At 45.3% G+C, this 72,089-nt stretch overlaps 1 protein-coding gene and 1 pseudogene across 1 annotated transcript; both read left to right on the top strand.

The window, feature by feature from the left end:
- The first annotated feature begins 1,207 nt into the window (after positions 1 to 1,207).
- Gch1 (GTP cyclohydrolase 1) lies at positions 1,208 to 37,375 on the top strand. The gene is made up of 6 exons (XM_021182170.2): positions 1,208 to 1,682; positions 22,103 to 22,212; positions 24,615 to 24,670; positions 32,354 to 32,385; positions 33,777 to 33,861; positions 35,336 to 37,375. Exons 1-6 carry the CDS (start codon positions 1,367 to 1,369, stop codon positions 35,460 to 35,462), a joined length of 726 nt encoding a protein of 241 aa, XP_021037829.1. The 5' UTR covers positions 1,208 to 1,366; the 3' UTR covers positions 35,463 to 37,375.
- Positions 37,376 to 61,730: 24,355 nt separating this feature from the next.
- LOC115029348 (U2 spliceosomal RNA) lies at positions 61,731 to 61,879 on the top strand (annotated as a pseudogene).
- Positions 61,880 to 72,089: the final 10,210 nt, after the last annotated feature.

The following is a 72,089-nucleotide window of genomic DNA, read 5'->3' on the forward strand; positions in this document are numbered from 1 at the left end:
TGTGTGTTGTATACATTTTAAACGACTGAACAATTTTCAAGTCACAACTTCTCCAGCCTTTAAAGCAGGAGAGAGGCAGGGCTCGTGCTTTTAATCCCACCGTATGGAAGTGTGAGGCAGGCAGATCATTTGAATTAAATGCCTTCCTGGTGGTCGACATAGAGAACTCCAGGCCAGACAGAACTGTACTGTGAGACTTGGTCTCAAAAAGTAAAACAAAGCACAACAAAAGAATGACACCCAGCACTTGGGAGGCAGAGGCAGGCGGATTTCTGAGTTTGAGGCCAACCTAGTCTACAAAGCCAGGACAGCCAGGGCTATACAGAGAAATCCTGTCTCAAAAGACATAAAAAAAAAAAAAAAAAAAAGAAAGAAAAAAGAATGACTCCAGTAGAAGTATAAACATGGATGAGGGTGGGGGTTGGGAGTGAGTGGGACAACAACTCATGAGGCCTCACCCTAGACAAAGAGCCACAGGTGACCGAGGAATGCTTAGGCTGAGCTAATCTTCCCTAGGAAAGAGAACACCAATACCAGATTAGCCCTGAAAATGTATACACACAAGAGACATTAACCAGACTGAGCAGTTGTATTTATATATTTAGAAACACACACACACACACACACACATACATAAGAACTGTTAAAAAAGAGACTGAATTTAAAAGAGAGCAAGGTGTGTGTGTGTGTGTGGGAAGGTATTTGGGAAGGTTTGGAAGGAGGAAAGGGAAAGCAGACAGGAAGTTAATTGTAATCTCGAAAAAAAAAAAAAGCTAAAAAGAAAAAAAATATTTAAAAAAGAGCACAAGGTTGCTTATGACCAGCATATTTGCTCCACCCTGCCTGCCCCAGCAAGGTCACCTGTTAGTTAGCTCATCTTTCTCAGGGCAACTAGACCACAGCATTTTTTTTTTTTTTTTTTTTTTGCGAACACGCCCCCTTTTTCCGGGGAAAGTGAGGGAGAATCGGTGTTTCTATCTCGGAGGTTCCAGCTCCCCGGATTCTTGTCTTTTTGTAGACTCAGTTCTTCCCTTTATAAATCGAGGGGGTCTAACCAGAAGCTTGTCTTGTGTAACTGCGGGGGTTTAGGGGCCACCCAGGAGGGCGGGTCTCAGGGGCGGGGCGAGATCCATGACGCAAGAGGCTCCGGCCAATGAGAATATCTCGCGGCGCCGGCAGAGTCGCCCTGCCATAAAAGAGAGGCGCGGCGGGGCTTCCCAGCTGGCGCCTGCCCATAGTCTCCGAGAGTGTCCCTAGGTGCTGAGCCCCAGTCCGGGTGACGGCCACAGGTTACGGCCGCCGGCTAAGCTGAGCCGCAGCGCTTGTTAGCACCCCAGGGTGTCTCGGGAGCATTCGCGCCGGGTCCATGGAGAAGCCGCGGGGAGTCAGGTGCACCAATGGGTTCTCCGAGCGGGAGCTGCCGCGGCCCGGGGCCAGCCCGCCTGCCGACAAGTCCCGGCCGCCCGAGGCCAAGGGCGCACAGCCAACCGACGCCTGGAAGGCAGGGCGGCACCGCAGCGAGGAGGAAAACCAGGTGAACCTCCCCAAACTGGCGGCCGCTTACTCGTCCATTCTGCGCTCGCTGGGCGAGGACCCCCAGCGGCAGGGGCTGCTCAAGACGCCCTGGAGGGCGGCCACCGCCATGCAGTACTTCACCAAGGGATACCAGGAGACCATCTCAGGTCCGTGCGTGCGCCGGGGTGTGCTGGGCGCCGGGAGGCGGCTTCAGGAAGCGGGGGCAGCTCCGGGAACTTTCCCGAGTTGCTTCACTTTTGGCGCAGGGAGCCAAGTTGTCAGGTCCCGGTCCCAGCTGTGGCCCCAGAGCCTCCACCTGGCCGAGGCGAGGGTCCCTCCTGGGTCCTGTGGCTGGCACTCAGGGCTCTGGGGAGGGTGAATGCATAGCCACTGACTACACTGAACTCCGGGGCAGGAAGGGATGTGAGACCCTCTTACCCCAGCGCTCAGAACGCGATTAGGCACGTGCAGCATCCACCGTTCCCCTGCAAGGATCCCGTGGACACTTGTTGATGGGACGCGTCTTTCATCAGTCTGAGATCCAGCGCTTTTGGGTGAAGCCAGGTTTCCGTTACACCCCGTGAGCCTAGTAAAGTTAGTTACTTGTAATGGGGTGGGGAACTTCAGAGAACTGGAATTTGCATCCAACTACTCTAGCTTAGGACTTTACACCAAAATTTGGCACAATTCTGGATTCGGACTTACTAGCAGTTTGAGGTGTGGACTTTTCTTGAGCTAGTATCATTGCTGAAAGTCTTTAATGCTTGCTCCCTCAAAGAATAAAGGGACACTCCACCCCACCCCGCGCTGATACTCTGATGGTTGAAGTTCACTGGACCTGGGATTCCATGCTTTTGCCCTCCTAGCCCCCACCCCCACCCCCGCCGCCTAAAATCCGAAGTCTGAGCCTGCTGGCAGCAAGTCTTTTCCAGCCAGTGATGAGGCAGTTGCTGTGGGTACAGAGGCAGGGCGAAGAGGAAGTGGAAAGTAGGGCCTTGCTGCCTATTTGGTTAAGCAGTGTTGGCCTTTATAAAAGAGAAGCGCTGGTTCCTTTGGCTGAGTTCAAAGGCCTCATTTCCAGTTTACATCTGGGCATCTCTGTGACGTGTTTCTTTGCTTCCACCATTACGCATGGGGGAAAAACCAAAAAACCAAAAACCATACTGCTTTGAAAGGTAGTAATCCTGTCTGTTCCTGAAGGCATTGAGAGCATGGGGACCCGTCCTAGAAAGAACAATTATTTCTGCCAAACCTTCCTCGACCTCAAAGGAAGGGTGGGAGATCAGAGCCTGAGAAGGGTGGGGCCCCAAAGGAAACGAAACTATTTCCTAGTAATTCGAGGAAGTGGGCCCAGATCTAGTTCTGAGTCTGAGTTTCACCATTTTACACTTATTTGATGATGAAAGTTTGGATCTCAAAAGCAGAGTTTGAAAATGCAAAGACTGAAGAACAAATAGTCACTGAGATTTTTTTTTCTGAGAATTCAATATTTGGGAGTGTTAATGTGTTTGACTGTCCAGGGTGTAACCAGGAGGAGTGTCTTGACAGAGCCTTGTCCACTCTGCCTCTTTTAGACATAAAAGGTGGTCCTCACTGGCATCCTTCAGCTGAGCCCCTCCCTCCTGCCCATCTCATTACTCCCAGGGAGAGGAGCTTCTAGCCTGCTTTGAGAATGATTGTCACAGGCTTACTCAGGAGCTGAGATTCAGCTAAAGGAGTCTAAGGACTCCAAAGCACCCCCCCGACTCCAATTTATAGGAAGTCCATTGACCTAGAGACAGGATTTGTCTGTCAGCTGAGAAGACAGGGCTAGTGACAGCTTAATGGCTATGGGGTTTCCTTTTCTAGTGATAGAAATTAGACAGAGGTGATAGTTACATAGCATCGTAATTACTGTTGAACTGTATGCTTTACAAATGGTTAAGATGAAGAATTTTATAGATATTCTTTTTTTTATTAGGTATTTTTCTCATTTACATTTCCAATGCTATCCCAAAAGTCCCCCATACCCACCCCCACTCCCCTACCCCCCCACTCCCCCTTTTTGGCCCTGGCGTTCCCCTGTACTGGGGCATATAAAGTTTGCAAGTCCAATGGGCCTCTCTTTCCAGTGATGGCCGGCTAGGCCATCTTTTGATACATATGCAGCTAGAGACACGAGCTCCGGGGTACTGGTTAGTTCATAATGTTGTTCCACCTATAGGGTTGCAGATCCCTTTAGCTCCTTGGGTACTTTCTCTAGCTCCTCCATTGGGGGCCCTGTGATCCATCCAATAGCTGACTGTGAGCATCCACTTCTGTGTTTGCTAGGCCCCGGCCTAGTCTCACAAGAGACAGCTATATCTGGGTCCTTTCAGCAAAATCTTGCTAGTATATGCAATGGTGTCAGCGTTTGGAAGCTGATTATGGGATGGATCCCTGGATATGGCAATCACTAGATGGTCCATCCTTTTGTCACAGCTCCAAATTTTGTCTCTGTAACTCCTTCCATGGGTGTTTTGTTCCCAATTCTAAGAAGGGGCAAAGTGTCCACACTTTGGTCTTCATTCTTCTTGAGTTTCATGCGTTTAGCAAATTGTATCTTATATCTTGGGTATTCTAAGTTTCTGGGCTAATATCCACTTATCAGTGAGTACATATTGTGTGAGTTCTTTTGTGATTGGGTTACCTCACTCAGGATGATGCCCTCCAGGTCCATCCATTTGCCTAGGAATTTCATAAATTCATTATTTTTAATAGCTGAGTAGTACTCCATTGTGTAAATGTACCACATTTTCTGTATCCATTCCTCTGTTGAGGGGCATCTGGGTTCTTTCCAGCTTCTGGCTATTATAAATAAGGCTGCTATGAACATAGTGGAGCATGTGTCCTTTTTACCGGTTGGGACATCTTCTGGATATATGCCTAGGAGAGGTGTTGCTGGATCCTCCGGTAGTACTATGTCCAATTTTCTGAGGAACCGCCAGACTGATTTCCAGAGTGGTTGTAGATATTCTACCTCAATAAAAGTCATTGATTATTTGAACATTTTTTGATTGCCATCAATTGAGTGTGTGTGTGTGTGTTTCTGAGACAGGGTTTCTCTGTGTAGCCCTGACTGTCCTGGAACTCACTTTGTAGACCAGGCTGGCCTCGAACTCAGAAATCCGCCTGCCTCTGCCTCTGGGATTAAAGGCATGCGCCACCACGCCTGGCTTTTTTTTTTTTAAATATAGTTTTTGCTGGCATGGAGCCAGATATATAGGTAAACCAGACTAGTGTAGAACTAGGAGATCTTCCTGCCTCTGCCTCTGGAATGAAGAGATTAAAGGTGTGAGCTACTCTGTGGCTGCCTCAATGGAATGGCCTTGGGTAACTTTGAACTTTGACATGAAGTGTCATTCTTTTATCCACATGAGGAAGCTAAGTGGGACGTTACACATGGTGGGAAGCAGGTAGTCAGCCGCTGGTTGGTAGACACTTCCTTATGTTGCAATAGAGCAAGATGAATCAGTGCACTTTTCTACCAGGCATGTGGACAGAGAGAGGTGTGGACTGAGTAAGATCAACTTGTCACATGTAACAAAGTATAGTAAAGATTAAATGTTTAATAACCTAGTTTTTTTATAACTTGTATTTATTTTTATTTCATATGCCTTTGTATTTTGCCTACATGTATGTCTGTATGTGGGATTGGAGCTCTTGGAATTGGAGTTGTGAGTTGCCACATAGGTGCTGGGAATTGAACCCAGGTCCTCTGGAAGAACACCTAGTGCTCTTAACCACTGAACCATCTCTCCCCTAAATGTTTAGTTTTAAATATGTTTTTATTAGTTCAAGAATTCTATTCATACCTGAGTGGTGATAGCAGCACACCTTTAATCTTACCAGAGGTTTGCAGATCTGAGTTCGAGGCCAGCCTGGTCTAGGGAGTGAGTCCCAAGGACCACCAGGGCTACACAGAAACAACAAAGAGTTCCATTCATATATACAATGTATTTAGATCAGATTCCCGCCTCACCCCTCCAAATTTTCTTTTATCCTTCTGTGCCCCACTCTTCCTTCCTGCCCTCCCCTTCCCAACTTTCTGCCTTTAAATTTTTATATTTATGTTTTAATAAATGTATATTTATAAATTTGAATTTGTGAAACCTATAGCGTCCATATGCTCCTGGTTATGTGACCATCCACTGGACTGTGGCCTGCTGGGAGTAACATCTGTAAAGAAACTGACTCTCCCCAAGAAGCCATCAACTGAGATAGAGACTTAGGCATGGGGCTTGTGAGCCTCTCCCCGTCCATGCTGGATTCTTGATAAAAAACCAAACCGGCCGGGCATGGTGGCACACCGCCTTTAATTCCAGCACTTGGGAGGCAGAGGCAGGCGAATTTATGAGTTCAAGGTCAGCCTGGTCTACAGAGTGAGTTCCAGGACAGCCAGGGCTACACAGAGAAACCCTGTCTTGAAAAAACCAAGGGCTGGTGAGATGGCTCAGTGGGTAAGAGCACCCGACTGCTCTTCCGAAGGTCCAGAGTTCAAATCCCAGCAACCACATGGTGGCTCACAACCATCCGTAACGAGATCTGGTGCCCTCTTCTGGAGTGTCTGGAGACAGCTACAGTGTACAAAAAAAAAAAAAAGAAAAAAGAAAAAAGAAAAAAAAAACCCTAATTTTTCCAAAAAAGTAACAATTTCCTAAATGTTATAATATATTTATTATTTATTATACTTTATTATAAACATAAAGGTCAGGTGTCTTTATGTGGGCAATTCTATAACCCCTTCTATCATTGACTCTAAAGCCAGAACTGCGTGGCTAAAGCTGCCAAGTTCTGCTGCTTTCTGGGATTAGAACATGGCCTGCTCTCTTAATAGCATCTAAACCAACTTTCTGTCTAGTTTGCCTGTCCTGGAACCTGTTCTGTACACCAGTCTGACCTTGAACCCAAAGACCTGCAAGCCTCTGGGATTAACGGTGTTTACAACCACACCTTGACCTAAACTGTTCTTTTAATTCCTTTTCACAAGATGGAAGTAGGGTCTTCCCCACATACTTCCAGCATATAGTGGCGCAGGATATAATTGCCATTCCAGAAATAAAAAAAGGGACACGGTGAGGAAATACCGGACAAACTCAAAACTGCATCTCCATGTCTGTCAGCTCTCCAGATCTCCAGTTCTTTTTAGCTTTGTTGACAGCAACATGCTTCTTCCTCTTGGAAGTATGTGATCTGCTTTTTTATTGTGATTTTAAAGGGGACTACAGTTATGAGATTTCATGAACTCAGAAGAGACTTTGAACTTTGGACTTTTAAATACTGTTGAACCTGGGGACCCATGGGGACTTTTAAAGTTGGACTAAATACATTTTGCATTATGTTATGGCTACAAGTCTATGGGGGCTAGGGAGTGAAATATGGTGGTTGGAATAGGTATAGCCCTCATAGACTTGTGTTTGAATGCTTGGCCCATAGAAAAGGCACTACTAAGAGGCATGGCCTTAATAGGAAGTGGATCACTATGGGGCAGGCATTGAGGTCTCCTATGCTCAAGCTATACCCAGTGTGGCACACAGTGTCCTGCCTGCAGATCAAGATGTAGGACTCTTGGCTCTTCCAGCACTATGTCTTCCTGCATGCAGCCATGCTTTCTGCAATGACAATAATGGACTAAACCTCAAACTGGAACCCAGCCCCAGTGGAATGTTTTTCTTTATAAATAGGAGTTGCTGTGGTCATGGTGTCTTTTCACAGCAGTAAAACCCTAAGACAACTGATGGAATACAAACGGTGACAGCTAAAGTGTCAAGGTAGATAAGAATAAAATTCTTGATTTATTTTACTTTTTAATTATATGTAAGCGAGAGGGGAGGAGGGAGCGAGTGAGAGCACACGCACACACGAAGCCAGAAGAGGGCATCACATTCCTTGAGGCTGTAGTAGTAGGCAGTTGTGAGTGCTAGGGTCTGAACATGGGTCCTCTAGAAGAATAGTACACGCTCCTGTATCATGGACGAAAGGTAATTCATGCCCTTGTTTTAGAAATATGTATTATAGGGCCTGTGGAGATGGTTCAGTTGATAATGTGCTTACTGAATAACCGTTAAGACCCAAGTTTGATTCCCAGTACCCATATAAGAAAGCAAGGCAAGGTAGCATACTTGTGTTTATCTTAGTACTGAGGAGGTAGAGACAGGATCCCTGGGGCTTGCTGGCTACCTGGCTACCTAGTCTAGCCAAACTGGCAGGCTCCAGGTTCATGGTGGAGAGACTGTCTTAAGAGATGAGGAACTGAGGGAATGACATCACACACACACACACACACACACACACACACACACACACACACACACACACCAGTTCATCTTAAGGGCTGAAATGTCACTGAATAAACATGAATATGTAGCTCATTTAAATCTTGACTCACTAATAACTTCTGTTAATTTTGTTAGTGAATTATTAAATAGAGCATATTTGTTATCAGGAAGAACACTGAATAAAGAGGAAACAAGAAAGCTGTTGCTACAGTAGTTTATGTAGATCAGAGCTGTCAAGACAAGGGGAGAAAAGCCAGAAATGGGGAGGTACAGGTACTGCATGCAACACTGGAATGACAGACAAGCTTTTCTGTCATGAAGACACCATGACCAAGGCAATTCATAAAGGAAATTTAAGTGTTAGCTTTATAGCTTCAGAGGGTGAATCCATGACCATCATGGCAGTGAGTGTAGCAGCAGGCAGGCAGACATGGTACTAGAGCAATAGCTGGTTTCTCTCTGGAGGCAGAGAGAGGGGGAGGAGGCAGACAGACAAACACCCTAACAGACTGGTCCTGACATGGGCTCTTAATCGCCAAGCCTACACCCAGTGTCACACTTTCTCCAACAAGGCCACACCTCCTAATCCTTCCAAAGAGTTTCCACGAACTGGGGACCAAGCATTTAAACATGAGCCTATGTGGGGGCGGGGCAAAGCATTCTCATTTAACCACTACCACAGCATTGCTACTGATACTAGTTTCTCAGGCTGCCAAAGAAAAGTACCACAGCTGGGGATTTAAGCTGGGGATTTTACAGCCCTGGATGCCAAGTCTGAAAATGAGCTAGCAAACCCTAGCTTCCTCTGAAACTATACTGGAGACCTTCCATGCCTCCTCCCAGTTTCTGGTTGTAGAACTCAGTCCATCTTTCTTGGTTTGAAGCCATCACTGGCTCCAATCTCTACCCCTGGCAGCGTCCTTGCTTTTGTTGTCTCTGGATGCTGCTGCTGAGGATTCATGTTGTAGTGCGCCTCTCCTGAATTTGTGGAGTTACACCTGGAGCATCACCTTACGTAGTAAAATCATATTCAGAGGCACCCAGATCTTCAACAGCATTTTCTTGGTAGAGTACAATTCAACCCAAAGCAGTACTAAAGAGTTATTCATGAGATGAACTGGGAATTTTACCAGTGTTTCTATTTACTTGTTTAATTATTTATCTGAGACAGGGTCTCTCTGTGTAGCCCTGGCTGGCCTGGAACTCCCCGAGACCCACCAGCCTCTGCCTCTTGAGCGCTGAGATTGAGCGTTTGTACCACCAGGCTTGGAGGCACTTACTGTGTTCCAGGCATTGTGCAGAGTGCTGAGAAAAGAATGAGTGAAGCTGGACACGGTTCAAGCCCTCCCGGGAGGGCCTTTAGAGGAAACACAGCCAGTCCTGGGGGAGAGAAGAGAGATGATAGCCGGTAGGGAGGGCGCTTGGTCAGTGCCGGGAGATGACAGCATGAAGGGGGCTTCAATGCTGCCTTGACTGCCTGATGTCTTTGCCTGCTGACTTGAGCCCTCCCTGAGCCCTTGACAGGTGTCACCTTGCTTTCTCTTCATAATAGCCCTATAGAGCATGTAATATTCCCATGTTGTAGACAAGGAAACACGGCTCAGGGAAGACTTGCTCCAGATGGTGGCTGACAAGCAGCAGAGCTGAGAGGATCAGGAGCACTGATGTGACCTGGCTTTCAGTTGATGACAGTGTCGTACTAATTTACTTGGCTTTCTTCCTCTCCTTTCTTGTCCTGCTGTTTGCTTTGTCTGGCTCTAGAAACTCCTCCACACCCTGGCATCTCTCCAGGTTTGCCTTTGAGTTTAGTGTTTCGGTGAATAAGGTTGCGGTACCAGAATTGACCAGGAGAGGGCTGATGTCTAATTACTGGTTTTGCAATTAGGAATCTGGATTGCTTGGATCCTAATTCCGTGTTATGTGAAGGGAGATGTTTCTGGTAGATTCTCCACCAATAGGTGGTTGTGAGCCACCATGTGGTTGCTGGGATTTGAGCTCAGGACCTAGAAGAGCAGTCGGTGCTCTTAACCGCTGAGCCATCTCTCCAGTCCCACCCATCCTTAAGCATCTTCTAGGTCTCTCACATTTGACTTTTTAGTTGCTGAAGAAACGGCCCATTAGTTCTGCAGAATCTACCATGTCAGCCTTTGCTTATTTTATTCCCAAGATTTAGTCTTTCGTGAGCCCGTTGTTTCTTGTATTGCACTAATTATCAGATTGAGAAGCTTGCTCTTTCTTTCAAAACAAAAACTTTCAAGTGTAGGTAAGACTGTTGCATAGAAGGAAGCATGGGATTCTCTCTGGGGAAGCTAAGCAAATGTCTTTCTTTTCTGGCATTAAGCTCAGTCAGCCTAAAGTGTCTCAGCTGATCTCGTCAATTAGAGTTTCCAGCCAGCCTGTCACCTACCGATTTAGGATCTGTTGGTGACTGCCTAGATCTGGTATTTACTAGAAAGGACGGACTAATGATCTTTGGTCCTTAAATTTATTAGTTGAAATTCTAAGCGGAACTCTTGTGTCCCTTTAAAAAGGAGCTGTATAACTCTGGTAAAAATTTTAAAAGTACACAAAGCTTTAAAACATAAAAAAGCTATGATTTTCAGATGTCTATTTGTGTAATAGAAGACTACTTGATCATGGCTTAATCTAGAAACCATAAAATGTGACAGACGTCCACTAAGAATTTTCATGTGTTGGATACCATCACAAGGGGAGTCACGTGATAAGCTGGGAAGACACATTCCCCGCTCACGCCCTGGGCAGTGGGCTGATGACAATGGAGCTGATAATGTCAGATGTGATGCTGGAAAGTGGTGGGAGAAACGTGAACCACATCGCTGGAAGCTGCCAAGGTGTTTAAAGCGAAGTAAATTTTAGTTTATAAATGGGGCTGATTCCAAAGGGCTCTGTGATTGTCCTCACTCTCCACACAGAAGCACACAGGTCCTACCTGTAGATACATTGGTCTTTTGTTGGCTTGGCAAACATACAGAAGTTTGATACTATATTATTGAGACCATAAGAAATCATGATATATATATTCAAGTTTAGGTACTGCATAGAAATGACTTAAATACCTATTGCCTTGTAGTTTAGTGAGGGATATGGGTGAGGCTAGAAATGCTCTGCAGCATGCCACAGCTGTCACTGGGCAATGCTAGTGTCGGGCACCAGCCCCTGTAGAATCAGTTCATGTGTAACTTTCAAGTCTTCTGAAGATGATAATCTGCTATTGGCAGGCAGCCTTGCTAATAGCAAACAGATTAATGCACTAGTCATGTGTTATGTATTCTATGTAGCAAAAACATTTATAAACTAAAAGATCGTTTTTACCGTGTTATAGATACAACTTATAACAGAGAGGAACTGCTCAAGAATATTAGCAGATGAGACAGACAGTAGCAGTGAAAGGCAGCTATGAAATCACGGTAGTTCTACAGTTAACTAGTATGTGGTGTCAGACATTGGACCTGGGGCTGCATGCATGCTAGTTAAGAGCCCTACCACCTGCTAGTATGACCAGCCCAACAGTTGATGCTTTTTCAATTATGACTTTATACTGAAATATTTATTTATATTTGATTACAAGCAGCACAGTGTGTGCTATGCTACATAAGTCTAGAGGAAGTTGCACTCTGTGCACATGTAATGTATATGCATACATATGCATGTATGTGGAGGCCAGGGGTTCCCACTGACTTAGTGCCCTGGATAACTGGGGCAGTGTCTCTCCCTGAACTTGCAGCTCACTGTTTGGCTAGATGGCTAGCAAGTCCCTGGAAATCCTCCTGCCTCTACCTTCCTATTGTAGAAAATATTTAATTTCAACCCAGGGTGTCTACCCTGTCTTTGATCATTCATTTCCCGGATAAATGACCCACATGACCTTTATGTTTATAATAAAGTACTAGTGCTGGACAGATATCTACCCTCTATGCTATTAAAGTCTATTTCCGACTGATAACCCTGAGTTAAGTCCTTACATAGTTTCATTTTAACTCCAGTTGGCCAGTCCTCATGGCCATGCTTTCTTGACTCCTAACTCATGGTGTCTTTCTCCTTTTTCCACCTTCTCTCTCTCCTCGTGGTCTCCTCCTACCCCAAGCCTGGGAGCCCCAAGCCGGCCTACCTCAATTCTGCACAGCTGTTGGCTGTAGGCATCTTTATTCACCAATCAGAAATAACTTGGGGGAGGGGCCAGGTCACATAGTGTCACTTGGGCCTAAGAGTGGACTCTTCTTGTCTTTGGGGCAACCAGGCCTTAGGGACCACACCTAGCATTGCAATATGTAGCAACAGGCCAATCCCCAACAGCATCCCAGCGCCGGTTATGGCTCCCGTGCCCAATGGTTTATGTTCTGAGGGATCTGAACTGAGTCCTGAGGCTTGTACGGCCAGCACTTCACCAACTAAGCTTCCTCTCTACCCCAGGTATTTACTTTAAAAATGGATTTATGCATATTTCATGATAGAAAATGATTAGAGCAGACGACTGTCGGGATGTATTCTATACATACCTTCATTTTACAAATGTTGCTAAGCTACCTGATTCTGATGTCCTCCCACCCCAAATTGTCACCAATATCCTAAGCAACCCATACATAAATGAATTAACACAGTTTAACTTCATGGGTCAACTGTACTTTGATATATTTTTTTTTTTTTTTTTTGTTTTTCGAGACAGGGTTTCTCTTTATAGCTCTGGCTGTCCTGGAGCTCACTTTGTAGACCAGGCTGGCCTCGAACTCAGAAATCCGCCTGCCTCTGCCTCCCGAGTGCTGGGATTAAAGGCGTGCGCCACCACGCCCGGCTTACTTTGATATTTTTAATTTTTTAAGAACATGCTTGGATTTTCAAATAAGTTAAAAATACTGTGACAGCCACTGTACGTAGCTCAGAGAGAGCTCCAGGCTCATCTCACCATCCACTGTATGTAGAAAATGGCAAGAGTATGAACTATGCCCAGCCCTGTAATCAAGCCTGCCTGCCAGCTCCTCCTGAAGTCACTCCATGCAGGCTCTGATGCTGCGCCACACAGCCCTAGCAGCGTTGTCCAACCGAGACTAGCTCCTCAGTGGACTGCTCAGGGCTCAATCTATTCCAGTCTGTTGCCGGTTCTGTCAGCCCAGTTGCTTCTGGTTCTCCACTTAGCACCGTGAGACAGACAGGGGGTCCAGTCTTGCAGCAGCAGCTGCTGTGTCTATTCTTGCCGTTTACACTGCTTCCCAGTAAACATATGCCGGAGAAGTCCTTGGTCCACAGCAGTGTCTTAAAGCACAGTTACCATGCAACAGCCCAGAACCTTGGACTGCTTCCGTGTTGGCTTCTGTCCCCCATCGAGAGCCAAAGCAAAAGCTGGGCAAGCAGTTGTTTCTTTAATTAAAGCCACACGCCCAAGTCCCGCTGGTAAGGTCACTGGTGTGTTGTTGGGGGTTGGTGACTCAGAACCACTTCGTATGTTCCAGTCTTGAGTCTCCCCAGTCTATGACTGATGGGCATTATGCAAGCCCTTCAAGCTGAAGAAGCTGTCCAGGAAGGAAGCAGTTAGCAGTGCCAGGGTGCTCAGCTGTTAACATTAACCAGGGACCACGGATAGAAGAAATGCATGCTTCACCAAAGAAAAATGTCTGAACACCAATATGTAAATATTAGGAAAACTTTGCAAGGTATACAATAAAAAGGAAAAGAAACTTTGACTCTTAAGAGCCCAAGCAAATCCCAGGTCTGGCAAACACTGCCAGTTCTCGATTACTTGACTTAAAAACAATAAGCTCCCACAAAATTATAAATACAAGAAAAACTCAAATATTTAATATACTCTGGAAGAAAGCATTTTCAGCAAAACAAAAATTTTAAAGCATTCGTTTATCCAATTTTAATTGTTTTTACTACAAAATAACTCAACATAACCAACCTCTTCCGTCCTTTCTCTCTCTCTCCCTCCCTCTCTTCTCTCTCTCTTTCCTTCCTTCCTTCCTTCCTTCCTGCCTTCCTTCCTTCCTTCCTTCCTTCCTTCCTTCCTTCCTTCTGAGAGTTCCACAATGTAGACTAGGCTAGCCTAAAACTCATAGAGACCCATGAGTCTCCCTGTTCTTTATTTTTTTTTAAATCTTTTACTGCAATACAACAATGAAGTGAACAGTAATTAGACACCTACCAATTTCCCCCAAACAAACAAAGAATGTAAATAGGAAAATGACTCTGCCTATGTGTACAGCTTCTCAAGTCATGTTAGAGGGTCTCACATTCAATAATCAGGAAAATTTAAAATAGCAGTAATTATTTTCGTTTTAAGAAAAAGCACCCTTTCTACCCTCCCCACCCCATCCCCAGCACTGAACACGAAGAATGGGCTTCCTTCTGCATCAGTCTCATACTAATGTGAAGCAGCAACGATGACTATCAATAATTTGGCATTTCTGTTTACAGATGCTCCAATTTTTCCCCCTCAGTTTCAAAAAGCCATTATCCAGTGTTGCCATAAAACAGACTGCAGGTTTTAGGTAGCAAAGATTCTTTCAGAAACCAATGTTAAGTCAAAGAAAAGAGAACGCAGGGCATCACACTAAATTTCTGGATCTAGTACACTAGAAAGAATGAAACCCAGGAAAAGTTACCTACTGCTTAGAAGAATAACAACCTGTAAAGGCGGATGTTTGGTTGTATAGTATTTTATACTGTGTGGATCTGCAGCATCTGCTAATTGAAGCAGACATGCAACTGTATGTATCCCTGCCCTATATCCTAGTTCCCCACCCCACCCCCACCAACTTACTACCGTATACCAAATATTGTGGATATGAGCCCACGTCACCCCAGACAATCCAGTGAACAAGGTTCGCGTAATGCACTGGTGTGAGTGAGGTACAAAAGGGTCTCCCTGCTCTAGTGGACCGCTGCCCACACAGTCCACGAGGGCAGAGGGAGTAGAGGTTTTGAATGGGGTAGGGGTGGGGTTCAGAAGCCCTGTGAGTACATACAGTGAATAAGCCACACTGGACCCACACTCAGTAGGCAGATCAACTTTTCTTAGGGTGACTAAAGTTTTGGGGGACTGAGGGTAGGAACATCCAGGATGGGCAAGGTCATTGGCTGGGGGTGCTGGCTGACAGGTTTTGTTAGGAGGAAGGAAACTGGTCCTATAAACTATGATGCAACGTGATGTCCCTCAGGTAGAGATATATATGGGGTGGGGGTCTACATCAGATTAGACTAGACTAGACTAGACCAGAGAAGGAGATGGGAGTCTCCCATATTGCCCCGAGCAAAGAGGCTATCTGGTCATGGTGGACTTCAACGTTAATTAGCAAAGTTTCCCCACAGAGACCCACTTGCTTCTGCTTCCTCAGTGCCAGGACTAAAGTCATGTGCCATCATCGCCTGGCTGCAGTTCTGTCTCAGGTAACAGATTTGATAATAAGGAGATGTTATAAGGAAATGTAATTTGGATTATAAAATTCTTGCTTTTGTAAAAATTCCTCACGATTATAGGAGCGTGAGGCTGGGACAGCTTCTCCAGAGGGTCCCTGATGAACTCAGGAGGATGATAGAATATGAGGGGAGCAGAGGTGGGTAACGGTAGGAGACTGGGGCTGCCTAGGCTCAGGCACTAGGTTCTGGGAGAGGACAAATGAGGGCCACACAGGCAGCCTAGAAGGGGCTTACAGCTCAGTTCTGGGTTTTGGACCATACAAATTTCAAAACAAAAGCATTGAGGTTTCATTTAATGTCCCAACTAGCCATTGTGAGGGAGTAGACCAGTGTGAGAAACACTGACCAAGCTCTAACAGAACTCTCTCTACATAAGCAGTCATGGCAAAACCACACACACACACACACACACACACACACACACACACACACACACACACACACTCATACACAAACTCACACACAAACTCACACACACACACTCATACACAAACACACACACACACACACACACACACACACACACACACACACACACACACCACTGAGCGTGCCCTGGAATCAGAGAGAAATAGAAGCACAGGCAGCTCTGTGCCTCCCAGGACTTCAGCATCACTTGCATATATTGCAGTGACCCCACAAGATTGTAATGGAGCAGCAAAAACAAAACAAAACAAACCCCTGTTGATCAGGAGAACCCACTACCAATGTATGCCAAGCTCCTGTGCTCCCAGTAGGTTAGGAGCATAGCCATACAAACCATGTGCAGCACCAGTCCTTGACTAAGAGTAAGCCGCTGTGCTCCAGAGTGGCTCTGTGAAATGTGATTGTTGTTTCAGGGTGGACTCCTGCCTTTCACTTTGGAAGTCTGCCGTGTTGTACCTGCAGAGCCCCCGCCTTCTATCCGCCATTCTGTTGATCTGTCTATGCTTTATCCTTGTGTTTTGTTTTCTGTGGCCTTAAAAACAATAGACTGCATGTATAAACATGTAAATATACACACCATTAGCATCATGTAATATGTAAGTGTGTAAGTTGTGTGAGGATACTCCATGGTGTTCATATGGAGATAAAGTGCTTCATGATTCGTTTCACAGAGCGTAGCCCTATTGTGACCAGGCATGGTGGTACATTCTTATAACTCCCAATGCTCGGGGAAGTGACACCAGGGTTACATGAGACTATTTCAAAAAAAAAAAAAAGAAAGAAAAACAAAACAAAAAGAACCAAAAGCATATCCCCATCATTAAGCAATGTAAATTTGACTGTATTGATCACAGGAAGGGATGAGCTTACACATGACCCTGTACCTGTTAGCTGTACTATTACTGGTATGTCTAAAGTTGTCTTTTCCTTTTACATGTGGTGGTAGGTACTGCCTCACCTGACCTTCTAGAAGAATTAAGAAATGACAAAAGCACTGGGTTCTTTTTTTTTTTTTCAAATTTTTATTAGATAGTTTCTTCATTTACATTTCAAATGCTATCCTGAAAGTCCCCTATACCCTCCCCCCACCCTGCTCCCCTACCCACCCGTCCCCACTTCTTGGCCCTGGCGTTCCCCTGTACTGAGGCATATAAAGTTTGCAAGACCAAGGGGCCTCTTTCCCAATGATGGCCGACTAGGCCATCTTCTTCTACATATGCAGCTAGATACACGAGCTCTGGGGGTACTGTTTAGGTCATATTGTTGTTCCACCTATAGGGTTGCAGATCCCTTCAGCTCCTTGGGTACTTTCTCTAGCTCCTCCATTGGGGGTCCTGTGTTCCATCCAATAGATGACTATGAGCATCCACTTCTGTGTTTGCTAGGTACTGAAGCCCTGGGTACTTAATATATTCCCCCTTTCATGGTGAGCGAGGACCATGGAATTGGCTCAAGAATGTAAGACACTTTGGGCTTTGAGTTACCATATTAAAAGTCCAACAACCTTGAAGCTTTTGCTCTGTAGGGACATCTTGAGCACACAGAGATACCACTCGTTTGAGACATAGCTGAAACACTCATGTGTGAGTAAAAGCCCCTAGCTGACTCTATCCCAGGTGGAGAAGAGTAGCGGCCAGACATCTGCTCTGGGTCCTGTCTCATTTCTGGTCCCTAGGACCTATGGACCTATAAGCTCTGCTTTAGAACACTCGCTTCCGGTTTGCAGCAGGGTAGTCTTAGATAAGGCTAAGTAGACTCTTTTGCTCAGAGTAAAGAGAGAGCCTTGAACCTGTTTTAGGCTATTGATTTAAAGTTGTGAATTACCAGTGCAAGGCTGGCGCTTGGAGGGTGCTGGAATGCTATGAAGGAGGGGAGGGGAAGGAACCTGAGGTGTCTGCATTGTTAGCGGGCAGTGTGAGAGAACTCCCACGCTGAGTTCTGAAGGAGTCCTGTGTTTAACTTTGTCTTGATGCGTGGTGTTACAAGGGCACTATGGAATGCCAAAGCCCAAAGATGGGGCACTTCTGGTATCCTGTGACTTAAGCTTTGAGAACAGGTAACTGTGGTACCAGGGAACCCATGACATAGTGCTGTGGGCCTTCCAACTTTCTCTGAGGTCAGAGACACTGGGAAAGCTTAGACCTGTGACACATTTTTTTTTTTCCTCAAACAGGAACATTGATGTTTTTTGTTTTTATTTTTGTTTGTTTTTTTTTTTCAAAACTCTGTGTAGCCCTGGTTGTTTTGGAACTTAACTCTGGCTGGCTTTGAACTCACAAAGATTCACTTGCCTCTGTCTCCCGATTGCCGGGATTAAAGGTGTGCACCACCACCGCCTGTCGCTAAACTTATCTTTGATAGCATCTTTAGGTGATTTAATTCTGGGCAAGATCCGAGTCCCCATGCCCTGGGATGTGTTGCCCCCACCTGCCTGGGCTCCATTGTTCCTTCCCCTTATAGACAGGATGTATATACCCTGCTAGATCTTTCTTGTCCTTCGGATGGATGTTCATTTAAGGCTCCAAAGCCATCTTTCATCAGATTTGCATGATGGAAGATGAATCAAGTATCCCACCCTAGCCTTGAATGCCATTCCCAGGCTCCAAACAATGATGGCTGTAAAAACAAGACAGAAGTTTCCTGTGTCTTTCCCGTGTACCCTTCTCCCTGGCAAAACAGGTCTGTTTGTCCTAAGTGTGCACATACATATTTGGGCAGGAGCAGTAGGAGATGTGAAGGTTCTGGGTAGCAACTGAGATGCTCCACAGCAGGCTCTCAGTGGCGATGGACCAGCATCACCAGTGTCTAGGAGTTTTTCAGAAATCAGATTCTCAATCCCACCCAGACCCACAGAAACTGTGGCTGGGCCCCACGGAAGGGTCTGACATCCTTGCTTCAGAAGAGGCTTAGAGCATCACATGTGTGCTGTACTGTATTTTCAGGAGGATTCCTACTGGGCAAGAGGCTTGAGGGACTGCTGCTCAACCGTGTTGCTTCATTGCTTAACCCTGACAAGGGCAGTGGTGGTGTGGACAGACCAACTTCAGGAGGCTGTTCTGGTTTCCTTTGTGGTTGTGACTAACAGGCAGCAGGAAGGAGGATGCTATGAACCCCGTTTCCAGGGTTACCTTCTTGCTGCTGATAGCAGGCAGGAAATTAAAACAATCTGTGATAAAGCTTTGTTCTTATTATCCACAGATGGCAGCTTTCAGATATGTGGGAGCAAACTATAAGTAAATATAGCTGGAAAACTTCATTATTGAAGAAAAATGACTTGGTGAGGTCAAGTTTACAGTCTGGGTTCATTTTAATGAAATGTGATATAGGTAAAATACTAGCATCAGTTCTACACAAAGCATTGCCTTTGGAGGACAGTTAGGCTTCTTCTTGGTCTGATTTTGAGTATATAAACATTTATATCATCTCTAGTCAAAACCACATGGAGTGGCTGGGGAGATGGCTCCAGTGGTCAAGGGCATTTGTTGATCTTCCAGAGTACGCAAGTTCAATTCCAAGCACCTCTAACTCCAGCTCCAGGGGATCCTGTGTCCTCCTGTGGACTCCAGGTGTCTGCATTCACATGAGCACATACTCCATCCCCATACACACAATTAAAGAAAAAAGATCTCTATCTTTTCTATAACCCCCAAATTTTCTCCTTGTCAATTTGCAATCTGTTTCACTTCTCTGCCCCCATAAGCCACCTATCCCCCCCTTTCTTAGTCAGGGTTTCTATTACTGCACAAACATCATGACCAAGAAGCAAGTTGGGGAGGAAAGGGTTTATTCAGCTTACACTTCCATGCTGCTGTTCATCACCAAAGAAGTCAGGACTGGAACTCAAGCAGGTCAGAAAGCAGGAGCTGATGCAGAGGCCATGGAGGGATGTTCTTTACTGGCTTGCCTCCCCTGGCTTGCTCAGCCTGCTCTCTTATAGAACCCAAGACTACCAGCCCAGAGATGGCACCACCCACAAGGGGCCTTTCCTCCTTGATCACTAATTGAGAAAATGCCTTACAGTTGGATCTCATGGAGGCATTTCCTCAACTGAAGCTCCTTTCTCTGTGATAACTCCAGCTGTGTCAAGTTGACACAAAACTAGCCAGTACACCCCCCACCCCCCACTATACTTTGGCCTTTCCTTGAACAACTTCACACCTAGGGCAATAATCTGTCAATTGGTTATCTCTTCAGATTGCATAAAACTGAGCTGAGAAGAGTGATATGGCTGGGATATACAGCCTCCTCAGACACCAGTGCATATGTGATTTGTCATTGGCTGATATTGCTGGGCCATGTTTCTGTGTGACTTTATTCCACGCAGAGACCTAACATACCATTATGTGTCAGTATGTTTTTCACCAAGTTCGTTTTTCACTGAGTTATACATGGCAGTTCTATCTATCTATGATATCTATCATCCTTTTTTTAAATTTTGAAGTAATTTTAGACTTATGACAAAATTACAAAGATAGTACAGAGGGTTTTCATAGACCATCTCACTATCTTCTACCAAAAAAGTCTCCCATGCCCATGGTACAGTTGCTAACACTTAAGCCAATATTGGCATAATGATATTAACCAACATGTTTTATTCAAATTCTGATTTTAGTTTTAATTGCACTTAGCTATCATATTTTCACTAATCTCTTTTACTCTGACAATTTTACAGCTTTTTCATGTTTTTTTTATGACCTCAATGATTTTTCAAAACATTGCCCATGGAGCCATGCCTGATGGTACAGTACACTCTTATCATCCCAGCTATTTGGACAGCCAAACTGGGCAGATTGGTTCAAGTCTAGCCTAGATAACTTAGTGAGCCCTTATCTCTAGAAAACGCTTCCTAAGTGATCTTAAAGTGTAGCCGGTTCCTCTTCCTGATGGTTAGACTACAGTTGTAAATTCTGGGTAATACTACACAGGTGGTATCCAATGTCATTATGTCCTACAAGTGGTTGAGTCACCCCTGACCTACCGAGTTTCTCCACTGTAGAGATGCCATTTTTCCCACTGTGCCTTGCCTAAGGTCCAACAGCAAGCTGGGTCCTACTTAGCCTAGCTTGAGGCTGACTCTAACGTGTGTAGTCGTGAGAAGTTTGTTCCTTTGCCAGAAAAAATGGATATCTGGCATCCCCTGCTCTCCTTAGTTCATTTAGAAACATGCATTGTTGTGTTTATACTCTCATGTTTATTTCTCAAGGATTTCAAGGATTTTAGTGAGCTGTCCATGCCTTATCATGATACTGAACTCTTGGAGAAATCCAGGGTACTTCTGGGAACACCACGGAGCTATATTTAAATTGCTTTTAGAAATACAACCAAAGGTTAGGGCAGAGTATTCTGCATAGGTGACTGCTGCTGGAGAAGGGCAATTTACTTAGAGAATGATGGGGCTTGTCTCTGCTGGTCTGTATTTAAACCCTGCACATGTCCATTCTTGCTGGCCACCTAGTGACTCCTACCACTCAATCCAAGGTGACTCCAAGTGACCTGATGAAACAGAGGCTTCTGCATGACTCAGTACCTGAGCCCCTTGAAGGTCAGGCAGTGGGGGTGGGCATTTGTCTATCTCCGTGACTCATAGCCTGCCTTTCCGAGGGGAAAATTGCTGTGGGCAGCTGCAAAGCCATGCTCATCCCCCACACTTGTCTTATTGTTCTGTGTGGACTGGGTATCCCTGGATCCTTCCAAGTCTACCAAGCCGTGAGAACAGGGGTTTCCTGTGCATGTGTGACAGTGACAGGTGACACTTACATACAATGTTGTCAACACGGTGGCTATATCACAGAGATGACTGTAGCTCATATCCCTTTATCTTTCTGCAGCCAGGGCAGGATGCTCTTGCTGTCACTGGATGTTAAGCGAGCTGAGTGCTCCCATGGGTATCCTCTGGTTAACCTTCTCCTTTGCAGATGAGGAAGGGATTGTTACCAAGTGCAGCCTTTAAACATAAGGCATCTTGCCTGAACTGTCTCTTGTCTGCCTGGCCATATGTGTGAGGTTCACAGCTTACCTGACTGCTGCCCCCTAAAGAGGCATGCACATACAGAATATAGGATTTATTTCATTATGAAGGCAACCACTTAGAGGAAGTTTGACGTTTCCCTTGGTAATTTTGGAGAATTTTGCCAAGCTTGCCGGTGTGTGGATTTTGTACATCTTTGTTAGGAAGTGTGGTGGTGGGAAGAGTTGCCCCCACCCCCCCTTTACCTCCATGCACAGCCGCTCACTTTATCATGCCCTCCCCCCTCCTCCCTCCCAGCTCAGGATACAAATGCATTTGGAAGTCTGCATTTCTCCTGAATGTTTTCAATCAATTAAGGAAGAGAGACAGCTTGCTTAGAAGGGAAAGTTAACTAATTTTCATTTTTAGCTTAAAAATATTTACTAACCTTCAGTATTTAACCGATTTTGTGTTTTCCCGGTTCCAGATGTCCTGAATGACGCTATATTTGATGAAGATCATGACGAGATGGTGATCGTGAAAGACATAGATATGTTCTCCATGTGTGAGCATCACCTTGTTCCATTTGTGGGAAGGGTAAGTTCTCCTTATTGCCTAACTATTTAAGAAAGTATAATGAAAAATCTTAAATTAGGACAATTGTATTTCAAACTGTCAACTGATTCTTAATATTCTCAATATTTACAGTCTACTCAGGTAATTTTTGACTAACTATTTTGGCTAACCTAATAATTGGAAATTTAAGCTGGGCAGTAGTATCACATGCCTGTAACCCTAGGAGGCAAAGGCAGGCAGATCTCTGAGTTCAAGGCCAGCCTGGTCTACAGAGAGAGTTGTGAGTTCTAGGACAGCCAGGGCTACAAAGAGAAATCCTGTTTCAAAAACCAAAAACTAAAGAGAAAAGAAAATTTAAAAAGCAAACCAAGCCAGGTGATGACATATGCCTATAATATTAGCAATCATGAGGTGGGGGCAGGAGGATGTCTCTTTGGGGCCAGCCTATGCATATAGAGAGACTTTGTCTTGAAAACAACCCTCAAAGATGGCCCACAGTGACCTTTCATCATTAGCACTGTGTTCGTTGGTTGGGATAATAAGGTTAGGCTTACCCACTTTAAGGTGGTTCCTGCTGCTCTGAAAAGCTTTGCCCTGTATTTGAATGAGCCGTTTGCTCCCAGGTCCATGTACACTGAGCATGACATCCGTGACCTCAACAGGCAGGACTGCAGGACTTCTGGAGCCAGAGGTTATGGTATTAGTGGGTTTAATTGGATTCTATCCCTTTTTATATTAGGGAAAGAGAATCGAATGCCGGCTAGATAAGTGAGAGTTGTCATTAGATACACCTTTGAGGACATGAATGTTGACAATAACAGTGCCCTCTTATGTCAACTCTTAATAGTTTAATTCTAATTTGACTTTCCAACAGGAAACTTGTAGGGTATATATGAATATTTAATATTTTCTTTGCTTTTTGTTAAAATATTTTTATTTTCTTATGATTGGAAGACAGAAATGGCACAGCGTATGAAGATTTTCATTGTTATATATTATTGCATTGTACAAACCACAATTCTGATCTCTTGTTTTCTTGCTGTTAAAAACAATATAGCCTGAGCAGGGCATGGTGGCACACACCTTTAATCCCAGAGGCAGAGGCAGGTATCTGCCTAGCTTATATATCTAGTTCTAGGTCAGCCAAGGTTCTTATAAAGAGAAGCTCTGTCTTGAAAAGCCAATCAGTCAAAACAAAACAAACAACGAAAAACCCCAACCAACCAACAAACAAGGTCACTCTCATAGCCAATATAGTCACTAACTTTCTCTTGGTGTACATATGCATCCATTTCTGCTGGGATGTATCTAGGAGTGGGGTTGCAGGGTCATAGATATGCCCATATTCACCTTACTCCCTGCTGGCCTTCAGCTCTGCAAAGGAACATGTGGGAGTTATCAATATTTTATATTCCAGTAGCACTTGGTACTTCCTTCTTTAGTATTTAGTATTATCTATCTATCTATCTATCCTCCCACCCATCTATTATCTATCTAATCTCTGCATACTTTTAAAAAACTTTGATTCTTTGTGAATTTTACATCATTCACTCCAATCCCATTCATCTCCCTGTCCCTTCACATCATCCTCTGTCCTTGCAACTTCTCCCCTCCAGAGAAAACAACCAACCGACCAACCAACCAAACCTCAACCAACCAAACCTCAACCAACCGACCAACCAACCAAACATACAGAATCCTGCCATGGAAGCTGTGCTGTGTCACGGTGTGTCATGGTGTGTCACACAGTATACTCTTTTGCCCCAAACAGCTTTACTTGTGAATGTTCCTTGCAATGAGGTCTGGTTCGAGGCCTCTGGCTTATGCCACACTATTAGTACTGGACCCTCACAGAGATTCCTTGGACATTCCTCTGTTGCTCTGTGCCATTGAGAATCTGAGGGACCTAACCCTTCACTTACTCCAGCAGTTCATGGATGGGGTGGATGTTGGGGTGGGCTAGCTCAGGGCCCTGCATCTAGGCTTGGGTGGAAGCTGAGTTAGTCAATCCTCCAGCACGCCTGGGCCTGCTCCATGGAATGACAAGGAATGACATCATTTGTATGTACAGTTCCTGCCATTTAAAGGAGTCTCCCTGACTATACTGTCCGTGATGTTACGTGCCCATTTTTTCCTTATTGAGTATAGTTTTTCTCGACAGGCTTTCAGATTTGAATCAAGAATTTTACTAAGAAACATAACAAGTTTACTTTTAATTTGTCATTTCAGTAACAAGTTTGTTCTTAAGAAGTTTCTTCACATAATTTGAAAGTATGTATGGAATTGCTTCATAGGTTTATCACATTGTCACTGTGATAAGCTTGACCTGTGTGTATGCTATGGTCTTCCTGTATCTGTTTGTGTTGTTATGAAGTGCTTTCTGTGTTTTCATTTAGCTGGTAATCTCTCTCTCTTCCCTGAAGGTCCATATTGGCTATCTTCCTAACAAGCAAGTCCTTGGTCTCAGTAAACTTGCCAGGTAAGTATGAGGCCTCTAGAATTGTTCCTATTTGCCAAGACACTCAAGATTTCTTCCAGGCTGGAGCGATGACTCAGTGGTTAAAAGCACTGACTGCTCTTCCGGAGAGTACCAGGGTTCAATTCCTAGCACCCACATGGCAGCTCACAACTGTCTCTAACTCCAGGATCTGACACTCACACAGATGCATGCAGACAAAACACCAATGCACCAAAAATGTAATAGAAAATGTCTTAGACTTTATAAAGTGTCTACCTTCTGCATCCAGCTTAGAAGTGAAATCTGTTCTTGCATAGGCAGCCCTAACATTGTCTCTGCCTTCTTCTCCCTCACTGCCTGTTCCTCTCTTCCCCCAAACCCATGACTGTTGTATGAGCTCACAGCTTTCTCTGTAGAGTTTTCCCCAACTGGAAAATATCTGTCACCCCTAGTCCAGCCCTGGATCTTAAGAGGAGGTTAGTTAGCAGTGAGGGATCGGAGAGGAAACACACATGAGTCTAGCTGCACTATCTTTCTATTTGGGGAGACAGAGAGTAAAGAGTATTTGCATATATGGAGAATAGTACCCAGAGCATAGCAGGAAGTACATTTAAGTCATGTAGGAAAAAAACAGATCCCAAGACTCACAGTAAGGCCTGCTTTTCTGAAGCTATCACATGCCTCCAAAGCCTACACTGATTCCCAGTGAAGTGCACACAAGTAGAGGCATTGGCTTGTCTCACTCCTCTAGGTATTTTGCCAAGTGTCTTGCCCAGCAGTTGAACAGAAACAACTAGAGACTGCATACTTCACGTTAGTGAGTCTCTCTATTGTATTTTCTCATGGGTGCTAGGAAGGGGGTACTCTGCAGCCTTCATCTATCCTTGGCTGGGCCTTCTTTCCAGTGTGAATCCTTCCCGTTTTCAAATACGGCTGGATCGGTCAGTGTTTCCCAACATTACTGACAATAGATAAGTTTTCTCTCCTCTGTGAGTACATTCATGGTTACCAGGGGACAGAAAGAAAGCGAAGGATTTCACACATTGCTGTACAATAAGGTTTCTCTCCACCGCACACTCAATTATGTATTGGAAAGTCACTCATACACATCATAGGATTTCTATCCCCTGTGAACCCTGTGGTTCATGTGATTGAAAGAACCATGAAGGGTTTTCCTGTTGCTTACACACAGGGTTTCTCTCTAGTATGATTCATAGGAAGCAATCACAACCACTGAAGGCTCTCCCATGTTCCTTAGGTACACAGTGCTTCTGTCTGGTGTCAGATAACTGAGGGTTCCTACCCTCTTTGTATTTATATGTCTTCTCCATGTTCCTCATTTTCACAGTGGCCATACTTAGGGATGAATGACCTGGATGGAGCATCTACATCTCCACTCTGTAGCTTTCTTCTGGAGTTTTTTATAGCACTTACACTGGTCGCAGGCCTTTCCATTGTATTCTGTTTCCAAGCTGTTAGGGTGTTCTGCTGTCTTTACCAGGACTCTTGGAGGTCACACAGTAAGGGGAGCCAAGCCACTTGGGACCCTGTTAGCATGTGAGATACAAGGTTTTAAACTTTTGATCAGCCTTCGTGTGAGGCTCTGGCTTCCTGCTTTCCTCTACACCTGTGCTGTGTGTTTCTCAGTCCGGCAGGCAAGTCCATCCATGTCTAGGTCATTGACTCTGTGGCTACAAGGCTACACCTCCCTTTACTTGGCCTGTTCTCCTCCTCTGCTCTTTTTCCTGCATGTTCATGAATTAAAAAAAAAAATTTTTTTATTTTCAAGCTGAGCATAGTGGCAAACCTTTAATCAGGAAAAAGAGGCAGGCAGATCTGAGTTCAAGGCCAGCCTGATCTGCATAGTGAGCTGCAGCATAGCCAGGGTTATGAAGAGAGACCCTGACTAAAAAAATAACACAATTTAAAAGAAAAATAATTTCCTACCACCTTTACTTGGGATTTTAGGAAGAAGAGGTGATGTGTTGTATATGTATGGCAATTTGTGTTTAACTGGAAGTCAGTGTGAAGTTTTATTTATAGATCTCTGCTAGGCCCCACACGATGGTGGCCTAAATGTCCTTATGTGTTTTAATTTGTTTTTATGGAGTTAGTGAATCCTGTGTAGGTAGGTGTGCTGTGTTCGAGCTGTGTGTATGCTCATTTGTCCATGCATATGAATGTGTGTGTGTGTTATGAATTAAGAACCAAATGGAGGGGTAGATAAAGAACTACAGTCATTGCATTTAAAACTAAGTTTGCTTCACTTGCCTGAGGTTACAGTGACCTCAGTCGCACTGGAACAAACGTGTTTCTGTGACTGACTGCTCTGTGGCTTTGTGTTATAGTGAGATTTGCCATAGTCCTAAATGGTAGCCCTCATCTTGTTCATTTCTTTCTTGGAATCTGTATAAACCTGTGGTGGTTTAAATGAGAATTTCCCATTGGCTCACAGATTTGAATACTTGGTCCCCAGTTGGTGGTACTGTTTGGGGAGTCAGGAGGCGTGGCCTTGCTGGAGGAAGTGTGTTTATGGGGGTGGGCTTTGAGGTTTTGAAGCCTTGTGCCATTCCTAGTTTGCCCTCTCTGCTTGTGGTTCAAGATGTGAGCTCTCAGCTTGCTGTTCCAGCTTCTGTGCCTGCCTGCTGCCGGGTCTCCCCACCGTGATGGTGATGGACCCGTAAGTCCAGATAAACCCTTCCCTTTATGAGTTGTCATGGTCATGGTGTTTAGCACAGCAACAAAAAAGTAAAAGCAGTCTTCCCCCAGTTACTTACTCCCAAATAACAGTGAGAACAGTTGATTTTACATCAACTGTGAATGACAGTATCATCAGTATGCGTATTGTACAAGCACAGTCAGAGGTGCAGTTTTCTGGTATTCTCTTTTCCACCAAGGATGTTAATTCTGCCTTTATCACGGGGATCCTGGCATTGCTGAATCTGTAATAGACAGTCTATACAGGGAAGACTGAGTTGGTGATGGCTTCCATACTAAAAAGTGTCACAGAGCACTGTAAGCTTAGGTATGGTCTTTTTACTTTCTTCTCTTTGGTGCTCAGCTCAAGTCCAGGGCCTCATTTAATCTAGGCAAGTGAGTGGCTCTACCGATGAGCCATACCCCCAGGCCTCTGAAGACCTTGAAGACCTCTGCATGATTGGCAGTATGAGAGATGACTTCTCGAGTGACCCAGTGGAGCCATGAAATAAACGACTCAGAGGCACAGGAGGACAATCTTGGTTATGTCCTTTCCTGGTGAAAAGACCTTAAATAGTTAAATCTTCTGTGAAGCATTACAAAGAAACTGATTGTTAGCATGAGGATTTGCCATTGTGCTAATAGGATTAAAATTTAAGAATAAAATGGAACACCAAACCAAGGCATTGAGTGTTCAACCGCCCGTTTCTTTTAAGAAATAAGAATGCTTAGAGATCAAGGGGTAATAAAGAAAGCCATGTCTTCGCGAAACCTCACTGTTCATTTTAATCTTGTGTGTGCAGTTTCTTGTCTGCTCACCTTTAATGCATGACCTTTCCATTCCAGTGAAGTCAAATATCAAGCAGGAAAGCTTCGAGTCACAGGAAGACACCAGACGTGATTTCATTTGATTCTAGTGGAAGTCTAGAGTAAACTCAGACCAAAAAGCTGTATGTTGTCTTGCCTTAGAACAATTGAATGAATATAATTAAATCTTGGAATTGTAGTTCCTAGGTATTGAGTTACCTTGGATTGGAAGGACTTTCCAGGTCAGCTACTGCAATGGTCAGAGAGAAGGAAACAGCAGCCTCCTCTTGAAGGGGGAACGGGACGAGGTAGCTTCCACCAGCTTAGCCAGAGCACCCTTGTCTTCCGAGTTAACCTGTGTGAAGGCAACTGTGGTGCACGTCTTCCTGTGGACCAGGTGCCCCAGCCTGGCCTTTCCCTTAATGATGCAGTAGGGCACCCCCATCTTCCCCCATCTTTCGACACAGGACAGACAGGAAAACCACCAGCTCAGTGGGGTCTCTCATGGGCAATCACCACCAGCTGAGCCTTCTTGTTCTCCACCAAAGAGGTGACTGTATTGGCCCCTGCTCCAAGTTTTAAACTCCACCGTGTAGTTTTGATTTAGATTTCCTTAATGGCTGAAGATCCTGTTGTTTGCCTTTTTATCATGGATTTCCAAGGCTCTTTAAGCAGGCACGACTGCTCACGCACATCCATGCTTTTCATCTGTCTTGCCTCACACAGCTCCCCTTCTGGCTGACAAGTGCTTTCTCCTTCCTCTTCTCACTGCCCCCTCCCACAGCTGAGCTTCCGTTCCCCCCCCATCCCCCCCAACCCCTGGGTTGTGTATTCCTCTGTTCTGATCTAAGGGTCCTTGAATCTGCTGCTGGAATGTTCTTTCTCAAGTGCAGACTTCATTGTGCTGCCCCTTTTGTGACTGTCCATAGCTTTTAAGACAAAGTTCAGGTTCTTTGGAGTAATGGAGAAGACTCCAGAGAGTAGAAATTGAAGTCTAATCATTGAAATATTGAATCAGAGATTGCTGGAGGTCTAACTGACTGAGGGATCCATTCTAATATTTAGAGATAAAAGTATGTGTATCAAAAAGATAACCTTAAAAACCTCAATGAATCTTTGTTCTTTTTGAGAGCTAGTCTAGAACTCACGGCAGTCCTCTTGCCTCAGCATCCTGAGCACTGGCTTTGCAGGGGTCAGGCATTACATCCAGCAAATGTATGACTCAGTTTTCATAGCTGAGGCGAGGATGCAGTACATGGGAAGCCAGGAAAGCTGCCTGTGAACATAGGGGAAACGGAATGGTTAATGTTGCCGTGGGGTGCTCAGCGCTGCCCAGTTCCATGAGTATCCCTTGTTGACTCGCCAAAGAAATCACCCATTTGTGATGTATTGCATTCATAGAAGAGCCAGGCGTGGTGGTGCACACCTTCACTCCCCGCACTCAGGCACAAGGATCTCTGAGTTCAAGGCCAGCCTGGTCTACTTAGTGAGTTCTAAGGGAGCCAGGGATACGTAGAGAGACTGTCTCACCAACCAAGAGACATGATTCATAGAAGAACCCGAAAAGTTGCCTGGGTAAAGTGTTATCAGGAGTCACCTGCTCCTGATAACATAGCCTGCTAAGACTAGGTAAGTTACAGACTCAGCTCATTGACAAATAACAGTGGCACAAGTTCTGATTGTTACAGAAACATGTTAGTTGCAATGCTATTTTCAGACCCAGTGAGGCTCACTCCTAGTGCTTTACACAAAGTCAACAACCACTGCCATGGAGGTGCACTGAGGAAGGCTGTGATGACCTCCTGGTCCTGTGTGGGGGCGGCCGTGCCGTGCTGTGGGGAGGTATAAGCAACTGCACTGAGAATACACAGGACCTAGCACCTAGCCATAGTCTGTCCACATGGCAAGTCAGGGCACGGACAAGATCCTTGGGTATCTTGCAGGAAGAAGCGCACACAGGTATGTGTTCTCAAAGCCCTGGCAGAGTGAATACCACCCGTGCAGCTTTCAGTCGGCCTTAAGTGGTCAGTGCGGTGGGTGGGGATGGGGAGTTGGCTCAGTCCCACAGTTTCTAAACATTTCGTCCAAGTTTTCTTCAAAAATCCAACTTCTCGCCGGGCGTGGTGGCGCACGCCTTTAATCCCAGCCCTTGGGAGGCAGAGGCAGGCGGATTTCTGAGTTCGAGGCCAGCCTGGTCTACAGAGTGAGTTCCAGGACAGCCAGGACTACACAGAGAAACCCTGTCTCGAAAAACCAAAAAAAAAAAAAAAAAAACAAAAATCCAACTTCTCTTTGAACCAACATCTCTCAATTGTGGGCTCCTGTTTTTTTTTTTTTTTTTTTTTTTTTTTAAGAGTACATTAAAAACAAGGAAATCCTTTACTTTAAGAGGGCAAGAACCAGGGCACAAGCAGGGTACAGTTACACTCAGAGCCAAAGTTCAGTGTCAGGTGTCTGGGACTCCTATCTTGGCTCCAGGGGTCTGAGCAGTTCCACCCCCTGACTTTCTACCCATAGCACACAGTCAGTCTAACAGGCCCAGGTGGCTTCACGCCACAGCTACTGTCCTTGGTGGTCATCCTGTGGCACTGGCATTTCCAAAATGTGGGGGTGTCTGTGCAGCTGAGTCACACTTTCATTGGTAGCCTCCTGGGATCTTTTATCAAGACTCTGACACTGCCACAGGCTGCCAGATATCAACTTCTCTCCATGACCCTTTCAATCCTGGGCCTTCTGCTGCAACTGAGGTTGCTCCTTCACCAAAGGCCTCTTCTGGCCTCTCACAGTACAGAGCCTCTGCTACTTCTGTGACCCTTTCATGTCACTAAGCTCAGCTGTCAGCATGAGATGCAACCTTGGGCCCCTCTGCATTATAGCTCTGTGTGCTGACCCTGAGGAAATAACTCAAAACATTTCCCCTTCATGACACTGGTCTCTTAGTCACAGATAGTTCTTCAGCTCTCGCTGACTTGTTTGGATTTTCCCAGCAGAGTGAGGGCTTTACTTCAGTGGCGTTGGTCTTTTGTTAATCACAGCTGATTCTTCAACTCCAGCTTACCAGACACAATAGATTCTTAATTCAAAATATCACATGAAGGCCCCGATAACTAGCTATGGATTCACTCACAAACCTGGCTTCTGTTGTCTGCATTGTTCTCAGCGATGTCTTTACACTTCTCACCACAGCCTATTAGGCTTGACGGCCTCTCCAGCCCAAACATGGTCATGTCTGTCACAGCAATGGTCCATTCTTTGGTACCAGTGTTTTGTCTTATTTAGGGTTACTACTACTGCTGCTGCTGTGGCTTAACACGGTGTAGATGGCAGTGTTTAGATGGAACCTGTGGTTTATTCCTCGGAGTCGCCATTTCTCTAGGAGCAAAAAATCTACATTTTATAACCACTGAACCCAAGACATAGAGTGACTCGTGTCATGGGGGTCTCCAGATTGGGTGGTCAGTGTGATGACGCTTATGCCACTGATAGGTGCATGTTAGCTAAGATGGAGCACTTTGCCAGAGGTGTGTATAGGTGTGTGTATGTTCTAAACTGTCTCATAGAAGAAGTGACTCTTAATGGAGTCCAAAACGTGAGCAGACAGTAATGTTTCAAGGAAATATTCTGTCATGCCAATTGCTGCCCCCACACAGGCTGTCCATACATACTACCACCTGGCAGGTTTCACTGCAAGGCCAGGAGCCTCGTATTTGGGAGAGCATTAATCCTGTGAAATACTTATATAAACCCTTCGTGAAGAAAGGCCTGAAGAAATCTAATCTTCTCTAATCTGATTACTCTAATAGATTTAGCTGGTTCAGTAGTTGACCTACTATTAATTAACAAATAGCCTTTTTATTTTTAACTCGAACCTTAAGCTCTGATAAAACAATATGATTAATTAGAGGGCCCGAGACTCAGCTTGAATTGATGACTGGGGGGCGTCAAGATTTGTTACTCCCCTGTAGTTATGTTTGCCCTAAGTGAGCTCTACACTCGGGGCCCATTAGTTCTCCCAGTTTCTCTTTAGGGGCATGGGAACAGAGCTGAGGTGTGGCAGGTGCTCTCTGCTTGAATGCTTCCAAAGGCCATCTCCCCTGGCCACACACCCACCTTTCCAGCTACAAGCTCACTGTCTCACGAGGCTTTGCTGAATTCATTTTATTAAACACGTGACTAACCAAAACATTTCTTTTTTTCTAGGATTGTAGAAATCTACAGTAGACGACTACAAGGTAAGTACAAGCTTTATCAACAGAAAACATTTCCCCTATTACAAATTAATAAATGTGATGCAGAAATCGAGCCTTCCGAGGGAGGGCCCAGAAACGTGTGTTTTAAACCTGTAGAGGAAGCCCCGCCGTGCTTTCAGGCTCCTCCCGTGTCTACGCATGTATGGACATTTTCAAACCAGACCCTTTACATCGAAACAAAAGCAGGCTCATATGTACACACAGCCTGTCCCGTTTCCTGTTCAACACACCTTAAACAACTTCCATACCTCACACCCCTAACCACGTGGCTGTTTCAAGTTCCATTGTGTGAACTAATCCTCCAGCCAACCTCTGCTCTGGGAGGCATTTGGATTTTGTCAGTTTCCTGGCATTGGCATGATTCTGAGGACATGTTTGCATGTATTGAAAAAAGCAATGTTCCACCCAGATGCCCCTCAACAGAGGAATGGATACAGAAAATGTGGTACATTTACACAATGGAGTACTACTCAGCTATTAAAAAGAATGAATTTATGAAATTCCTAGGCAAATAGATTGACCTGGAGGGCATCATCCTGAGTGAGGTAACCCAATCACAAAAAAACTCACATGATATGTACTCACTGATAAGTAGATATTAGCTCAGAAACTTAGAATACCCAAGATATAAGATACAAAGCACATGAAACTCAAGAAGAACGAAGACCAAAGTATGGACACTTTGCCCCTTCTTAGAATTGGGAACAAAACACCCATGGAAGGAGTTACAGAGACAAAGTTTGGATCTGAGACAAAAGGAAGGACCATCTAGAGACTACCATATCTGAGGATCCATCCCATAATCAGCCGCCAAATGCTGACACCATTGCATACACTAGCAAGATTTTGCTGAAAGGACCCTGATATAGCTGTCTCTTGTGAGACAATGCTGGGGCCTAGCAAACACAGAAGTGGATGCTCACAGTCAGCTATTGGATGGATCACAGGGCCCCCAATGGAGGATCTAGAGAAAGTACCCAAGGAACTAAAGGGATCTGCAACCCTATAGGTAGAACAACAATATGAACTAACCAGTACCCCCCAGAGCTCGTGTCTCTAGCTGCATATGTAGCAGAAGATGGCCTAGTCGGCCATCAGTGGAAAGAGAGGCCCATTTGTCATGCAAACTTTATATGCCTCAGTATAGGGGAATGCCAGGGCCAAAAAGTGGGAGTGGGTGGGTAGGGGAGTGGGAGTGGAGGGTATGGGGGACTTTGAGATAGCATTGGAAATGTAAATGAGGAAAATACCTAATTAAAAAAAATTAAAAAAAAAAAGAAATGAAATCAGCAAAATAGAAACACACACACACAAAGCAATGTTCCATCTTCTTGTGTCTGGCCTTTCAACCTACCTCTTTGTCACACCCTCAGTTCAAGAGCGCCTCACCAAACAGATTGCGGTGGCCATCACAGAAGCCTTGCAGCCTGCTGGCGTTGGAGTAGTGATCGAAGCGACGTAAGTCCAAACCTGTCTTTGATAATGTCCAACACAGCATCAACACCAACCTCTGCCTCTAGTGCCGCTCAGCTTCTCTAGGACCAAGTAACGCTGCTGACCCAGGAGCCAGGGATAGAAAAGATTTTTGTTCTGATTTTAATCTTATTTGGATCCTGTGCATGCGTATCTGTGTTTGTGGAGGTCAAAGGGAGAGTTACAGAGAATTGTGAGCCTCCCAAAATGGGAACCAAATTCAGGTCAGTTGATGTTCTGGTAACCACTCCAGCCCCTAGCTTTTTCTTTTTTCCCTCTTGTGAGAGCTCTTAGAGTCTTAAGTATCACTGCTGACGTTTGTTTGCGGTCAGCAGTAGTTTTGGTGTCTCCCCTGTTTCCTTAGCTTTTTCATGAACACACATTTGTTAAATAGAAAAAAGTAAGACCTGGTACTAAGGGCAGCTGAAGACTGTTTATAAGGAGAACAGATATTTTCTAGTTTTCAATGTCATTGCTAACTGAGGTTTTAGGGAACACACTGCTGATTGTGTTTATGAGGCCGTGTCTTGATAGCATAGAGGGCAGCGTTTAAACCAGAGTAAAGAGTGGCTTAGTCCTCAGAGTGCCATTTCTCTAGGCATGAAAACATTCAGGTGCTTCCTTGCAACAGTGTTGCCATCCTCACGCACCCAGGACTTCTCACTGCGTTTAGCTGTAATGCAAAACCCATCTATCCCGCTCAGTGCTCAGAAGCCCTGTGCAGTTCCACGTGACCAACTCTTTTGGATCCCACACTGGAGTGACAGTGTGTGGTGTTTGTCTTTCTGTGTCTGCCTTCACCTCATGTAATGGTCTCCAGACACACTTAGACTGAGTTATGAGAATTATACACGTTGTATAGGACGTCCTCGCCCATGCTATGGAGGTCCCCAAGCTTTGGCCTTGGTATGCTGTCTGTCTTCGCCATGTTGCTTAGACTCACTGACCACTTTCCCCTGCATTTGCTGGCATGATCGATGTCCGTGAGCATCTCTCTGGACACCCTCTTTGGTACAGTGCCATCATACCACAGTCCTGAGGGTGGAACAAGCCCTCTGAAGTTCTTTTAATTCAGAACTACATTCAGCCACTCAGCTGGGAAATTTCAAGGAGTTGTCCTGACTAAAAAGCCCATCTGTTGGGCAGTATTAGATATTTAATAAAGACTGCTTCAAAGTTGGAAGAAAAAAAAAAAGAACATATGTGCTCCTTCACCCAGGAAGAAAATTCTGTTTTCCTCTCCAGATTTGGATGTATCAAGGACTCAACCACGAATAGGAATAAAAGCTGAATGAGATAAAATGATTCAAGAGAAACTTTAATGTTTTCCTAAGAGGGGATGTTTTGATACTCTGGATAACTGAACTGAGACCAATTTTTTTGCCCTGAGTTTTATTTAACTGAAATAAGTGTTGTATCTACTCCTGTCTGCTTTTTAAACCAGCTCATTTTCTTATAGACACATGTGCATGGTAATGCGAGGCGTGCAGAAAATGAACAGCAAGACTGTCACTAGCACCATGCTGGGCGTGTTCCGGGAAGACCCCAAGACTCGGGAGGAGTTCCTCACACTTATCAGGAGCTGAGCTTCCGTGCGCAAGCCCGGGTTTGCAGACCCCACTGCTGCGGGTGGTATCTGTCTCAGTCGTACATTCCAGTTTCAGTTGGTACACTTGTGGACTTTACTTCTCATCATGAATTGTATTTAATAATTATTTATATAGATACGTCAAATAAAGGTGATCAACTAAGGGTGAGCTTCCGCTTTCTTCTCGCCACCGTCTTAGTGGCAATGTTAAAGTGAACTGCCAGGAGTATAGGCTATCCACAGCGACTACTGCCATTCAGAGCCCCCAGGAATGCTGGGAGGGAGGGGAACTCATGCATTTGGTTGACATAATCACTGACTCATTAGCAGAGGGCACTGGGCATTCAAGGAGCCATGGCCACTATGCTGTTTGCTGCCTCCAGTGGGCATAGTCTAACGTTGGAGTGCTGGAGATGGTGAGGGGTTCAGAGAGCATTGCCCTCTGAGTTCAGAGGCCCACAGACACCTGTCTGTTTTGATCATGCATGTGAAGCTACCAGGGACATTTTCTTCCTTATATTTATTAACTGTCCAGCTATAGCACTAGTCTCTGAGGGAAGGTGGTAGGATATCTGCCTTTAATTTTGCTGTGAGTTAAAAAGACAAAATTTTTACCTTCTATATTTTGAAATTTTGAGAAGGGAGAATCCCTTTCTGCAGTTGTCTCCTTAAGTTTATTTTCATGTCAGCTACGTGGATTTAGAGGGTTGACTCTGTGCCTTGGTGAGAATATCACACCATTTGGAGAGCAGGTACTTCTGTCATCCTTTCGGACAGCCATTACTTCTCAAGTTTATAAGTGCTGACTCGGCACATGGCTGATTTCCTGTAAGAAGTCCTTGGGAGTTTACTTTGTCTATTCCAAGGAGATGCTTCAAAGAATTTTCAGAAACTCATATGAGGTATTTTTTGCAATTATTTCCAGGATCTTTTGGAACGGCCGCTCAGTCAGCTCTGTGGGTTCCCAGCTCCTCAGAACTGCAGAAAGCATAGGATGATGAGGGAGGCCAGGGAACTGTGCCCACTGCTCTGGACAGGCCATGCTGTGGCTGTTGGTGCCCAGAGGACTTTGGTCTAGTTCTTTTCTTGTTGGTGTGTGCCTTGTCTTCAGTACAAGTGTATCCAGAGGTGTAGCTGTCCGAGAAGTGTGGCTACGGACCAGTTACCATGTCCTCCACTGGGGCAGTGAGGGCCAAGTTAAATCACAGCATTGTTGCTCCCCTGCACAAACACAATCATAGCTGTTACAATGAAGAGTTCTCCCTCTGGCTGACAGTGCTCTTTAAATGAATTCCTGTGGTCTTATCTACCACTTAGACACTCAACAGCTTATGATAAGACAAGAGCTGGTTTTTAATTTTATTATTAATTTTTTTCACTTCTACTTTTTCCTAGCACTTTCTATATTTAGAGTCAGGTTGATTTTGAGTTTCCTTTGAAATCTAACTGATAGCAATGTTAGCCTGCTCTGCTATTTAGACATTTCTAGGTAGAATGCTAAGTACGTAACCTGTGCTTGGTATTTTAAAGTAAACAAAACCAGTGTGACTTGACTTAGAGGACCAAAGACATTGTTAGATATACCTTCATCTTTCTGGGGGGTTGGTCACTTGTATCCCTTCTAAACGACCCTGTTGGGTCATTCTCTAGAAGTGTTCTTAACAAATGCCTGACATCTCCAGGCTGTGTTCTCATTAGCATCTGTGTAGGGGGAGCCTCATCTGTCTCAGTCTCGTCTGTAGTGTTTCAAAGTGACCTTCTCACATCCATGACACCAAGTACATTTGGGGAATTCTTAAGAATTTGATGTATTTAAATATACTGTTCAATTACACTGTGTGAATTTACTGTATGTATATGTATGTTACTGAAGTTGGTTCTATTTAAATGATTAAAGTGTTTTTAATTTTGTTCTTGTGGATATTGTCTTTTTTCAGTCACCATTATAAGTACATTATATCAATTAATTTGATTATTTTGGTTCTGTTTTAGCTAAAATATCCATCACAAAGGTTATGTTTACCCAGTAAAGTGTTAGAGTACAAATCTCAATGATAATTTGATGTAACCTGAGGCTTTGGTAGTTTCTCTTTTATTATTACTATTATTATTATTTTTAATTAGGTATTTTCTTCATTTACATTTCCAATGCTATCCCAAAAGTCCCCCATACCCTCCCCTACCCACCCACTCCCCTACCCACCCACTCCCACTTTTTGGCCCTGGCGTTCCCCTGTACTGAGGCATATAAAGTTTGCAAGTCCAATGGGCCTCTCTTCCCAATGATGGCCGGCTAGGCCATCTTCTGATACATATACAGCTAGAGACATGAGCTCTGGGGGGTACTGATTAGTTTATATTGTTGTTCCACTTATAGGGTTGCAGACCCCTTTAGCTCCTTGGGTGCTTTCTCTAGCTCCTCCATTGGGGGCCCTGTGATCCATCCAATAGCTGACTGTGAGCATTCACTTCTGTGTTTGCTAGGCCCAACAATAGCCTCATAAGAGACAGCTATATCTGGGTCCTTTCAGCAAAATCTTGCTAGTGTATGCAATGGTGTCAGAGTTTGGAAGCTGATTATGGGATGGATCCCTGGATATGGCAGTCTCTAGATAGTCCATCCTTTCATCTCAGCTCCAAACTTTGTAACTCCTTCCATGGGTGTTTTGTTCCCAATTCTAAGAAGGGGCAAAGTGTCTTGAGTTTCTTCTTGAGTTTCATGTGTTTTGCAAATTGTATCTTATATCTTGGGTATTCTAAGTTTCTGGGCTAATATCCACTTATCAGTGAGTACATATTATGTGAGTTCTTTTGTGATTGGGTTACCTCAGAAAATTGGACATAGTACTACCGGAGGATCCCGCAATACCTCTCCTGGGCATATATCCAGAAGATGTTCCAACCGGTAAGAAGTACACATGCTCTGCTATGTTCATAGCAGCCTTATTTATAATAGCCAGTTCTGGAAACAACCCAGATGTCCCTCAACAGAGGAATGGATACAGAAAATGTGGTACATTTACACAATGGAGTACTACTCAGCTATTAAAAAGAATGAATTTATGAAATTCCTAGGCAAATGGATGGACCTGGAGGTAGTTTCTCTTTAATGTGTGGTTGGACTGTTACTAACTCCAGCTTCCTGCTGGTAATGGGAAGGGGAGGTCTAAGGGTAGCTGCAACCTCCTGGGACAGGTACTGTTTTTGCTTGGATGCTGATGGCGAAGGAAGTGGCTAGGGGCAGGAAGCAGAAAGGGATCGAGCCCAGGGAGAGCCCAGAAATGAGATGCAAAGGGTTTGCTGCCTTTTTACTGATCTGTGCCAAATTTCCTGTGCCCTCTTGCTTGTGGTTTTCTGCACAATGGCTCTAGCCCTCACTGGTTGCCTGTGTATCTAGGTACCGGGCACTGGAGTGGTTCACTGCTATTTACCATATACTGCAGACATTGGATCTTGCCATTCTGAGGAGTGCTCACTGGGATAACTCTGACACCAAAGTTCCAGGTGTCAAAACTAAGCTGCTCAACTCAGCCCAGTGTGTTGGTACGGAGACTTTTCTCTGAAGAATACACAAGCCCTTTGTCACCCAAAGTGGAAAGAAGTCTTTCCAGAGGTGGCACTCACCTTTAACTCCTGCGCTCTGGAGGCCGAGGCAGGTGGACATCAAGCTTTAGCCTGGGCAGGTGGGAGGATAGGGACATTTGAGGTCTTAGGCCTCTGTCTCTCTCCTGTCCTTCCTCCCTCCTTCTTCCCCTCATTTTCCCCCTCCCTACAGCACTGTGGAATGTACCCAAGGCTTCTTATATTTGAGGGGCTCACTCTAACATGGATCAACACCCCCAACCCTGCACAGTCTCTTCTCTCTTCATAGTGTGGCGACTTCCTTGCAGGTCCTGGTAGGATGACCTGACATGTTGATGGTCCTCATGGTCTGCCAGCTTCCCTCCTTTCTGCCTTCTGCTGCTTGCTGTGAGCAGCAGGCACACAGCTCTGACTTCTGAGAAATCCTTTAGCTTTTGGACTGGACTCTGCCTGGGTGTGGGGAAGGCTCCGGGGTTGTTGATTTTCTTTCCCCCTGGCTTTAGGAGGCAGGATTCTTCTTCTCCTTGCCCTTGCTCCATACTTGAAAATACTCTCAGCAGGCAGACAAACCAGACATGTTTCTGATGTGTCTTTTTGTAAGGTTTTCCACTACATCTGTATGTGGTGGTGTTAGTTTTTAATAGCATGTTCTATCTTGACTATACATTGCTTTATGGATTTTCCCCCCACTCTCTTGAAGGGGCTTTTTACTTGTAGAATGTAGGGACACACTGATTAGTGTAGAGAAAAGCTGAGGCTGAGCTTTTGTGGGTAAAAAGCTTGTTGTATAAATAAGCCCGAGGACCTAAAGTTCAGATCCTTCCACTCACGCTCAACACACACCCCTGCGCTCCCAGCGCTGGAAGGTAGCTACCCCTGCTCCCCAGAGCCTAGCCAGTCCCGCTGAGTCCCAGGCTCTGTAAGAAAACCTGCCTCGAAAATCAAGTGTGATTGAGAAAGATACCTTTGCACACAAACAAGCTTGTGAACTTGTGTGTTTGTACAAACCACACACACACACACACACACACACACACACACACACACACACACACCTTAAAATGAGTCTGAGTGCCAGGGACTCCAGAGTTACCAGACTTACTTTCTGTCAGCTATTTGGTATATTCCCTAAACCAACCAAAGGCCACTAATCTCAGATGAAATTTGCTCACTAGAGTCTCGGGCTCTGGGCTTCTGGAGGTGGATGTGCCTATAAGCTCAGGGCATAAGGAGATAAACTCCTCCCCTGACTGCATCTGAGTGCCTCTTGCCCAGTTGTCCGAGTCACTGTTTCCCTGAAGGGGGACGAGGAGACCGACTTCATGAGCCGTGTTGACTAGCAGAGTCTCCATATGAGTTTACTATTGAAGAAATAACTAGAGTGAGTGTGATGCCATGCTTCTATGATAACAGAGCTCTGGCAGCAGGAGGATTATCCATTCAGGGCCGGCATAGTGACACCACCGTGTCAAAACAACAAAATGTGTGCGCATCACCTAGTCATTCTGTCTAGTCTGAATTAAATGCTAAATTATCCTAATATTATGTTTAAACAGGCGTCCCTTATGCTTAGCACAAAGTTCAGCAAAAACATAACGTCCCAGTGGTGGAGCGTGTGACTGGAGAGTGAGGACTGGCTTCTGAAAATATTGGGATGAAAAAATTCATCATGTGTTCATGGAATTCTTTTAAAGTTAGTGCATGCTAACCATGAAAAATAGAAAATCAAAAACATCTGCATTAAAAACATGTCACTTTGCATCGCTGTGAATACCCTTGCTAAAGAGAAAAGATGGTCTGGGGAACCGAGTGCCGGGGCAGGGCCTCTTGAAATTTGGTTTCCTTTCACGGTGATTTTATTTGATCTTATAACACACTTGCACACGTTTGAAAGACAGCAACAATAGAAATGTTTTTCTTCTCTTCCTGTCACCCAGGCCCCTTCCCTATTGCTCCCGTTTCCTTATGGAACCTTCCAAAAGGATTGCAAGCTTACGTGTGTATTTACATCAAGGGTTCGCAACCACACGTGCCTCCCCAAACCACCTAGGATGCTTTTGTCAACATGTATGCCTGCACCCACTTTAGAACTATGCAGTATTCACTGGAAAAGAAAACAAAAAACCCGCGAGGATTCCAGTGAGCCCCTTCAGTTGAGAACTACTAACTAAACATGAGGTTCCTCTGACCACATGACCAGGAAACTAGTCTCTTCATCCTGGGCAATTTAGGCGGAGAACAGTATAGGGATTATTGTGGGAGAACAGACTCTGGTATCCAGGTAAGGCAGTCAAAAGCGTCGGTAGCCACTCAGTTGATAAGTCTAAAGGTTAAGTGCCTCTTATGAGGGACTGTCTCCAGATTAATACAGTCAGTTCTACAATTACCTGTGTATGAATAATTCATTTCTTTGGTCTGATTTTTATTTCTTTTCCTTTCTTTTTTATTTTTCTCTTTTTGCTCTGGCCCCACTCTCTCCAGCCCTGTGGTGTGATTTTTCTAAGCATATCCCACTTCCACACCCTGATTCATCATGGGAGATTTAGAAAATAGAGTTGGGGGCGGGGGGAGGGGAGGAAGAAAAACACTAGTTACCAGTTGTATAACCCAGAAGTAACTGCTGTTAACATTTTTTGTTTTCTTTCATTTTGTTAAATAATATAGAAGAAATACAGAGATTTAAAGCAATTTCATCCAGACATCATTTTACCTGTATTTCCCTTAGGATGGATTACTGATGGATAAGAAGTATGATTAATTCCTATCTGATTCTAACTCTGCCCTGGCCTTTCCCAGACTGTTTTAAACTTCTTCTAAACTCAGACTTTGATGCCTACTGCACCAGTCTCTGCCCCATCTTTTTTGATATAACTATCTATAGATTTGGAGATCCTAAGGTCCACATAGCTTTCCCTGCCCTTCCTTGGTATCTTATTTTTATAGCATTGTTTAAAGAGTTACATAGAGGGGCTGGAGAGATGGCTCATTGGTTAAGAGCCCAGAGGTCCCAGAGTTCGATTCCCGGCAACCACATGGTGGCTCATAACCATTTATAATGAGATCTGGTGCCCTCTTCTGGCATACAGGCATATGTGCAGGCAGAATACTATACATAATAAGTCTTTAAAAAGAAAAAGAAAAAAATTCTGTGGTATAAATAACACAAGTAAATAATTACTTTCATATTGATAGGCTTTTGTTTCTAGTTTCTTGTGACAATGTCTCAGTGAACACCTGTATTTCTAAAGGGTAAGTTCTAGTGTGGACTTCTTGAAACAAAATGTCTTGTTTTCTCTCTTCCTAAAGTAGCAAGAGTGGATGTCTGCCAATGAGCTCTGCCTGTCTGTGGCTCTTGCATGGTTCGGTTGTCCTTATGTATCTTAACCGTCTTACAGCTAAACTTTTAATGGCACAGGAGTTACCTGGGGCAATATACCACTATTGAGATTTACTTATGTACTTGTACCTCACGTGTGTGTGTGTGTGTGTGTGTGTGTGTGCGCGCGCGTGTATTCTTCTGTGATACAATCACACTGGGTAAATTCATATACCCACCATGGTGAATACCCTGAGCAGCTGCAATCACGGGGTCTACCTGGTTGCCTTACTGCACCCACCACTCACCTCCACCCCCTTCACAATCCGAACACCTTTGGTATATAATTCAAATAGTTTCCCAACAAAGTATTACTAAATTCATGCTACCCCACCAGCACCGACTGTGTTGTTTTTAAAGTATGATACACTGTTAGATAGGTGTATACAAGACTATAGGCCCCTGGTGTATATATAAGGGGCTTCAGTAAAGAAACTGCCAACATGACCACTGTGTTAGCAGGCAAGGTTTTTTATCGGGAATAAAAAAAAAGAAGAAAATATCCAAAGGCATCTGATCTGGAAGAGTCTAGAGCAGAGAGAATCAGACTGTGGACAGGACACATCAGGGCTAGGGAAGGGGGAGTATGGGAGACTAGTGGAGATTGTGAGCTAGCAAGAGATAGATGGAGAGAGAGAGAGAGAGAGAGAGAGAGAGAGAGAGAGAGAGAGAGAGAGAGAGAGAGAGAGAGAGAGAGAGGAGAGGGAGAGAGAGGGAAAGAAGAAGAAGGAGAAGAAGAAGGAGGAGGAGGAGGAGGAGAAGAAGAAGAAGAAGAAGAAGAGGAGGAGGAGGAGGGAGGAGGAAGAGGAGGAGGAGGAGTTGGTTATAAAGAGGATGGGAGAATGAGTAGCCACGAGGAGGGAAGGGCCAGGAGACTAGTGTGAACTTTGAAAGGTATTCAATACTGCCGGAGCCTGGAAGCCAGCATAGGCTTTGATATGTAACCAACCATGGGTCGCCATATGCCCTTCTGCCAGAGGTAAGAGAAATGACTCCTTTCAGTGGATGGCAACCAGTCTCACAAATTCCTGAGAAATGCTGGCTTGTATCTAACCCACCAGAAATCCTTATTATAGTCCAGATTGAGCTCATTTCTAGATATATGGACTGCTTGTAAGACCCAGCAGGAGGTAATGTCAGCGGCAGCAGGGACAGAGGCACAGCTTCAAGCTGTCACTCATGGGAAGCTTTGCCCCTGTTGCCCGGGCATCCACTGACAAAGACTGCAGTGCCCATGGGTCAGTAAAGGGCATGGAGGTGAACTGCTCCAGAGCCGGTATTGGGAAAGAGAGTCTGCTTTATTGCTCGTGAGCAGCTGCTTCTACAGCTATGGGCTGTGATCGGTTAGCACTTTACCTCGCATTTGATAGTGAGCTCTTAATGCCAGGGAAGGAACACATAAAAGGAGCTACCTGGCTACTCACACTACCTCAGAATTCAGTGTTCGGACTTCTGGGAACACTCAGGAGCGTGGAGCGTCAAGCTTCTTATTTAGCAGCACGGTGTGTCAAGTAGGCTGGCTGCCACATCATGCCTGCATTTTTTCCTACAAGTCTGAGGAATTCCTTTAATCTTGTAGGGACCTCAACTCAGTAAAACAGGATCCTTGCCTTTGCTGCAGAAAAGGATTTTGGGATGAACTAGTATGAAGAACTGGAGTTTATTAAGAGATGTTTTTGACCTGGGTTTTAAGAATAAGGGTTAATAGAAAAGCTCTCGGGAAGAAAGTCAGACATGTGAGAGAACGGGTCTTCTCAGAGAAGCATCAGCCACGTATCTATTTTGTTGGCTCTCAAGTTACACCTCAAAGGGGTTGCTGAGACAGTCCACCCTGCACGCCTTCTATAGAAATGAGATCACAGTATGTCTCTATGAAGGTGCCTTGGACGGGGTTAATATGGCGATCAGATGAGGTAAAAGCAGGATTGCCGAAGGCATTTAGGGCGTGTCCTTTCACCCTTAGTATGGTTTCTGGTGAGATTTTACTAGTAGACTGTAGGCTTTCTGTCAGGAAAGGAGAAAGGCTATAAGCAAATGCTGTTTTTGTGCTGCAGTTCCTGATTCTCAGCAGGCTAGAGGCTTCCCCTAGACTCCTGGGTGAGGGGCTCCCTCCCTTCCCGTGTCCTCCATCTTTCTGTCTTTCTGTCAGGTGACACTGACAGTGTCGAGCTTTAAGTTAAGGCTCTGGAACACAGACCATCAGATCCGCTTCCTGAGCCTATTGCAGAGGTTCTCCAGCTAGGAAAGGGACAGACGCTTCACCTCTCTAGGTGCCCGATACTCAGAAGGGTTGTGTCAGTGAAAATCAAATTACGGAAGCTGCCAAGTGCAGTAGCATGCGGTGTTTCATTTTAACAAAGCTGCTGTACATTTTAGAAGCACTGCTTGAGCGGCAGAGGCAGTATGTGTGTGCTTCCCTTTTTTAATGCTAAGGATCAGAACTAGTTCCTTGCATAGACTGCACACACACACACACACACACACACACACACACACACACGCACACATGCACACAGCACATGCTATACAACAACACTAAGCACATGCTAAGCATGTTCTACCAATGACATTCCCAATTCATTAACCCTTTTTCCCTCCCTCCCTCCTTCCTTCCCTTCCTCCTTTCCTTTCTCTCTCTTCTCTTCTTTAGGCAGGGTCTCATGTAGCTCAGGTTGGCCTCAAACTCCCTATGTAGCTGAGGATGGCCTTGAACTTCTGATCCTTCAGCCTTCATTTCCCGAGTGCTGGAGTTGTAGTGTGTTCTGCCTCCCCATGGGGAAGTATTCTGGTCCTATATTTAATTTAGAATGAGTTGGCCCCCGGTTAACCTGGTGGAATTAATTTACAATGTGCACTGAAGGTACACTTTATTTTTAATCATTTAGCCACATACATTTATTAAAAAAATTATAGATGGAGTATGAACAAAGAAGATCAGAGCCTAAAAGTATCATTATACATTTGTACACTACATATATACATAATATATATGTATATAATATATATGCATATGGTATATATGTATATAATATATGCATAATAGATATGTATATAATAGATATGTATATAATGTACAATATAATATATATGTATATTGCATGTACATGCCATTAAAAACATATGTACTTTGTTCCAACAATTCTACTTTTGGGGCTTTTGTATTCATTCATTCGTTCATTCATTTATTCATTCTCTCTGTGCATGAGTGTAATCCTGTGTATGCGTTCACTTACTGCAGCCTTTTAAAGTTGGACAATTATCATCATGGCAGGGAGCATGGCATCTTGTAGGCAGACACTGGAGCAGTGGCTGTGACCACTACATCCTGATCCACAGGCAGAAAGAGACTGGGTCTGGCATGGGCTGCTGAAATCTCAAAGCCCTTCTCTAGTGACACACTTCCTCCAGGAAGGCCACACCTCCTGCTCCTTGCAATCCTTTCAAACGGTTTCACTCCTGGTGACTAAACATTGAAACCTATGAGCCTATGGGGACCATTCTCACTCAAACCACCACAGAAAACCTCCAAATGAATCACTGTGTTTGTGTCTTGATGCAATTTTATTTATGATCACTGACAGTTGAATTTCATATAGTTATTTCTAAATTTGCTTTTTATCTGTATATTTGTGTGTGCCTCTTTGTATACCATCTATTTGCAGGTATGCGAGAGAGAACAGATCCCGTGGAGCTGGAGTTCCCGGTGGTTGTGAGCCCCCTGACATGGGTGCTGGGAACGGAATTCGCATTCTACGAAAGAGCAGCAAGTAGTCCTCACCACTAAGCTGTCCCTCCCACCCTTAGATGATTTGTGTGCGTCATGAAAGATTGTCTTTTCAATTATTAAAACATGTAGAAAGCATTAACAGATGGAGGAGTGGATTTAGCCAGCAGCCGGTCATTGGCAGACCCTCGCTCTGGATCCAACATATTTGTGTGGTTCCCTCACATGCATAGCAAAGAGCTCCAGCCATCTGGGCTGCTAGGGGAGCTTTGGTGGAGCTGGCAAGAAGCATCAGTCCTTCCAGCAGTCACAGCTCTGGGGATTGTCTCAGAGGCCTTTGCGGCCCTACTGGGCCCTACGGAACTAATGGTGTTTCTCTTCTCTCTCTACCTTGTTCTCAATTGTATGTGTGTGTGTGATATTTGTTTTTGTGTGTGCACAGATGTGTGTACATGGGTGCTCACATGCAGGTTAGAAAGTGATCTTGGGTATGTTCCTCTTTTCCTCTTGACCTTATTTTTTGAGATAGGATCTCTCACTGAGCCTTAAACTACTGATTCAGTTAGACAGACCGACCAATGAGCGCTAGGATCCACCGTCTCCATCCCAGCACTGGGGTGGGAGATGCACACTTCCCTGGCCAGCTTTTCATGGATGTCAGGAATCTGAATTTACATCCTGATGCTTGCACGGCAAACACGTTCTACACTGAGCCATCTCCCTAGTCCCTCTAGTGTATTTCTAAGAGTCTAAGTTTGGAGACATCGCTGCAAATGAAGACATAGTTTAGTGAGTACTTAATTCCGCTCACAAAAGGAAAGGTACGGCGTCCTGTCTTAGTTTGTTTCTCTGTTGCTGTGATAAAGACTGTGGCCAAAGCAGATTGTGGAGGACAGGGTTCGTTTCATCACAGTTCATCACTGAGGGAAGTCAGGCCAGGAGTTAACGGTAGGAACCCAGAGGCAGGAACTGAAGCAGACATCATAAAGGAATACTGCTTACTGGCTTGCTCTCCATGGCTTTCTCCAGCTTGCTTTTCTAGAGCATCCAGGACCATCTGCTACAGGTGACACTGTCCACAGACTGGGTCCTCCCACATCTATTGTTGGAGAAAATACCCCACAACCATGCCCATATGTGATGAAAGCAATTCGTCAGTGGAGATTGCCCTCTTACCAGAGAGGCCAGGTTTGTATCAAGTTGACAAAACTAGCCAGCACACTGTTGAAAGTTATACAGGTGGGATCACGGGCTCCCTGGTGCAACAGGTTAGATTGGCCACCTTGGTTTCAAAAACTTCTGATGGTATGGACTTAAAAGAGACTTCTTGAATGCTGGGTGGGCCCCTTTCCATTGGTAGAAAGACCAGGTAAGTACCAGGAGTGAAGCCCCACCTACCCAGAGAAATAACACCTCAGTTTCTTTACCATCTCTGTTGCTGTTTCCTGCAATGATTCTGTACAGGGTTTTCTCCCTTAGGCTTAGCCGTGCAGTATGTAGGTACACAAAGGTGGGGGAGACAGCCCAGTCTTTAGACTCAGGCAGGGCATGAGCAATGGAGACTCATGTTTGGAACACACTAGATAAAGAGCTCCCCTGTGTGTGGGTCCCGCAGTGGAAGTGGGGTACTAGAGACAGAGGGAGGGTTGGAGAGATTCTCCAAGGGTCAGATCCCAGAAGACCTCAAAGGCCCTTGGCGAGAACAGACCTAGAACCAGTGTGTGTGTGTGTGTGTGTGTGTGTGAAAAGCTAGCAGGAGGCCTTCAAGCAGGGAGGGTTGAGCATCTTAGGGGCTATGACATTAACTCAGGGCAAAAAGCTTGTCAGTGAGCCTGAGGCTGAGAAGAGGAGACAGCGCGGCAGAGAGGTTTAAACGGTAGAGAGAGCTAAGGAGCTTGTTCACCACCTAGAGAAGGCTCCTCCTGAGCACTCCTGCTTGGGGAGGTTGGGTATCTGGGGACTACTGCAGCACTACCTACAAACGGAGAGGCACGGGGGGGGGGGCGGAGTAGCCCCTGTTCTCCTTGTTGGGAACAAATAATGAACAAGAAGCAACTGAAGGAAGAAGAGGCATACCCTAGCCCACTGAGCTGGGAAGCTGCTTCATGAGGACCTGTGGCGGCAGAAGCAGGAAACAATCCTCTTGTATCTCAGCAGATTGCAACTTAGAGGGCTCAGGCTGGAATCTGAACAAGCTATAGCCTATACCACCCACCTCCAAGATACCCATTTCTTCCAGCTTGGCCTCACTGTAGTAACTGGAGCACAAGGGTAGGGTTCCTCAGCTCATGTCTTGGAGAATACTTCCAGAGCTGAGATGGGGGCAGGGGGTCTGGGCTATAACCTCAAGGCTCACCTACCCCAGGACGTTCTTCAACTTTCCCAAACAGCACCTATAGCTGAGGACCAAGTATTCAAGGCCATGAGCCTGTCAGGGGCATTCCATATTCAGACTGTTACAGTGGATGTCAAGGAGATGCTGAACAGGTTGGGCAGTGGCACACAGTAGGCTATCAGCTTCAGACCTGCTCACCGAGGCTTCTGTGGAGCACAGAAGTAGAAAGAGGCTGAGCTGGCTGCAGACCAACTCAAGTTGTGCCCAGAGCTGAAGTCAGCCAGGGGAGGATGAAGAGCAACGACATGGAGAAGAGATAATGTCCCAAAGATGCTCAATTAGGGCTCAGAGGCAGATGGACTTGTCCAAAATCAAGAGTGGGCTTCCAGGGAGGACAGCATGGGAGAGACTTAGGGGCAAAGTGTGTGCAGCTGTGTGCCTGGGAAGACGCTTACTTTGAAATTTATAATATTAAGGACTTGAAATAACAAAAAAACAGCGATGGAAATCTCATAGCGTGGCATACGACCATAACACCATCAAGCTGTCAAAATGTTTTAAAAAGTACATGAAAAACCCTCATGATTTAGAAAGAATTTGCCGAACTGTTACTTCTGTCAGATTCCACATTAGTTGGCTTTCGGCAAAATATCCAAGTACGAGAAAATATTACTTTAGTGTTCATTTATAACTAATTGTTAGTTAAGTTTTCTTATTTGCTGTCTTTCTTCCCTGAAAACTCTGTAGAACAATCTGGTGTCAGTGTGTTAGCTTTCTGTTGCTGCAAGAGAAAAATAACTGAGAAAATCCACTTAAAGGGGATTTACTTTGTCTTGCAGTTGGCGCCACTGTTTGGGCCTGAGGCAAGGCAGGGCACGGCAGCATTGGTGATGTGGAAGAGGCTTCCAGTCCATGGCATCCAGCAAGAAAGAGGGTGGGAGGAAGGGAGAGAGGGGAGGCAGAGAGGAGAGGTGTGGGGGCAGAGGGAAGGGCTGGGGAAGGTTAAGATGTGAGAGCATGGCCCCATGGGCCTGCTTCCTGTAAGTAGGTCCCACCCCTTATGTCTCCATCATCTCTGAACCTATCAGTGGATCAATCCATCAATGAGCTCACAGCACTCACAATCCATAACTCCCAGCGCCCCATCTCTAAACTGTATCAGGAGCCAGTTTTTAGCATGTGAGCCTGTGATGAGCTGATCTGTCTGGTCAGGTAAGACGCCAGACACGAGCCAATTGGATTCTGTTCTAAGGTGGAAATCATTAGTCCGTTAGTCAGAGCTATTCATTATTCTCAATGCTGAGCCATCCTTATATCCCCAGGGTAGTTGAGTAAAAAAAAAAAAAAAAAAAAAATCAGTAAGGAAACAAGAAAATCTAAGAGTGCCTGCCATTGAGGCTTTTGTGTCTATATCTTCAGGGAAACAGGTCTGCAATTTTCTCTCCTGAGGTATTTTTGTCTGGCTTTGACATCAGAATAATACTGACTACTTCTTCTTCTTCTTCTTCTTCTTCTTCTTCTTCTTCTTCTTCTTCTTCTTCTTCTTCTTCTTCTTCTTCTTCTTCTTCTTCTTCTTCTTCTTTTCGAGACAGAGTTTCTCTGTGTAGCCCTGGCTGTCTTGGAACTCACTCTGTAGACCAGGCTGGCCTCAAACTCAGAAATCCGTCTGCTTCTGCCTCTCAAATGCTGGGATTAAAGGCGTGCGCCACCATGCCTAGCAATACTTAAGTCTTCATTTCTCTTGAAATTTTTGGAAGAATGTTCCACAGATTGGCATTGACTTTAAATTTGTGGGACTTTATTAGTGAACCTGTTTTGAGATCTTGATCAATGATTTAGTCTTTATACTAAATCATTATGAATGGCATACACTTCTCTGCCTTTTCATGTTTTAGGCATAGTGTGTTTCCAGGAATTGATTTATTCATTTCTGTTGGGTTATCCAGCCTGTTGGTGTACAATTAGTTGATCACTGTAGCTTTGTACGATCCTTTAAAAACTTCTGTGACATCAGCTATGTATTGTTTCCATTCGTTTCTAATTTTTTTGAGTATTTTTTCTTTTTCTTATTTAGTCTAATTTTCAATGTATTTACCTTTCCAGAATTTTAAGATTATTACATTAGTTTTTTCTGTTCCCCATTTTATTTATTTCTTCTCTGATCTTTATTTCATTCTTTCTGCTAACTTTGGGCTTAGCTTGTGTCATACTTAGGGTTATGTTGCTGTCGTAAAACACCACAACCAAAAGCCACTAGGAGAGGAAGGGTTTATTTCACCTTATACTTCCGGGTTATCCATCACCAAGGGAAGTCAGGGCAGCCATGGAGGAATGCTGCTCACTGGCTTACTCATCCTGGCTTGCTCAGCCTGCTTTCTCATAGAACCCAGGACCACCTTCACAGGGGTAGCATGACTCACAGAGAGCCGGGCCCTTCCACATCAATCATCAATTAAGAAAACGCACCACAAGTGTTTCCAATGGCCAATCTGGCAGGGACATTTTCTCAATTGACATTTCCTCTTCCCAGATGTCTCTAGACTGTGTCCAGTTGATGCAAAACTAGCCAGCAGGGCTTGTTCTTTTTAATTCCTTGAGACATAAAGCTAATTGTTTATTTTATATTATTACATTTATCTATTATGTGCATGTAGGGGTATGTGTGCATACTTGTGGCATGTCTGTGGAGGTCAGAGGATGGTTTCCAAACACACTTGTCTCCTTCTACTACGTGGGTCCCGGAGCATCAGGTTTCGTGGCAATTGTCTTGACCACAGAGACACTTTTTTCTGACCACATCTTTCTTCTCTTTTGTATTGGTACTTACTGAGGTAAACTTCTGCTTCACTACTGCCTTGGCTGCAATTACGTGCCGTGGAATCTAAGGTGAGCTTCTTGTGGACTCAGCCATAACATGTCTTTTTGTTGTAGAGTTTAATCTATTTACATTTAAGGTAGTTATTGATGAGGAAGGATTTATTATTGCTGTTTTGTTAACGGTCTTATATTCATCTGGTGACTCTCTGGTCTGACTTCTCCCTTTGGGTGTTTTGTATTCTGTATTCTTTAACACTGATAAACGTGGTGTTTAATTTTATGTGTCAATTTCAGTGGGTCGTAGGATGCTCATGATAAACTGTGTTTTGGGGTGTGTCTATGAGGATAGTTGAGTTGGTGGACTGAATAAGTAGACTTTCTTCCTCGCTGTGCTTGGGTATCATTTAGTCCATTGAGAGTCAGGACATAATGAAAGGAGGAAGAAGCAGGGATTAGTTAACCTCCTTGCTTGTCTTGTTGTTGCCCTCTTGGAGTTAGGATGCACCACTTCATATCTACTGTGGCTCTCAAGTCTTTACAGTAAGTTATATCACTGGGCGTTTGAAGCACATAGAGAGGTCATAGGCCTTCTCATCCTCCATAATTACATGAACAATTCCTCACAATCTCACCCCAACCCCTGTTATGATTTAAATTTGCAGTGCCTACCACAGGCTAATCTTCTGAGTTCTTAGTCACCTGCCGGTGGTGACAATTTAAAGGCTACGGAATGAAACCTTTGGAGTGGGGCTTGGCTGGTCAATGACGTTAGTAGGCGTGGTAATGTTGCACATATTATGATGACTATCTTCATTGTTGATTTGACAAAACTAAGAATTTCCCATGGGAACAAGCCTCTGAAAGTTTCTATAACAGTATTTCTAGAAAGGCTTAGCTGAACTGAGAGGTCTCACCCTGGGTGTGGATGCGGGCAGTAGCATCCCAAAGGCTGGGGTCTCACCAGAATAAAAATGGAAAGGCGAAGCAAGCACCAGATTTCATCTCTTCTGCTTCCCAACTGTGAACGCAGTGTGACCATCTCCCTCCCCCTCCTGCTGCCACACTGTCCTTGACATGATGTCCCCTCTTATCTATGAGCCAAGATAAGTCTTTCTTCCCTTAAGTTGCTTCTTGGCAGGCATTTGGTCAGAGCAATGGGAAAAGTAACCAATGAAGTGAAAATTTCTAGTTTCTTCAACAACTCAGTTATGTCCTTTGATGTTTTTGTTTTGTTTTGTTTTGTTTTGTTTTTTGTTTTTTTCTGGAAGCCGTCCTGTGATGTTTTGCTGAAAGCAGACACTTGAGAGGACACATGATGTTTAGGAAGAACATGAATGGAACCCCACTCACAGTGAGAGGACACACTTGCATTGCTCCCCCATGCGACACTTTGCTGGTCTTTGCTGGTTTTCACTTCATAGAGAGAAACGCACCAAAGAACTTCTCACACCATTCCCGCTGATTCTGGCCACTCCCGCTGATTCTAGCCACTCCCGCTGATTCTAGCCACTCCCACTGATTCTGGCCACTCCCGCTGATTCTGGCCACTCCCACTGATTCTAGCCACTCCCACTGATTCTGGCCACTCCCGCTGATTCTGGCCACTCCCACTGATTCTAGCCACTCCCACTGATTCTGGCCACTCCCGCTGATTCTGGCCACTCCCACTGATTCTAGCCACTCCCACTGATTCTGGCCACTCCCACTGATTCTGGCCACTCCCACTGATTCTGGCCACTCCCACTGATGTGGGCCTATTTGGTGGATCATGTCACCGCTACCAACTCCTGTGTGGTGTTTGCTACTGGATTGCTGGCATCTTGACAACAAAGAGTGGAATTGCCCCAAGGAATTACTTCTGAACAGGTTCACAACACCCTTTTCCTATTAACCTTTTTCCCCTAGCCCTGGTAGGTGGGCTAGAAGGGAGGTTGAAGCCTTTAAGAATACTAAATAAAGTAGGTTTTGATAAAAATCTTAAGCCTACAAACTAGTACAGAAAATTGGTACCAGAAGTTGTTCATTGCTATGATAAATTAACTAACCACGTGGTTCTTTGGCCTTCAGAACTAGTTTGTGGAAGGAAAGTGGAAGAGTTTAGAACTTAGGGCTAGAAAAGTCTTACCGGTCTGAAGCAGAGATTAGGAGTTATGGCCACAGAGGTTTGGAAGGCTAGATAGAGGCTGAGAGCGATGTGGACAGTAGAGGCCCAATTGTGAGATTATGGAAGGAAACAAGAATTCTATCAGGAACTGGGCCAGAGGCCATTTGTGCTACATTCTGGCTAAGAGTCTGGCTGCATTCTGCCAGTATTCTAAGAACCTCAGTGAGACTGAACTAAAAAGTAATGGATTAGTATATTTGGCAGAGGAAATTTCATGGCAGGAGAACATTCAAGCTGTGTCCCGATCCCTGTTCAATGTTGGTATCCAGGTCCACAGCGAGAGACAGAGCAACAAGTGGAGCTGAAAGACAAGGAAGATGTGCAGCTTGGAAGGGAAGGCACGGAGTTGGATGTTGCAAATCCAGCCGCGATCGTCAGAGGGATTTGCCCCATTAAAAAGAAACCTCAAGCTTTGAGGAAAGCACCCCAGAGGCAAGACCCTACCTCCAACTTGTAAAAATGAAAATGCATTTGAAAGGAGAGGACCTGAACTGAGACTGCAGCTGAAAACTGTTCCCTGCTCAAAAGCAGTCATGTTGACACTCAGAGGCTACTCCCACCTTGGTCCAAGGATGCCAAGTAGAATTTTTGATCTGGCAACAGAACTTGGTGGCATTGTCCACATGGTCTTGGTTTTGAAAACATGGGAGATACACAACTGAGTTCATGGGGGTCTCATGCCACAGTTCCAGAGAGCCACTGAGAACAAAATGTTTGGCAGAGCTGGACTCTCTGGTATTGGTAGCCATTGTGTGAAGTTGTGAAGATGAAATCTAAGGTTCTGTGGAAACCTCAGGACCATGGGATGCCCCCAGAGAAAATCTGCAGGCACAGGGTAAAGCCAGCCCAAGAGAGAGGTTTTGCAAGCTGCAGGCAGGAGAGATGCCTAAGCTGTTGAAGTCAAAACCAAAGCCCCAGACACTGAACATAGAGTTTCAGAGTTTATTATTTTCCCTAATGGATTATTATGCCCCCATTTCCCATTTTGGAATGAAAATGTTTATTCTGTGCCATTTTATATAGAAATTATGTAATTTATTTTGTTCTTATTTTTTTATGATAAAGAATGTGTATATAGGTATTGTGTCTGAATGTACATCTACACACCATATGCATTTAGTGCCCATGGAGACCAGAGGAGGTTGTCAGATCCCCTGCAGCTGAAATTATAGATGGTTGTGAGCTGCCATGTGGATGCTGGGAATGGAATCCAGGTCCTTTGGAAGAGCAGCCAGTGCTCTTAATTGCTAAGTCATCTCTCTGTCTCCATAATTTGCTTTTCTATAATTGTTCACAGTTCATAGACTTTTATTAAGCCTCAAGAGACCTAGGACTTTTGGACAGTGTTGGGCTGTTAAAGACTACGAGGACTTTTACAGATGGACTAAATGGACTTTGTATTATGAGATGTAAATAGACTTTAGGGACCAGGAGTGGGATGGAATGTTATGGTTTCAAGTGATGTGTTGGGTAGAGGTGTGATGGTTAATCGCCATGATCAATGTGAGGGGTTTAGGTTGCCACAGAAGCAGACTTTTGTGTCTATGGAGGTGTTTTCAGAGTGGTTTGATATGGCAGAGAAGTCCTTACTTGACTGTGGGTGGCAATATCCCACAGACTGTGCTGCACACTAACTAAAAAGCAGAAAATGAGCAGAGCACCAGCAGCCATTGCTCCCTGTTTCCTGAATGTAGGTGTCATGTGACCAGTCTCTCCACACTCATGCCAGCCTTTGAAGGGGTTCCCTTCTTAAACTGTGAGCCCAAACCAGCCATGCTTCTTGTCAGGGGTTATTGGCGGCAGCAATAAAAAACAAAACAAAACAAAAAAACAAACAAGTGATACGTGTACTCTCTGTCCCAGCATGCTTTCTGTCTCTTTCTGTTTGTGTCCTGTGAACAAGCCTCCACCACACCCTTCCATCTCAGAGCCACTCGGTCACACTCGGCCAAGACCTTCCTGTTCTAATGAACTGAAATCTCTCTGAAACTGTTAGTTAAAATAAACCATTCCTATCTTGTTTTGTCATAGCAATGAGAAAATCAACTGATGATATATCTATGCTTTGTCTCTCTAGAGAACTAAACAAAATAAGCTTCAATTCTGTTCTCTTTGTATAACCTCTACAAGCCTTTTCTTGATAGGCACATAAAATGTAACAATATACTGCCAGCTGGTGACATGTAGCTACAACAGCCTGCAAAATGATATATTTTATTGACTTAGCAATTTATATCGATTCATACCCTGCATCTTTTAACTTACTTTGGATAAAAGCTATTTTCATAGTTTTATATTTTGTATTTACAAACAGTAATGTCCTCACTCCCATTATTGTGATGCCATCTTTTGTACGTGTCTAGATATTTTCCTATATTAATGGATTTAGTACTTTCCCATGCAAACGTGTTACATCCTTTCATTTCAACTTGAATAACTCCTTTTAGACTCTAGACTATAAGGTCAGTCTGGTTAATGAAGTCTTTCAGTTCTGTTTGTCTAGGAAAGTCTTGTGTGTGTGTATGTGTGTGTGTGTATGTGTGTGTATTATATGTATGTGTTCCTGTGGGTCTATGCACATGTACATACCGTAATGTACATGTGGAGGTCATAGGTGGACTTCAAGTATTTTCCTTGATTGTGTTCCACTTTATTTTTTGAGGCAGGGTTTCTCACTGAACGAAGGATATCCAGTTTGGCTAGGTTGTGGCCAGTGAGCTGGTAGGAACCACCTGTCTCCCCACTGCTGGGGTTGGAGGTGGGTGCCATTGTGCCCTGCTTTTACATGGGTGTTGGGAACCTGAAGTCTGGTCCTCATGTTGGCACAGCAAACTCTTAGCCCACTGAGTCTACTCCCCAGCTCCAGCTCATTTCTGAAAGACATTTTTGCTGAGCATAGCATTCTTATGCTAACAGGACTTTTGATTTTGTTTGTTTGTTTGTTTAACTAGCACTTTGAAATCATGGGTTCACTCCTTTCCTGATTATAAGGTTTCTGATGAAAATTTGACTGGTGTCTCACAGACATGTCATGAGAAGGATAGTACCTAGGGAGAGAACTTAGACCACGAGACAAACCTGAACAAGTTACAATTAAAGTTAAACCAAGTGCGGCTTCTGACCACCAAGGGTTGACACCGGTGAACAGAACAGGAAAGTAAAACAATTTAAAAATCCATGAAAATCAACACTGTTTACTTGTTGCCTTCAAATTTCTGTCTTTGACAGTTTGATTACAGTGTGTTTCACAAAGAAAAGTAGATTTCTTGGTATTCATCTATTTGGAGATCCTTATGTCTTCTTAGATATGGACATTTCCTTCTTCAAGATGTTGGGAGTTTTCTGAGTAAACTTTCAGGACACTTCCTCTTAATACTTTGATAATGTGTCTTTCAGTTGACGTTCTAGCATCTCCTAAGTACCTCCAGCTTCCTCCATTCCTTTTTACTCTTTCTTTCTGTTCTCCTGACTCATTCTCAGAGTATGTTTGCATTCATAGCTTTTCCTTCTCCTCCTCCTCCTCCTCCTCCTCCTTCTCCTTTTTCTCCTTCTGGCTGCCTTTGGATCAAGATGTAGAACTCTCAACTCCTTCTCCAGAACTATATCTGCCTGGATACCACCAAACTTGTCACCATGATGATAATGGACTGAACCTCTGAACCTGTAAGCCAGCATCAATTAAATGTTGTCCTTTATAAGAGTTGCCTTGATCATGGTGTCACTTCATGGCAATGAAAGCCTACCTTTTGACATTATCCATTTCTTTGTTGAAATTTTACCTTGTTGCTAGGTGTGATGGTGCATGCCTTTAACCTCACCACTCAGGATGCAGAGGTAGGCAGATGTTTGTGAATTTGAGGCAAGTCTAGTCTCAGTTCCAGGGCAGCCAGGGCTACATAGAGACCCTGTCTTAAAAACAAACAAACAAACAAACAAACAACTCACCCACCAGCCAACCAACCAAAACAACAAAGAGTGTATATATGGGGGGGGGGGGAGGATGATATAGGGGCAGATGGAGGCAGAGAGAGAGAGAGAGAGAGAGAGAAAGTCATTTCATCTGTTTATGATATTTTCTTTGGTCCAAGTCTTCACTTTCCTTGTCCTTCCATACACTGCCCATGCTTTAGAGGCAGCAGGCACCTCTCCCAGCTTCCATTGTGCACGAGAAATAACATGACCAGATTATCTGCCACACATCAGCCTGACCAGAGACTCTGAGGTCCTCTGCAACTCTTCCTCTTCCTACAGCAGAACAGGCAGCTATAGCTTTGTCTGTTTGCTGGGCTTCGCAGAGGAGGCTATTCCAGCCACAGGCCAAACCACCATTTCTGCTTCCTCCACATGACTAGAGGATGTCCGGCCTGCCAGAACTCAGCACTGGCAAGACAGATTCCCAGACAAATGGAGGCCCTGGTTGCATGGCTTGAATATTTTCCTTCTCAGGGAGAAGCTGATAGCTGGGATTTTTTATTTTTTATTTTATTTATTTATTTTTGTCCACCAACTCTGGGCTGAGCATGGAGGAAACCCCATAACATCTTTCAATCCAAGCTGCCTTTCTTTCCCATAGACTCATTGAGTCTAGATTGCCTTAAACCTAACAGAACTGAAGCCTGGTGAGGCCAAAGCTAGACTTCTGGTCTCCTCAGAAAAACAAGAGCTCTAGACACATGAAGAGACACGCACTTCTCTCTCTTGGAGTAGTGGGGAGGTAGGGAGCCTTCTTAACAGAGTGGCTCTGTGCCAGGGGCAGAGCATCTCCTCACCAGCTTCAGTGCGTCTGATTTTGTATCCACCTGGTGTACAGCACCATTTCAATTAGCCTCCGGATTCTTCGCTAAGGATGTTTGTCTGGGAACTGCTGCTGAATTCTTGTGTTTCTGAGGTAAAAAGAAGGCCGTGGCTTCTTATTCTGCCACTCTGGCTTAAGTGTGTCTAAGTCCATGACATTCATCCCATCCCATAAATCTTTAAAACATGCCTTTGCCTTTCACTTTTAACATGCCTCCATCTGCCCCTGGATATCCCAAGCTCTCCCGAACAATCACCTTCCTCCGTGACCCTCCATTCTCTATGACTTTCTCTATGATGTCCCATGATTTGTGTCTCTTCTGAAAAGAAACCGAATACTCCCTCTTAGGTTGAGGAATTAGGTGGGCTGGCAGGAGACACCCTATGATGGCATCCAGCCACATCTTCAGAAGAAGAGTGGAGGCTGACACGCAGGGGTGACCATGAGAGGACTCTGGTGGAGGGCGCACCCACATCAGCATCTTTGAAGGACTATGTTGACCTGAGAGCCATTGACCATGGAAAGATTCAGAGAGAGCAAGAGTGAAAGAACCCTCCTCATGCACTGGGTTCCTCAGCAAATAGCAGTCTGTCCAGAGGTAACCACCCACCTGCCCCCTGAGAAATGGGTAGCATCTCTGTCAACCCTCCTAGCCTTTTCTATCAGCTTTAGCGCTGATGCCCGGATGGAAGCTTTCCCCTCCTCTGAGCAAGCATGTGTCTCATTGGGTTTTAGGCTCAGCTCTTTTTTTGAGTGAGTTTCAGCACTGGGAAGAGCCACCCTTCTAGCTTTTCCTTCTTGGTCAAGCAGAATCTAGTGGCCAAAGAGAGTGAACATCTGGGATGTTGCATATAGTTATCAAAGTGGGTCCTGCCCTAGACAGAGGGGCCTCTGGACTGTGTAGAGCTGACCACACCATGCTGCTTGCAGGAAAACATGGCATCCGTAGAGGGAACCTGGGCCTAACCATTGTTCTGTCTAGACATTTTCTGAGGACGTGGATGAAGTTAGAATCATTTGGCCCATTTAAAAAAGAAGCCCTTGTTTAGGTGAAAGAAATACCAAGGTTGGGCCGCATCTATTTTCCTATGGTATATGTATTAGTTATTTTCTGTTGTAATAAAACACCATTACCAAGGCAACTTATAAGAGAAAATGTTTACTTAGGCTTCCAGTTCCAGAGAGTTAGAATCCATGATAGAGAGCAGAGGCACGGTGGCAGGAACAGCTGAGAGCTCACATCTCAAACTATAAGCAGGAGGCAGAAGGCACACTAGGAATGGTGAAATCCTTAACACCTCAAGGCCTGCCCCCAGTGACACACCTCCTCCATACCTCTTCATCCTTTCCAAAGAGTTTCACCGAGTATTTAAACATTTGATCCTATGGGGTCAATTCTCATGCAAGCCACCATAGTGCATAAGTGTTTAAGTAAAAGTGCAAAGCTTAGCCCAACAAAGCACAACAACTCATTCTATAGGTAAATGAGCAGAGCACTGTTATCTAGTTCTATAATCAAGGATTAAAATGCTCTACCCTCACACAGAGCCTCCGTGTCTCACCAAGGCTAATTATTAAATTAACCAGCCTCATGACTGAGCTGTTTCTCAGTTCATCCAGGGCAAGGCACACACAGAGAGATCACAAGTTACCGGTGACTCAGCAGTCCCTGTCTTTTCTCAGCCAGTGATCATCAGACATGAAAAATGGAGCTCACTTTGCTAAGGAGTGGCTGTGGTGGAGGTGCGGGTGATAATAGCCAGACGGAAGGCCTCCTACGTCACATGGAGTAAAGAGGCCAAGGTGAGGCCCATGTGTGTGCTTCTGTCAGGGCATATAACAGTGCATCCCACGGGAACATTTGCTCTCTCATTTATTTAGCAAATATCTAAGGAGCAGTGTGTAGGCACCAGGCCCACTCTGAGATACTGGGGATCTAGCAGAGAAGAAACCAAGCTCCCTGCTTTTGTGCTGTAGCTGGAGGGCGGATAATATGAACCAAGAGACAGGGCAGGTGGTAGTGAGAATCAGGAAGGATGAGGTGGGAGGAGTGATGGGGAGATTTCTATTTACATACATTGTCCAGGAAACTGTTTCTAACTTGATGGAGACTGACCAGAGGTCACAAGAGCCAAGAGGGCACCAGACAAAAGCTTCCAAAGGAATACTGAATGTCTAGGACCTGGGGCTGGAGTGTGTTGGGTGAATGACAACAGCCAAGAGGAGGTGCCATGTCTGGGGTGCAGGAAAGATGAGTCTGCAGGTGGAATGGGGTCCCCAGGGGTCTTGTGGCCATTTAGCATGCGAACCTTCACTCAGCAGGATGGGAGACAGTAAGTAACCCTGAGCAGAGAATCTGGATCAGATGGATTCAACAGGGACACCTGGGCTCTTCTGGTGAGACCAGAGTAGGGGATAAGGTAGCTTGTGACATCCAGGCTGGAGACGATTCTGGCCTGAAACAAGGTAGTCACACTAGAGATGTGAGAAACAGACTGACTTGGCTCTGTGTGTAAGATAGATGGGGTCCCGTGAGAGCTTGACTATGAGAGAAGGAGGCAAAGGTGTCAAGAATCTTGGCTGACCCCACACATCACCCAGGAAGCACTGCAGAGCTGGCTCTGGTTGCAGGAGTTGTGGGTAGGCCGACCCAGAAGGTACGAGCATAGGAGAGCTGGCTCTGCCACTTGTCTGCCATGTTGTGACATGGGTGATGGAGAGATACTCCTCTCCTGTCCCTTGCCACCTAAGGCAGGCAGGAAAGCTGGTCATCAGAGCAGGATAGCTGGGTCTGCCCCTTGCTGGCTGCAGCATTAGCTGGGCCAGTCAGGACAGGGAAGAAGAGCTCACTCTGGTGGTGTGGGTATGAGAGAGCTGGCGGGCTGACTAGCTCAGATACTTCTCAGGCCCAGATCCAGGGCTTTGAATTGGCCCACTCAACATCTACCCCATCGATGAACTACTGGAGTAGGTAAAGGGGCTGGTCCTCCAGAACCAAGGCTTCAAGGTCTCGATGACACAGGGTAACAACAGGATATCTGAGAAAAGTCCCATGAGGTTCCAATATTGATAGTGTAGCAGAAGCCAGAGGCCTCGTACCAGACCGATGACTCATTGCAGTGAACATTTGCAAACAAAGATGTGTGGACCAAAGGTGATACTGTGGGACACGCTGTGACACACTACAGCTTCCACAATGGGAGTCTTTATTCTCCATTGGGGGAAGGTTGCCAGGGTAGAGGGTAGGTACAAGGGGAAGGGAGATGAGTGGGATTAGAGTGCCTGATGTGAAACCCACAAAGAAGCAATAATTGGCTGAAGCACCCAGGAGGATGAGGCTGCACTGACGGGAGAGGTGCTCAGAAGGCTGTGACACCAGACAATTCACGGATGGAAAGATCTCAGTTTGGACTGGGTCTTTTGATGAGTTTACTTGCTTATGCTAATGAGAAGATTGTACACTGAATTAGTTCATCGCTTCTCGGCCTTTTGGCTAAGATCAAGTATAGTGTAGGGTGAATTAGTCAGTTCATACAACTTTGTGTGTGTGTATATATATATATATATATATATATATATATATATATATATATACACACACATATATAATACATACATGCACATATATAATACATACATATGCATATATAATACATATATATGTATTAACACATATGTATTAACACATATTTATTATATATGTGTGTGTGTATATGTGTGTGTATATATGTATATATATGTATATATATAACCTTGGGTTTCCTGATCCTTGGAGAACAGTGAAAGTCATGGCTCTGCTGGAAGGTGCTGGGTGACAGCTAGGTCCTTTGGCAGGCTATCCTTGGTTCAGCGGGCAGCCATGTCCCCTACCCTCTATTGTCTTCCAGCTGGTTGTCACCCTCTGAACTCTGGTTTCTTCGGTGGGAAATTAGAGTCATAGTAATGCCTCCTTTCTGGGGATGCCTGGGAGACAACAGAAAGTGTTTACCTAAAGCTCTGGCACAGTGTTTACCAAGTGCTTAAAATGTTACTGTTGCTGCTATTACCGCTAATTCATCATTGTTATTGTTATTACCTTTGCCGTTGGGCCTCACCAGACTTTGAGCTTTCAGGCAGAGCCCAGAGAGCTAGAAGATGATTGTGACGAGGTTTGAGAGGTGAGCGAAGCTTCCCTTAATGAATGGTGGCAACAACCCAGCAAGCAGGAGGGGAGGGAGCCGAACAAGCTCCTAGACACCTGGAAAATTGTGTCTGCCTCAGCGGTATCAGCCCGGCAGATCAGAGCTCATCTCTCTTCTTCCGCAGAGCTGGGCACAGTGGCCTGGCTCACCCAGTGACTCATCTAATAGCCCTGCAAGTTTGCCCAGCTTGCAGCCCTGCAAATTACATTTGCAGCCTCCTTATCAGGCAAGCTAGGAAATTAAACCTAAACGGCCACGGTGTTGCTAAGTAATACGGCAGCGTACACAGACACCCGAGGCTGAGACCATCATAGCCCCATTAAAGCACCATTTCCCACTGTGGCTAATAAGGTTTGAAATCTTCTAAGGAAACCTGCTGTTCTTTTTTAAGGTCAGGAAATGGGATAATTTGGTTATAAGCAAGAAACAGAGTTTCTTTTCCTAGATGTGTGTGTGTGCGCAAGCGCACGTGTGTGGGTTTGTATGTAGCACGTATCCCACAGATCCGTCTTCATGGTTAGTAAAAAAGGAAGAAGATCAGAGACGCCTGCTATCCCTACCCTGGGCTCTGACCTGGGAGGTCCAGGGTCCGGTCTACCTCTGGGTCCCTCACCTAGCATCCTAGAGGTGCTTGCTGAGTGTCTGCTGTCTCTCCTACACCTGAGAGTCTGAAGAAAATTCAGTGGTGGGAGATGACACTTCAGGCACTTTCTCCCCCGACCCCCATTTTCCCCCTCTTCAGGGGCCCCCAGACCCTTGAACTGCTGAGGTGGAGTTGAGAGTGGCTTTCTTTCCTTACTTCTCACAATTCAGGCCCCTGTAGCCATTTTAGGGCTTGACACCTTGTGGGCACAGAGTTCAGAACCTAAGGGTACAGCTCCAGAGAGTAGGACAGTAGCTGACTGGCCACTGTGCCCATGAAAGCTGGGGTTTAGTGTGTGTGCGCGCCATTCTTCCAGTGTGGCTTTTCTGTGACACAGGTAGTCAGGGCTCAGACATTCGGAGCCTGGAAAGTAAAATCCTGCCTCTTTACATTTTATTGTAGGTGTATTGTGAGTGTATTTGTGTGTGTGTGTGTGTGTAGGTCAGAGGTCAAGGTCATGTGTCATCTTCCTAAATACTTTGTACTTTCTTTTTTGGGATAGGCTCTCTCCCTGAAGCTGGAGCCAGCTTGTCTGGCCAGCAAGCCCTAGGGATCCTCCTGGCTCTGCCTCTCCAGTGCCAGTGAGACACACAGACACACTGTGCTGCCGGTGGCTTTTTCTGTGACTGCTGAGGATCTGGCTCTGGGTCTGCATGCTTCTGAGTCAAATACTTTCCTTGTCTGAGCGATCTCCCTAGCCCTTAGTTTGCTTTTTGAGAGAACCTCATGTAGCTGAGGCTGGGCTGCAGCTGTGTAGCCAAGGATAACCTTCTGCTGCGATTATGTGTGTAAACCACCAACATGGTTTTTTTTCAGATTGAACCTAGGGCTTTATGCTTACCAGGGAAGGATTTTACCAACTACACTATGTCTATCTTTAATCATATCTTGTAATAATATTTTTCAAGACTCACTCGGGCAGGTTGCATGTCATGCTATGGGGCATATAAGGATATGCCATATGTGTGTGTGTGTGTGTATGTACACACACACACACATATATATATCTGCAGACCAGGTCATATCTGAGCTCTATCAGTTGATAGTTCTCAGTAATATGGCCCACAAGTCCTCTATAGAAAGTTTGTCTGTAACACTTGTGTGGAGGGAGACATAGTGATACCCAGAGAGTCCTTTCAGAGGCAGACTGTTTCCAAATCAAGCCTTCTCTTGTCAAAGGCAAGCTGTGTAATTTGCACATCTAGTGCAGGCCTGGGCTCATCTCCCTGGGGAATATTGTGCCCTGCTGGAACTGACTGGACACAGGCTGCCCACTGGTCTGAGTGATTCCCTCCATCCCTGAGAACTGTTCTCACAGGTGGGACACCTAGCCATGAGATGCGGCCAGCAGGGGTCAGATTTCGGTGGTGTCTTTTGTCTTAAGAACTCATTTGGTTTAAACACTGATGTTAGTCTTTAAGCCATCAAGACATTTTGCAAAATCTTGGCTGGCTGTGATCTATGATTTGGCTTGTGTCCCTATGCCCTGCCACTTGGGTTCTTAGCGGTTCCTTTTCATATGGCTGCAAGTTTCACTCCTCAGGGAAGAGTTGCAGGATCCCACTTGTGCCCAGTAATATTTGTTTAGACGTATGTATATATGTATTTATGTAAGTACACTGTAGCTGTACAGATGGTTGTGAACCTTCATGCGGTTGTTGGGAACTTTTTAGGACCTCTGCTCACTCCTGTCAGCCCTGATTGCTCCGGTCAACCCCGCTCACTCAGGTCCAAAGATTTATTTATTATTATACATGAGTACACTGTAGCTGACTTCAGACACACCAGAAGAAGGGTCAGATCTCATTACAGGTGGTTGTGAGCCACCATATGGTTGCTGGGATTTGAACTCAGGACCTTTGGAAGAGCAGTCAGTGCTCTTACCTGCTGAGCCATGTCACCAGCCCTGTGTCCAGTACTATTACCACGCACTATAAACCACCATGGTTTTGACTATGTAAAAACATGACTCATTTTCTTTCTCTGGGTGGCCATCACTTATTGGTTGAATGTGTGCTTTCCTTGGATTGATGCTACTGCTCACAGCCTTATTGTTGAGAAGACTTTCAAAGGGCGAGTCAGCTTCACACCCAGTGACTCTTGCTGTGTGCTTAGATCTTCAGGCCCTGTGCTTGCCTGCTTCTAAGATGGTCATTGTCCGGCTAGATTGTTGCTGTGGGAACAGTCCTGTGTCGCTCTTCCAAGGGGGAGGATAGCATGGCCTGCACTGTCAGGGTCTTCTGGAAGGTAAAGTTCCCTCCTGCACTATGATTATTTGAGGGCCACAAAAGGTATTGCTCCCAGGTTAGACCAGCGACACGTTGTAGCCATGTGTTCTTGGGACATTCCAGGCAGTTCAGGCTTGTTTTCATCTCTACCCATTTGAAATGTTCTAGATATGTCTAAAACTCCCATTTGCCTTCATTTCCATAAAACAAAGCCCAGTGAGAGCCCAGATAGGCAGGTTTAACCATGAAGGGCATTAGATAACAAAAGCGTAAAATTCTGACTAGAAATGATTGCACATTCAAGGTGGGAAAGGTTGAAAGTAAAGAAAATACTCCACATAAAATACAAAATAAAATAAAGGTGGGTGAGGTGGCATACACCTGTAGTGCCAACAGGTGGGAGGCAAAAGCAAGAAGATCAGGAGTTCAAAGTCAACCTCAGCTACATAGTCAGGTTGAGGCCTAGATACATGAGACTCTGTCAGTCACACATACATAGACACATACAGACACACAGACACATGGACACACAGTGAAAGACAGATACACACATATATACACACATACACAGGCAGACACACACACATCACACAGACACACATACAGATACACAGGCAGACAGAGACAGACACAGACACATACAGACACACACACCATATACAGATACATACACAACAGACACACACACAAACACCACATATAGATACATATACATACACCAGATACACAGACATAGACAGACAGACAGACACACACACCACATACACACACACATACATGCATGCATGCACACACACTGCATGTCTTTCATATCCACTCTTAACCAGTTGACAGTCGTTGCCACCTGCCTAGTTTAGGTGGCCATGTTGCTCTGGTTGATCCTGATGCCGCTTAAAGAACTGGGATTGCAAATGAACCACCGTGCACACCAGCATTGATGTGGGCTCTGAGGACCCAAACTCCAGTCTTCACACTTGCCCAGAACTTCTTTTTCTTGTTGAACTGAGATAGCTCCCAAACCCCAGGACACAAAAACAATCAAGCAAACCTTTCTTCAGTATTGACAAGGCCGTGTGTGTTCTCTCTGTCTCAAGCTGTCTTCTACCCTCTCACCAATGTAACCCCAGCTGATCTCCAACAGCTGGGCTCAGCCATCCTCCATCTCAGTGTGCAGAACGTTAGGACTGGGGGCTTGTGTGCTACTAACCACACACACACACACACACACACACACACACACACACACACACACACATTTGTCAGTTTGAAAGGTAATATCCTGGATTATGTGAGGCTGAACATCCTCCTTGTGGAGAACTGGCTGGTAGGGCTATTTCGAGCTCCTTGGTTTCCAGACGGTGGAGCTTAAATGCTGTTAGTTAGCACTTACGAAGACGAAATTGGGGTGTGCTGCCAGGCAGCAGAGGGCTGTTAGAGCCCTCACTATTAGCCTTCAGAGCCTAAGACTCATCTTCCTAAGTGTCTGTTTTCAATCATTCTTGAGTGGGCCTTGTAGGCTGAGGCTGTCTGGTTGGGCTAGGCCTGTAGCTGGCAGGAAAAGCAGGACTCAACAGGCTTCGTGGTTGGGCTGCAGTCATGGGCTTGGCCAGCTCAGGGGTGGGTTTTCTATACTGCTAGCCTTGATTTCTTTCTCCCCATCACTTATGCAGACAAACACATGGCCATAACTCCCACTGGGTTTTGGTGGGTCTGCTCTCTTCAGTGATGCTGCTCTGGGTCCGAGACTGGGGACAAGTGGCTTAGTAAACACTACTCCTTGGCTATTGTTTTCAGGGGACCCTATAGAGGATAGGGGAGAGGGCAAGCACAGGGGAGCCCAGTATTGAAGTGACCATCGTGAGCAGGAATATGCTCTGGATTAGATGTGCAGATGCTCGCTGTTTTGGGAGAGGGAACCATCAGCGCTGGGCTTTGATGGCAAGTTGGTGATCTGTGCTTCTTTAATGATGTGTGGGGCAGTGGACCGTGCCACCAGACAGAAAACCCGGTAAGGTTGAGCGGATTCAGGAACCCCAGCAATTCTCGTAATTGAGGATGGCAGGCTTTTAAATCTGCTCCTGACCAGGTTCATATATATGCCCATGGAGAGGACTGTGACAATCAGTCATGTAGGGACAACACCCAAAGCCTCTCCACACACAGAGGAGGCATTCCTAATATCTCACACCAAGCCAATGGAAAGCATCTGCCTCTAGATCCCAAGTGTTTATAAGGTCTCGTCCACGAGGAATAAAGTGCGCCAAAGATCATCTGAGAGTTCCTGCCTTACTGAGCTCCCGGGAAGAGTTTTCTTGCCTGACGCTTTCTTCCCTGGACCTCTGCCTGGCGCAACCAGCCAGGTGTGCAAGCCTGAATGCAGCCACTTCCTGCTCAGTGGTCTTGGCCTTGGCCCCTAGCTGCCCACTGTGTCTTGCCACCTGCCACCAACTCAGGAGCACTTTCAGCCTCAAGGGGTCCGGCTAGAGACCTATGGATTCCCGCTGACATCACCCTGTACATAGACCCACAGTGATGCATGGGAAAGTGTCTTTAGTACCACTTGTTACAGTTGAAAGATGCTGGAACTGACCTGGTTACAGGAAGACGAGGCAGGGTATGCTTAGCCAGTGAGGAGGTTTGAGTATGGTTGGCCTAGGGAGTGGCACTATTAGGAGGTGTATTCTTGTTGGAGTAGGTGTGCCCTTGTGTCGCTGTGGGAGGTGGGCTTTGAGACTCTCCTCCTAGCTGCCTGTGAACCAGTCTTCTGTTTGCCTTTGGAACAAGATATTGAACTCTCAGCTCCCCTTGCACCACGCCTGCCTGGATGCTGCCATGCTCCCAACTTGATGATAATGGACTGAACCTCTGAATCTGTAAGCCAACCCCAATTAAATGTTGTCCTTTATAAGAGTTGCCTTGGTGTCTCTTTACAGCAACGGAAACTGTAAGACAGCCAGTTTCAATAAATGAAATGCTGAACAAAACTCCAGGGGCCGGGAAGTCTGAGGGTTACTGGCTTCTCTCTAGTCAGGATAGGAAGGGGGAGCTGCTTCCACAAAAGCATGGCTAGGTAGCCCCTTCATGACCTCCAGCTGCTGGGTGCTTCCTAAGTGCTCCAGGGAGAGCGAAGGAGGCTAGAAGCCTATATTAAAAAGGCTCACAAGGTACCACAATGCCTTGGGGATGAAGATTTTCCAGATCAAGTAATAGCAGTCCTGAATGGTATATAGATCTCTAGAAATCAGAGGCTGGGAATATGGGAGTGTTCCGGTAGGGATTTACCTCAAGCCTCCATACAAAGTTTTAGTGGCCAGAGAAGAGGTGGGAGGAGAGAGGGTGACCCACGAAGTTGGCTGCTACGGAGAGGGGAACCATCCTTTGGAAGAAGTTGGAGGAAATTGGTTAAATTTACAGTGTGCTAATATTATTAATTATATTCAAGTAGCTGGTGTGTTTTTCATAGTGCTCTTTAATAATCTGATTTATTTTCATAAGACATGTTTCTACTGGTTTGTTGAACTTAAGTTTCTCAGGATTGGAACAACCAACCACTCAGCATCACGGGAAGGTATATTTTATCATAGGTATGTGGGGAAAGCTAAACAGCACAGGCTGTAGTGGGAAGGTTCTGGAGCTGGGTGTGGAACCCTAGTCCAAGTGGGGTCACTGTGGGGGTCACTGATGATCTGGTGTGGCTGAGAGAGGGTCTCAAACCTTGGTAGGCTCAGGAAACAGACCATATGGATAGTAACAATGTCTACATCAAGAACAGTATGAAGATCCATCGCTCCATCAATAAAGCACACTCGATGCATATTGATCATTATGGTGACAGTGATGCTGACAGAGGTCATGAATTTCAGAATTCCCAGACAGAAGTAGCCTTGGGTGGTTAGCTTCCCTGTCGACCAGCGTGGCTGTGCCTTTCTTCCTGGCCTTGCCAGAAATCCACTATGAGCGTAAGGGAGAATGGTATTACTGTACCCAGAAGTTCCTTTTGGAAAAATAATGCAGCCTTTGACTTTATAAAACAGGCCAGAGTGGGAAAGTGGACCTGGGTAACTCCATGGACCTCTCCCTCAATCAACCGCCTCTCATATGGGACTCCAGGAGTGGAAAGACCCAGGTTTTCTACTTCCGTGCTGCTGCCCCGTGGCTATGTGGGCAGGGCCAGTTCCTTAACCTCTCTGAGTCTCAGCTTCCTTCCTGTTCTTGTCTGCCTAGGGGAATAAAAACATAGAGTGGCAACAGGATCCGTGGTTCATTTAGCAAGATCAATAATTGCTGGGTGGTGGTAGCACACACCCATCAACCCAGCCCTCAGGAAGCAGAGGCAGGAGGGTATCTGAGTGTCAGGACAGCCTGGGCTACATAGAGAATCCCTGTCTCCAAAAGCAAGCAAACAACAACCCCCTCAAAACCAAAAACCAAAACAAAAAAAAAAAAATCAATAAAAGCCCACCATTGTATTTACTATAAGTGCTCTTACTGCCAGAACAACTGCCCCACCCCCATCCCTGCTCCCGCCTTACAATATACAATTCGTGGGGGTTAAGTGGCAATCTCTCCCAAAAGACAACACTCCCAGAAATTCTACACCCTGGTTACCCCTTGACTTTGGTGTTTGTCTATTTGTAGAATGAGAAAAGGTGCTCCCCACCTCGCTGTAGAGGAGGGTGCAAGTCACACCAACCATCTGTCCCTTCCTGTGTATCTACAGTCCGAGGCGTGAGAACTGACTCCTTTGCACAGTCAAGACTTTGGAGGCCTTTGCAAGTGTCCACACCGGAGCCTTCCTTGGGCTGGCTCTTTCCCTCTCCCTCGCTGTTCTTTCTCAGTCTCTCTTGAATGTATTCCCATTTGTCATGGCCACAGCTGCCTTTGGTGGCTTCTGTCATACACCCCTTGCAGATGTTCTTGTCTGCCTAGTTCCTGAGTTCTTGTCCCCATTGCTGTGGCACCCAGACTTCCCTTGAGGGGGTGACTCAGGAATGCACTCAGCTAAGCCATCAGGGAGCTGAGTAGGGTGGCTGCTGCCGAGGGGTTATTTCACTCTGACAAAAAGTCGGAAGGTGGGCGCCTGTTCCCCTGGACCCCACGTCTCCTGCCTCCTGCTCACAGTTCCACGCAGGAGGAGTGGAAGAAGGAAGCACAACTGGCATTTGTTCTTTCCCTTTCTCCTTTCCTTTCTGGTACAGGAAACCCAAGGTTTCTCAGCATTTCCAGTATTTCCTAGTCATTTCCAGTCACACCCATAACCGCCACACATCAGCCTAAAACTCATTCCCTTGGTCTCCAAATCGGAGACAGAACAGAAGAACGGGATGCTGAGTTTGCCTGACTTTGCTAACTCCATGTCCTGCAGGGCTTAGCTGTGTGGTATTGACAGCCCCCACAACCACTCTCACCCCCCCCAACCCTGTGGGCAGCTGCGCAGTATGTGGCCGGTTGGGTCAGTCTGGCTCCAGGGAAGGGCTCACAAGCAAGACACAGAAGCAGGAGATGGTGAGGGAGCCAAGTTCAGACTGCAGCAAGGCAGGACAGAGAGGGGGCCTTCCCTCTGGCCTTGAACGTTGCTTCATCCCAAGCTGCTGGGGTCTTTGACCACCCCTAGAAAAAGCTGTTCTGTTTCCTCTTCCTGACTACCCCTGTTGAAACTAGTTTCTCTCCTTTGGCCCCTGGCCCTGCCAATTTGTTAGAATATAATCAATGTCAATCTCATATCGAAGATCCCCTGTTGGGGAATTTTGATTTATATAAAGACTGTGAAACTATCAAACCCGAGGAGAACACACCCTTCACTCTAGATAATTCTTCCTTTTTTTCCTCCAATGGCCAAACTAATCTAGCTTATTGCCACTGGTTGAGTACACACGTTCTGAAATCACATAGACACAGAATCACCCGGCTGTGTTCTTTTTGCCCAATGTCGTTTGCTCACCTTAACCATGTCAAGACTCATCTGCGCTCTTTATTATTATTATTATTATTATTATTATTATTATTATTAGATATTTTCTTTATATACATTTCAAATGCTATCCCGAAAGTTCCCTATACTCTCCCCCCACCCTGCTCCCCTACCCACCCAATTCTGCTTCTTGGCCCTGGCATTCCCCTGTACTGGGGCATATAAAGTTTGCAATACCAAGGGGCCTCTCTTCCCAGTGATGGCCGACTGGGCCATCTTCTGCTACATATGCAGCTAGAGATACACGCTCTGGGGGTACTGGTTAGTTCATATTGTTGTTCCACCTATAGGGTTGCAGACCTCTTCAGTTCCTTGGGTGCTTTCTCTAGCTCCTCCATTGGGGGCCCTGTGTTCCATCTTATAGATGACTGTGAGCATCCACTTCTGTATTTGCCAGGCACTGGCATAGCCTCATATGAGACAGCTATACCAGGGTCCCTTCAGCAAAATCTTTCTGGCATATGCAATAGTGTCTGGGTTGGGTGGCTGATTATGGGATGGATCCCCGGATGGGGTAGTCATCTGCGCACTTATGTGACTGCAACTTGCTCTCTTCCTACATCTGAGTAGTATTCCACCGTGCAGGCATTGCCTGCCTGTCTGACCATGGATTTACCTGGCTCACGTCTTCATTCTGTTTGGGGGTTTATGAGAGGAGCCATGACCACACGGACACTGCTGTGCACATTTTCCTGTGGATGTGCACAGCCATTTCTCCTGGACAATGGAGACACCTGGGAGTGGGATGCAGGTGTGAGCCATGTATGTACTTAAAGGCTTTAGAAAAGGCTAACTGTGTAAATGAAGAA

The sequence above is a fragment of the Mus caroli genome, unplaced genomic scaffold (genome assembly GCF_978045245.1).
Source record: "Mus caroli unplaced genomic scaffold, Mus_caroli_1 scaffold_12, whole genome shotgun sequence".
Classification (NCBI taxonomy): Eukaryota; Metazoa; Chordata; class Mammalia; order Rodentia; family Muridae; genus Mus; species Mus caroli.

What these genes read in the sequence shown, in the direction of transcription:
- Gch1 (XM_021182170.2), top strand. Translation starts at nt 1,367, where the DNA reads ATGGAGAAGCCGCGGGGAGTCAGGTGCACCAATGGGTTCTCCGAGCGG. An exon ending in GGTCTCAGTAAACTTGCCAG is followed by an intron (nt 24,671 to 32,353) that starts GTAAGTATGAGG and finishes CTTTTTTTCTAG; the next exon opens with GATTGTAGAAATCTACAGTA. An exon ending in GGAGTAGTGATCGAAGCGAC is followed by an intron (nt 33,862 to 35,335) that starts GTAAGTCCAAAC and finishes ATTTTCTTATAG; the next exon opens with ACACATGTGCATGGTAATGC.